The sequence below is a fragment of the Diabrotica virgifera genome, chromosome 8 (assembly GCF_917563875.1).
Source record: "Diabrotica virgifera virgifera chromosome 8, PGI_DIABVI_V3a".
NCBI lineage: Eukaryota > Metazoa > Arthropoda > Insecta > Coleoptera > Chrysomelidae > Diabrotica > Diabrotica virgifera.
This window is the reverse complement of record NC_065450.1, coordinates 58,254,134-58,305,333: the sequence shown is the minus strand read 5'-3', so window position 1 is coordinate 58,305,333 and position 51,200 is coordinate 58,254,134. Positions and strand designations below refer to the sequence as shown.

General features: G+C 32.8%; 1 protein-coding gene and 1 long non-coding RNA gene across 2 annotated transcripts; both read right to left on the bottom strand.

Moving 5' to 3' along the window:
* Window positions 1–12,100: 12,100 nt before the first annotated feature.
* On the bottom strand, window positions 12,101–44,926 carry LOC126889286 (succinate--CoA ligase [ADP/GDP-forming] subunit alpha, mitochondrial-like). The gene is made up of 4 exons (XM_050657411.1): window positions 44,544–44,926; window positions 36,506–36,704; window positions 19,664–19,849; window positions 12,101–12,416 (listed from the first exon to the last, which is right to left on the bottom strand). The coding sequence occupies exons 1-4, from the start codon at window positions 44,865–44,867 to the stop codon at window positions 12,136–12,138; spliced, it is 990 nt and encodes a 329-aa protein (XP_050513368.1). The 5' UTR covers window positions 44,868–44,926; the 3' UTR covers window positions 12,101–12,135.
* Window positions 32,701–34,568, bottom strand: LOC126889287 (uncharacterized). The gene is made up of 2 exons (XR_007699971.1): window positions 33,926–34,568; window positions 32,701–33,865 (listed from the first exon to the last, which is right to left on the bottom strand). It is a non-coding gene; the product is annotated as an uncharacterized LOC126889287 (long non-coding RNA).
* Window positions 44,927–51,200: the final 6,274 nt, after the last annotated feature.

Sequence of the window (51,200 nt, the reverse complement as noted above, 5' to 3'; positions counted from 1 at the left end):
TACTATGGCGCTTTTATCTTGGGGCGGTTCCCACTTCTTCAAGGGGGTGGAAAATTTGTTGGTCAAAATAAGCACGGAAGTGGCTAAAGAACCTATTTCTAAGCAAAAACTGGTCTATACTTGTTTTTGAGAACTCAATACTTTTTGAGTTATGCGTAGTTGAAAATTGGCCATTTTCATTGAAAAATGACACCTTTTCGGACGGATTTTTTGTGAATACCTTAAAAACTATGCATCGAACTAAAAACACTATATAAAACATTTTTTAGATTATAAATAATATATAGATTCGTTCCTTCGTAAATGTTCTATTTATAATACAAAAAGAGATATGGTAGGTGAAAATAGTTTGTTTTTTGGTGCATTCTCAAATTGGTGTATTCAACTTGAAATAACAGAGGGACGGTAGGTTTTAGGTGTATACTGCTACCAACACCTTTTGTAGTGTTTGAAAAGGCCTTTACAACGAGCACCGTTAAATGTCGGGTACTTACAAACTAAGCGAGATATGGTGCAAAAAAATATATGACTAATGTACTTTAAGGAAAAATGAAAAGTATATACATTTAACTCCCCATCCACCATAATTTAAATGCATTGTTTTCCTTCTACAATACCTTTTAATATATATAGTGTTATTTCTACTTTTAAAAAGTTGAACGGGTTTAAAATGAATGGTTTTTGTAAAAAATATGATCAAATTATAGAATGAATTTTTAAATTTTCTTAAAAATCTTCCTTTTTCTCCATGTAATTCGAAAATAAAAATATTTCACCCCTGAGAAGTGGTGGGAACTTCCCCCATGATAAAAGCGCCATAGTATATAGGATAGGCTTTGAATTAGGAGATTGGGCTACTCCCAAAATTTCATTAAAATCCATGCAGTAGGATAGAATTTGGAGATAATATCTTGTTCTTAATCTCGCGCATTGACTGGCGTAATCGAAATATAATGAAATGCAAATATTGTAAACTATTAATTTCTCAGAAAAATGAACTAATTTGAAATGAAAGTATGACTATAATATTCTATTGATTTATGCAATAATCTACACATCTATAGTGTGTCCCCGAAATATGGCATCGAACATTTTCTCAAATTCAGGAATTAATGATGCGTAGAACCATAAAATACTTTTAAGTACAGTAGGTGTTTCTAAAATATCAAAATAACGAGTAACTTTGTTATTTTTATAGAATTCCAGTATCTAGTACCATAACGATAATAGATCGGTACGATAAAGTTCTCGGGCGGCCCTTCCGTCCAGCGTTTTTCTTCTAAATATGGGGCCGTTTCTTACTGAGTTCATGCTTCAGTTTGTTCAATAATGTAGAATAATATTGGTTATTAATACGTTTACCTCCTTCAAGGTACTCAATTAAAATTATTTCTTTGTACACCCAACATACAGTGGCCACGATCTTTTCCACCTTTGATCAGCTCTTGGCCACTTCGGAACAATTTTGGTGTGTAGCAGTAGATTCAGATTTCATCAACGGTTACCAATCCATAGCAGAAGTCAGATGGATTGCGTTTCATAAGTTCCAAATAGTGCTGAGAATAGGCCACACTACCATGTTTTTGGTCAAGGGACAGCAACTGCAGCACCTATCAATCAGCAGGATAATTTTTTCATATTCAAAATTTTATTAAGAATATGATAGTGTGCTCTTTACTAATTCTTGTGGAATATGCCAACACCTTCACTTTACGATCAGCTAGGACCGTTTCGTGGACTTTCTTCACATTTTCTGGTGTAACTGCATCGGTGGGCCCCCCTCCAGTACATGCTTTATCCAATGATCCATACGGTCATTACGAATTTACCGGAACCGAAATTTGATAGTGTAGTACGAAGGAACATTAGTCCTATAATATTTATCCAGTTTTTTTTTTTGTTTTTTTCGCCGTTTTTTGTTTCAAATAATAACGTTTTGATCATTTCTGCCTTAATTTTATCATGACCTGGTGCCTTTCCATTTTTTATCTTTCTAATCGCCTCATTTAATTCATCCATTGTAATGTTTGGTATAAAGTCAACTTCTTGCTCGCCCGTTCTTTCCTCATCTTCTTCACTTGTGCTGTGTGGTTCGTGTTGTAGTAATTTCTGGAAATACTCTTTCCATATTCTCATAATGCTCACTTCATCAGTCAGTAGATATCCATTCTGATCTTAAGTAATTATGTTGCTGCGTTGATTATTTTATTTTTGAGTTTTACCAGTTTTACTCGATGTTATCGTTTTCTAGTTTTTCATTCTCGACAATCTTCTCTGATACTCTTTTTTTGTATAAGTATTCCGTGGATTCCGTATTTAGTCCTCCCATTCTGATTTTTGTTCGTGTTGGTCTCTCTCTTGGCTATTTAATGATGATTCTTATCTCACTAGTTATGTTTGAAAGCGGTTTAATATAAAAACTACGATTATTTACTTTCCATCTACCCCAAAAGATAATACCGCCTGACCTATATAGAATGTCCTACACATAAAACCAAGATTTTATCTTCAATTTTAGTACAGCAAATATTGTTAGCAATAAACTGTTGACATTATCCAAGCAAATTATACCTTTTTATATTTTTTTTACAATATCGGTACTAATAAAATTCTATTACTTAATCATAGGCAGTTATAAAGATTTACGCAAGTTATAAATAATAATTTTCAGATAATCTGTACCAATTCTTTTATGAATTGTATATATTAAATGGTGATTTAAATGTATTTATATTAACTAGCCATGTATTATCAGATTTGTATAGACAATTGACCATATTTTATAAATAATTTGCAAAATTAGATAATTTTGTCGTGAATAATAATTTATATGTCGTTAAATACTTAAAATAATATATTGTAGTATAGATATTATCTAGATGGCAAGGAATTTTCAGATATATGTTTAATGAAAATACTAAGCAATCTTACTTCTTCTTCTTTTTTTTTCTAGTGCCGACTCCACTAATGAAGTTTGGCTATAACCAATAATATGGAACTTGCATAAAATTTTAAATTCGAGAAAAATGTTAACAATAAATGTAATAAATCACAGCAGAACAAATTTAAAATATGTATCAAAGATAAAAAAAGTTGTGTTTGTGTTCCGTTTGGCCCCTAAAGGCGATTCTAAATTCAAATTATAGCAGCTAGCCCAAAACGCGTCGCGACGTCATATGGTTGTATGTTTACATTCTGCACCAACAAAGTAAAGAAAATTGTATATAATTTTAAATTGGACATTATAAACGTGAGTATGCTATGTGACGTCACAAGTGTTTTTGATTGTTTGAACAATGAAAACTTGAAATTTCACAAAATGGCACTAAACAACACTTATAGTGTTTTCCTTTTATTTTCCATAGTAAACCTTCTTTCCTTTCCTTCAAAAACTGTATCAAACTCCTTCTTCTTCTTCTTCTTCTTATAATAGGCCTCTTGGCCTGTTCCTTACCGATTTTGAGCTTGTATTCGTAGCTGTGGAGTTGACTGCCAGCTATCTCGCCACCTTTTAAAGGGTCTTCCTGTTGGTCTCTTGCCTTTTGGCTTCGAATTCCTGGCTATACGGGCTATTCTGTCGCTGTCCATTCTCGTCACATGCTGATTCCACTCTCGTCGTCTCTGTCTTCCCCACCGTACTATATCTTGTATGTTACATAGATCTCTTATTCTGTCGTTCGGTATTCTGTCTCTCAGTGGTTTCCCAGTTATTGACCTCAGCGTTCTCATTTCTGATGTTCTAAGTATCCTCTTGGTTTCTGCTGTGTCACATCTTGTTTCTATCGCGTAAGTCATGATCGGTCTTACACATGATTTGTATATGCGTACTTTCCCTTCCAGCCTCATATCTTTGTTTCTCCAGATGACATCCCTCAGACATGGTACCCCGTCAAAATAGCCCCCTCAAAAAAGCTCCGACAAAATAGCCCCGACATAATATCCCGCACACAAAATAGCTCCGACAAAATAGCCTGCAGACAAAATAGTTGCGGAATAATAGCCCACCGACAAAATAGCCCCGTCAAAATAGCCCCGACAAAATAGCCCCAGAAAAAAAGCTCCCTTCAGAATTCATCATGAAATAATTCCTTAAAGTACATTTTTTCGGAAATGGTAATTGTCCTCTATTCAGATGTTTATCTTAACCACAATAAATAAAAATTGTCTTTTCAGAGAACTTGAGTCCTGTCTTTCCTGCCTCTTGGAAGTTTGAACATTTAAGTTAAGCGAAAACCAATGTTAATTTATGATATAAACTTTTTTTTTCTGTTTTCGGGCAACAGTAAAATGCATTTTAAATTAAATAAATTGAATAAATTCTTCCTTTTTGTCAAATAATTTAAATTAAAAAAGAGTTTTTGGACACCTTGTATAAATAATTATATAAGTGTTTATTAGAGGCTGTTTTAGCCGTTTCTATTTTAGCCGGGGCTGTTTTCACCGGGGCTATTTTGTGTGCGATCTATTTTGTCGGTGCTATTTTGTTTGCGAGCTATTTTGTCGAGGCTATTTTGTGTTCGGGCTATTTTGACGGGGCTTTTTTGACGGGGCTGTTTTGACCGGGCTATTTTGACGGGTCACGCTCAGACATCCTGACACGTAATTGACTTTATTTGCTTGCTTCCGGACGCTCTCTTTAACATCTCCATAACTACATATTTAGATTCCCAGATATTGGAATCTCGAGACTTGTTCAATTAGTTCGTTGTTAATTACTAATTTGCATCTTATGGGTTCCCTTGACACTACCAGGGATTTTGTCTTGGCTGTTGATATTTTCATGTTGTAGTTCTTCGCCACTGTATTGAAAGTTTGTGCCATTCGCTATAGGTTATTCTCGTTATCGGAGATTAAGATTGAATCGTCAGCATAACAGACGATTTTTATTTGTTTTTCCGCCATCTTATATCATTTTCCAGTACCTTTAATGTTTTCTATGACTTTGTCCATGACTAAATTAAAAAGCAATGGGCTCAAGCTATCCCCTTGTCTGATTCCCGAGTTAATTTCTACTTCCGATGTTAGTTCATTCTCGACTTTTATTCTGGTTTTGTTCTTCGTATTAATGTCTTTAATTATCCTTAGCATCTTGTTGGGCTGATTTTTCTCCTTTAGCAATCTTAGCACATCTTCCAATCTTACACAATCGAAGGCTTTAGTCAGATCTATAAAGCACATAAATGCAGGTTTATTATATTCCAGTGCTTTCTCTGCAATTTTTCTGGCTATGAATATGGCGTCTATTGTGGACCTATTTTTCCGCAAACCTTGTTGTTCCTCACTAATTGTGTATTCTTCATTTATTTTATTGGCAAGTATTTTTGTTAAGAGTTTAAGAGTTGTGCTCAGCAAGGAGATGGTACGGTAGTTGCTACGATCTTTGCTGTCAAACTCCGATCTCAACAAACTGGTGACAAATATTATTACAATGACATACGATAAATGTCATTTGAATATAAATATTTTTCCCTTATTCCTCGACGATGAGCTGGCCAAATACCCAAGTAGGTGGAGGCCAATAAACTAAAGAAGAAGAAGAATATACCTAAATATAAACATAAATAATGTGACAACTATATGACGTCACGGGTCGTTTAAACTATTTTAAATCACAGAAGATTTTAAATTTGTACTTCTAAGTTATTATGAGATTTTGAAGGGTGAAATTTTGGAAATCTAATTTTTAAACAAAACTGAACATTATTATGTAATAAAAAAATGTCCAAGTTCCCTATTCGTCTCTAACTTCTGATTTTCTTAAAAACGTCTGTGTGTTTAAGCCTTTTAAGTCTTTTATCTCGAACGGTCGTCCATCATAGTTGAGTCAGTGAGTATCCCCATTGTTCTTAAATAGGACCATATGTTATCTCTCCATCACATTCTACGTCTACGTGGACGTCCTAAGAGCCTTCTTCCTGCCAGATTAGCTTCGCAAGGCAGTTACTAGTGAGTCTATGAATATGGCCTGCCCATCTTAGACGTAGGGATTTAATCTCCGGGACTACGTAGGTAGCCCTATACATCTGTTCGACCTCGGCATTTGCTCTCATTCGGTATTAGTTATTATTCAGGTCGGGATAAGGTCCAAACATTCTTCTGACGATTTTTATCTCAAAACACCGGAGTTTTTTTTCCATTGCCTTTGTCAAACTCCACGTCTCCACTCATACTTGAGCACCGGTCTAATTTCTAATACGATGGGTGGAAGAAATTAATTTGAAGGTGGATCGCAGCAAATAGAGGCAGCAAGCTAACAATATTTAGAGTTTTAGAATATCACCACGCCCTATAATTTTTTTCACCTCAAGGACTCAAGGAATGGGGAGGGGAAGGATAAATTTATATGTATAAATTAAAATAAAGGTCGTAGGTTATCAAAATAATATAGGAGAATATAATAATATTTGAATAAAAAATAATTAATTAACGAAGTAATTACATCAATTATAATTTATATTTCCTCCAATTATAAAGTAATAGCTGTCCCAATTAGTCATAAGATTCACTTACCTGATCGACGAAAGGTTGGTACTATTATTAATTGCACAATTATGTAATTTTTTATACTGATTTACATATTTTTTATTTTTTAGCTATGGTATCGATGTTTTAGATAATAAAATGGTATAGAAAATATTCAAGATCAAGGCTAAGGGTCTAGCAGTAGCCGGTTAAGATAGTGAAAAATGCCCCCAGCAATATCCTAAAAGTAAAATACTATGTTGCTCTACATAAAAAATTATTCGACCAAAAAATTTATGAGACCCCTAGCCCCAATTCAAAAAAACTAAAAAACGGTTTTTGGTTTTTTGGCGATATCTTCGGTTTGAATCATCGTGGAAACTTCAATTTTCTTTCATTTTGTAGAGTTGTTTATTATTGCCTACAGCGAAGTCTTTTTTCCATAACTTTTGGCGCAAAATTGATTTGTTTTCCTTTTGAAATGTTTAAACTTAGTTTAAAAAAATTTAGGCCGACCAAAAAGTCGAAAAAAAAATATTTTATTTATTGGGTAACAAATTATTTCCATGAAGTTTTTTCAGATGTTTACAGGTACAGTTTGTAAAAAAAATTTAACATCCTGTATGTCGTAAACAAAGTATTTACAGACAGATATTCATTAAGAGGAAAAAGTAGCGATCAACAGGTAGCAACAAACGCGTTCCAAGATTGCGGCTTTAATTTTGAATATTTTGTCGAGATATTTGGCACACATATTCGTAATATAATAAAGAATGGCGTTACAGATCCCAGTTTCAGAAATATGTTAGTATGTGGAAATTACTCTACAAATAAATAAAATATTGAAAAAAGGAGCCTGTAACGCCATTAAGAAAGACAAAAAAATACACTTTCTTCAAATAAACTTTTTTATCTTATGCCTAGATTTTGTGTAATCTTGGAACTACTAAAAATCGATTTTTTTATAACAAGAAATCGAACATCACTGACTTGGCAACATTTCGCGCTTATGTGTATAAAAATTATTGTTTTTGCACGATTGATCATTTTTGACTGTTTGCCGTGACAGATTTTACGTCAGTAGGTGACATTTACTAGCAACTCGACGGTAAGTAATCCAACTCGACGGTAAGTACTCCAACTCGACGGTAAGTAATTCACTTACCGTCGAGTTAAAAAATCTCTTAATTTTAATTTATTTTTTGAAAGAATAAAGAAAACTAACGAATTATTTATTAATATTGAAACTTATGGTACAATTTGTTAAATTATTTAATGAAATCCCACTTGTTTGGGCTGTTGTTTCACTTCTAACAGAAACTCCTGCAGAATCGCATACATTAGTAGTATCCAACATTTTTTCTCTTCAAATACGCGATCAAAGTTGAAAACTTGGAAATATCAATGCCATCATAAAGAAAAACGGTGGATTTAATCATTGAATATTCTGCCCAGAGGCTTCCAGGAGCTTTCAACTGCATATGTCTTTGAACGAAATATGCTAATAGAGTCTTTTCTTCGATTCTTAAATTCTTGCCTTCGCACCATTTTTTAAAACTTTGGTAGGTATTTTGATAACGGATTTTGGATTTTTCGGGAATAATTGCGGAACACCCTTCTTCCCAAGCCCGTTCAATTTCTTCAAATTTACTTTCGCTCATATTTTAATTTATAATAATCAAAATTGTACTTAAAATTATTGACAACTAAATAAAAACTCAATTCTTCATTGTTGTTATGCACCCTAGTTACTACCTAACAACCAAAGTATCTATCTTGATAAAATGAATGAAACTAGACAATATGACGAAAATGTTTAATTTTATAATTTATAATGTTATCAATCGTGCAAAAAACGTTATAAGCATGTCGAACGTTAAGGGTAACCAATCTCAGACAATAATTGGAGTCGTCGCTCCGCTCCTCCTCCAAACAATTGTCTTCGATCGGTATAAAACCCTTACCGTTCTCCATACTTAATGTACTATTTTGATAGTATAAACGTCACTGTCAGTGTCGAATTACCGACGCACTGTTGCCACACTTTTGAAAGTTCGCAGAACTTTCGCAATATTGGACCGCGTTTGTTGCCACCTGTTGATCGCTACTGTATCACCTTTTAATCACACTGTCATTATTTTTTTGAAGTTATACTTCTTTAGGCGCGATTGAGAGTAAAATTTCATAATACTGCGCGCACGCGCACACAGACAGTTTCGCGTTTAGTTGCTGAATATTTCAAGTTATATATAAATATACACTGGCTGACAAAAAATTTATGTCACTAGATGAATTACACACGTTTGACGCCTCGAATTTTCTAAACCTGTTGTTCGATTTGAGTGATTTTTTTAGTATCTTATAGCTTTATTATTTAAGAATATCAATGTATTAATATCGTTGCTAGACAGAAAAACATCATTTTATACCGGGTGTCACAATCATACTGTGTTTTTTCCTTAAAGTTCGGAACACTCTCTGGATTATTATAGCATAGATAAAATATTGAAATTAAAACTCGATTATAGCCTTAGGCTTTCTTAATATTTTCTTTTTTGATTCATTTTTTTATGTTAGATAATAAAAAAGTTAGGTACTTTAACAACTAGCCATGTTCTTTATCAATACAGGGTCTTTCTAAATAAGTACGACAAGCTCTATGGGGTAATTCTGCATGAAAAAATAATGACTACTTGCTTTGTAAACATATGTCCACAAATCCTTCGTTTCCGAGATACCGGATGTTGAATATTTTCTTACAAACTGACAGTTTATTTGTTGCTCTAAAACTGGTTGAGATATGCAAATGAAATTTGGTAGGTTTTAAGAGGTAGTTATTTGGCATTTTTTGCCATACAAATAAGAATTTTATTTTCACCATTGGCGTGCATACGGGTATAAATATTTTAGATACATCCCGTATGCACGCCAATGGTGAATATAAAATTCTTTATTGTATGTCAAAAAATGCGCAATAACTACCTGCTAAAACCTACCAAATTTCATTTGTATATTTCAACCGGTTCTATAGCAACAAATAAACTGTCAGTTTGTAAAAAAAAAATTCAATATCCCGTATCTCAGAAACGAAGCATTTGTGGACATATGTTTATAAAGCAAACCGTCATTATTTTTTTATGCAAAATTACCCCATAAAGTGTATCGCACATGTTTAGAAACACCCTGTATTGATGAAGAACATGGCTAGTTGTTAAATTACCTAACTTTTTTACTATCCAACATAAGCAAATGAATCAAAAAAGAAAATGTTAAGAAAGACTAAGGCTATCATTGAGTCATTTAATTTCAATATTCTATCTATGATATAATATTCCACAGAGTGTTCCGGACTTTAAGGAAAAACACAGTATGATTGTTGCACCCCGTATAAAGTGAGATTTACATGTCTAGCAACACTATTAACACATTGAGATTCTTAAGCAATAAAGCTATAAGATACTAAAAAATCACTTAAATCGGACAACAGGTTTAGGAAATTCGAGGCATCAAAATGTATAATTAATCTAGTGACCTAAATTTTTTGCTCGCCAGTGTATCAGTGCAAAAAAAGGTGTGAAAAGAATATATTAGTGTTTTTAGTAAATATATTTATTATACTTAATTTTTGTGTCTTTGGATTCGTCTTCATTGGGCGTAAAATAATAAAATATCTATTTTTATATTACACTTGTCACCGTGATGTGTAATTATGTATATCCGAAACGTCAATAACAGGCGCCTTGATAGCCTGGTTGGTAGAGCATTGGACCAGAGATCGAGAGATCGCAAGAGCGCGGGTTCAAATCTCGGACGATTCATATTCCTTTTTTTTTAAGTTTTGGTTAATTTTTTGGAATTATTGTTAATTTTTTGTATTGTAACTGTTAAGTATATTTATTTCGTTGAAATTATATAATATAAGTATAACTTCTTACGTGCGTACAAAGTACACACACATTTTTTTTTATGTAGAATTACCCCTTAAAGGTTGTCACACTTATTTAGAAACACACTGTATAAGCATTTCAAAAGCGTTAACAAATTTGAATTTCATATCAAAAATATTGCAAAAATAACATATTATAGGCAATAAAAAACACCTTTAAACTGAAATAAAAAAGAAGTTTGATTAGAACCGTCTTCTTTGAACAGAAGATGATTAGAACCGAAGGTACATTCAAAAACCAAAACAATCCATTTCGATTTTTTTGAGGTTATGTTCAGATCTAGGGGGGTAAATTTTTTTTGATATTTTTTGGGATGTACTTGAAGGAAAATAAGCCAGAGAATCATTTTAAAATTGGACCAGGAGTCACAAAACGTTTAAAGAATATACCGAAAAATGAGTTTATGTTATTTTGACTATGATACCCCACTTAAAATCTAAAAAAAAAAAAAATCATAAAAATCATTTGATACCCAATAAATAATATATTTTTTTTCGGCATTTTTGTCGGCCTATTTTTTTTAATTTTGCCAGAACCTAAAGTTTAAAATTTCAAAAGAAAACAAAAATTTAATTTCGCGCCAAAAATTTTGGAAAATACTACACTATAGGCAATAAAATCTTTTTAAAATGAAAGAAAAATAAAGTTCCTCTTCCTACGATGATTCAAGCCGAAGATATCGCCAAAAAACGAAAAACTCTTTAAATTTTTTTGAGGCTATGGGTAGTGCTAGGGGCCTAAATTTTTTTTGTCGAATAATTTTTTATGTAGAACAACCTGGTATTGATTTTCGCCTAGACCCTTTTTGCAATTGGCAAATTCTGGCGAGTAAAATGAACAAACTACTATTGCGTGTGACTGAGCAGTTTCTAATTATTCAAACCTAATAAATGTTATCAGTTTCAGAAGAATTAGAAAGTTCTGTGGACGACTACTTAAATACGGAACTCATTGATGATAGCTCAGAAATGGAGGTCAACATAGAAACTATCAAAGAAGAAAGTACGACGAAAAATAGAGCTGTAAAGCCCAATTCCTACGAAAGCACGTGTTGAAGCGCGCTTCACTAGCTTAAACGTCGGCAAAGAGAGATAGAAAATATATAATAGTTGAATGGAAAAATCTCTGGCAATCTCTCCTGGGTAGACTAGAAGTATATGAACTGCCTCAGCGACCAAGAAGCAGTCTACCCAAACCTACCCAAGCTAAGATGGACGGTAATCGTGCCGATGACTGGATGGCCACAAGGTATATGTGGTCGTGAACAATCCCTTTGGGGTACCAGGCAAAACTCCATTTCATATAGCCTTTCTCTGGTAATGGGGTACTCTTCCCAGGTTGACCAACCTTTCCCTAGCTACTCGTGGGAACTTCATGAACTCAAAACGAGAGTATGCGTTTGGCGAGCATACTTGGCCTACACCTGCCGACATAGGGGAGATGTCCCCTGGTGATTTGTCCGCCTTCCTGGAAATGGCAGTATGGAGCATGAGCTAAGGACGACAACATCCTGGGAGGATGCACAATGGGTTAATTGAGGAATAAGTTCTGTGGAACTTGACTTGCCCTCCCTACTCTACAGAGATGTAGGTGGCGAAGAGTAGTAAGGAACAATAACGACCCCTGAAAAAGGAAAAGCTAAGAAAGAAGGAGAAGAAATAAGAAACTAGAAAATCAAATAATAAACATAATTCTTGGGAAATATAGCTATAATTAAATCGATAAATTACACCTTAATCTTGCCGGTTTCTTTTAAAGCATTATACATGGTTTGGCCAATTTGAGTAAGAACTCCCGTCACTTTAACGCCAACTTTCTCTAGTGCCTTTATTTTGTCTCCAGCTTTACCTCTTCCTCCAGAAATAATTGCTCCGGCATGACCCATTCGACGTCCAGGTGGAGCGCTAAGACCTGCTATGTAGGCTACCACTGGCTTGGCGTTAGGACCAACGTTGTGGACCTTAAGATATTCTGCTGCTTGTTCCTCTTGTACCCCACCAATTTCTCCTAAAGAAAACGAATTCTTGTCAGATATTAAATTTATAATTTCTTAAACATATTTAGTACACATAAATAATATGTAAAATATCAAGTACTGAAACCAATTTAAGTCTGCTTTATAGATTTTGAGAAGGCGTTTGATAGGATCCAATGTAATAGGCTGTTTGAGTATCTAGATGAAATAGATGATAAAGATCAGATACTTCTACATTTATCTTGGAATCAAGAAGCTTCTATTCTGGTAGACAAAGAGAAGAAACAGACAATAGTTTCATTCATAGAGGTATCAGACAAGGTTGTTGGTTATCCCCAAATTTACTTGTAGGGGAGAGTTGGATAAAACGGGATACCTAGCCTAGAGACCCAAATAGTGGTGCTATCAATCGGACAACGACGGAAACTTGTTATCAGTCGTCATTTTAACATTCTCAGTTCGTTTTACCTCGATGCCACTATTTGATGAAAAGTTGTTGTACCGTAAAATGGGGTGACTTTGACCGGTTTTGTACTTTAGTCCTATAAAAATCATATTTTAAATTTTGCTACATTTTTGTTTATGCAAATATGTTATGGGTTTACGCGTCTACTTTCAGTAGCTTAGATTATAATTACAAGAAAATAATCATGACTTAGAAAAAAAAAAATAAAAAATGCCTTTGGTCAAGTTCACCCTTACTGGGGGAAGTTGACTGTATATGCTTTTTGCCTGTTAAACTTATTTTTCTTTTAGGTGGGGTTAATTTGACCGTTTTTTAAACCATTTTTTCTTAATTCGTTATATCGGTGGATTTAACAACCCTTGGAATATTAATTATTTTTTTTAATTTAAAAATGAATTCTTAAATATTTATAAATTTGAATCGTTGAAAATAATTTTAAAAATTATACAGGGTGACTGAAGTATATCACAATAGATATTTTTCTATGTTTTCGGTCAAATTCACCCCACCGGTCAAAGTAACCCCATTTTACTGTATTTAGAATTGTTTGACTCTATTTTTTTTATACTTTGTACTTTTAAGTGAGTTGTTTTCTACATTATACTGCCTACATATATAAAACGAAAACATTAACGAATATTCTCATGTCTAGTCTATCTAATTTTACTTTTACATTTAGGCAGCAGTCATTTTTGTTTTAAAAAATGTCTGAGTTTGACAAAACGGCACACTTATAAGTTGGATAAAATGGGATACAGTTTCTTATGTCCCGTTTTATTTACCCATTTATTTGTTGGCCTATTAATTTTTTAAATAGAGATATGAAGCGTTTTCTCGTACTGCAGAGAACAACATATTTTTATGTGACTTTTGTTCTGATATACGTACCTAGTCCTAAATAAAAGTTCTTATTTCCCATTTTACCATAAAACATAAAAAACGCATATTTTTAAGTTTCTGACTACTGAAGATATTATTCTTTCAAGAGTAAATTTTACTATACAGTTTAATGTCTACTTAATTTAGGCACAAATTAAGTTTTAGATGATTTTATACAAAAAATTAAATATTATAAACCTATCCCGTTTTATCCAACCGTGGTTGGATAAAACGGGATGTGTAGGACTTTAATAAATATTTTTTTACTATTTTTCAGTTACTAAAAATAGCTAAAGATATGTGTTTTGTGTGCTGAAATAAATGTTATACCTATAAAAAATAATATTATGATAATTTCTTTAACATATTTTCCGTAGTAAAAGTAAACAATAATGGTATCCTGTTTTGTCCAACTCTCCCCTACTCGGAAATAACAAAGCCTTAGAAGCGCAATGTGAAGTTCGCAATTGGGGAGAAAATATTGACATCAGACATGCAGATAACACAGTGGTCTAAAGTCTTAAAAAAAAACTCATATGTAAATTATTATTTTTGACGTGGCCAAGTGCCTCAAAGGAGTTTTACACATTCAATATCAAGACTCTGACGAGTAATCGGGACATGTTTTAGTTTAAAGCGTTGTTTTTTATTTGTTAATTATGCGCGTGCACTCGACTTTTAAACCACCACGCCACCGCACGTCGTACTATATGGTGAGTCTCTGTCGCACTATATGAGTAACGTATTTAATTAGTAGATTCGCAATACTATGACCCAACATATCTAAAACATATTTTTCGCAGAAAAAAAGGAGTAATCTTTTGAATTTGTTTAAAAAAATTGTTTCTGCCCCAAAAATTTCTCCCGGCACCCTTTTGATTTGTTTAAAGGAGATATTTTTGAACTGGAATCCTAAAAAAACCGAATTAGAAACTTTTTCATACCGGAGCGGTCTCACCACATGGACTATTAGTATACTGTACTAATAAGATTTTTTTTTTTTTGTTACAAACGCCATCTGTTTATTTCAAACCATAAACACTAAGCATTTTTGTTGAACAGAATTTTTATATTAAGAGTGATCGCCCAGTGGCTATAACTCTATTGGTTGAGTATTTTTCTAACTTGATATACATTGGTATGACTTATATCAATTTACACTACTTAATCTAAACTTATTCTAAACTTTTACTTGTTGTCTATTGTCTAAAGGGCAAATCCAGTGGACTACGAATATTTAGTCTGTTATTTTGTACACTGTTATCAAGGAGACCGATTACAAGATTGTTGGAGTGCACTTCAAGGCGCTTATTAATAAGAATATATTACATTGGTGTTTGTTTACAGATTATTGGAAATTACGATGCATTTTTAACTGTTGATTGTTTTTTTTTTGTTCCAGGGTAATTAGGTTTTTTCCATGACACTTGAACAGCCAGGGTACTGAAGCGTTTTTTCGACAGGTAATACCTATAAGAGCAAATTGTAACTATTTCCTGCGTAGGATTTTTATTTATATACAATTAAGTGTCAAAAAATGGCATTTTTCATTTTTTTTTTCAAATCAATGCAAAACAGGAAAACTTATGGTTTTTTTTAGTACACATATCTTCGAGATTAGGGAAAAAGCTTTAAAATAACGTTTTACAAAGTTTGATATACTCATTTATTGTTAATATAATTGCGAAAAAAGGTCGGAATTACAAAAAAAATATTTTCGCAATAACTTGTAAAAATTAGTACACTAACATTTCAGCTTTGATATTTTTGTCAAATAAGGGTTCTTTAGTGCATAATATGTGATAAAAATTTCAAAGCGATTCATTCAATTGTTTAAATTTTATTCAAATTGTTTATCCCAGGGAGATTTTTTTTTGCAATAACATAAGTCAGAAGAAAATAACGTTAGAACCATTCCACAGGTGTCAAATGAAAGAGCATGAGCTATATTTTCAACTTGGTTTAAAAAAGTGAATAATAAATGCATTTATTAGTAATAAATAATTATGCAAAATTATCGTAAATCTTTCCTTATAAACTTTTTATTTTGTTATATAAGAAATGATACATATTTATTACAATTTTTTATCAATTATGATATAGATAACATTACTTGGTAGTTGTGCACTTAAATCAGGGTAAAAAATTTAATTTTTTTGGAAAAAGTTTTTCAAAAATTTTATAAAGGAAAATTGACCATATTTTTGCATAATTATTTATTACTAATAAATGCATTTTTTATTCACTTTTTTAAACCATGTTGAAAATGCAACTCATGCTCTTTCATTTGACACCTGTGGAATGGTTCTAAGATTATTTTTTTCTGACTTATGTTATTGCAAAAAAAATGCTCTCTGAGAAAAACAATTTAAATAAAATTTAAACAATTGAATGAATCGCTTTGAAATTTTTATTACATATTAAGCACCAAAGAACCCTCATTTGACAAACATTTCAAAGCTGTACACTAATTTTTACAACAGTTATTGAGAAAATATTTTTTTTGCAATTCTGACTTTTTTCGCAATTATATTAACAATAAATGCGTATATCAAACGCTGTAATACGTCATTTTAAAGCTTTTTCCATAATCTCAAAGATATTTGTACCAAAAAAATCGTAAGTTTCACTGTTTTCAGTTGATATGAAAAAAAAGGGGAAATGCCATTTTTTGACAGTTAATTGTTTATAAATAGAAATTTCCGCCAGATCCTACGCAGGAAATAGTTATAATTTGTTCCTATAGGTATTACCTGTCGAAAAAACGCTTCAGTACCCTGGCTGCTGAAGTGTCACGAACAGGTATATTTTTGTCTTATTACCCTGGCCTATTTCTCTTATCGTAGTAGTATAAGTCACATTATGTTAGTCATAAGTTATTTTATTGTTCACACCTATGATGACAGTCATTACCTGTTTAATAGGGTAAATAGACCGGCTTTTTCATTTAAGTATCGTACAACAGAAACAGCTGGAAAAGTGGTAAGTTCTTCCAAAATGTTTAAATAATTTTAAAAGTAATACGATGTTAACACTGTGGACTAATCTTTCCAGATTCATATTGGGCTATGAGTATTGCGTCGTCTGCGTAAAAGAGTATTTTTACTGATGCCTTCATTCATGATTAAATTGAAGAGCATAAGTTCAATGACTCTCCCTGTCTTATTTCGTTGCCTATGTCTGTAGGTTCTGTAAGTTGCCCATCTATTCTGACTTCCATTTTGTTGGTTTGGACTGACGATGTCGGGATGGTATCACAAGATTTTTTTCCTGGTTTTCCCTCGTGATTTACTGTGGAATCTCTAACGCGAGAATTTTACTGTCACCGTTGCATGTGGTTGTATTGTTAAAGACAGATTACATGCTATAATTTTTTTTGTGACGGATATTCTTAAGTTAAGGTTGATTTCATGTAATCGAATGAACAATTGGCAATATCATTTTAAAGTCTTCTACTTTAAAATGTATAATTTATGTCTGAGTTGCCGATGTAAAGCAGTCAGATTAAATAAATTATTATAATTTTTTACTAAGGAGCAACATTTTTGTTTAATTCACTAATATTTTTTGTATTTTGACAACGGCATCCGATTTGGAGGTCGAAACGTTAAAAAAATAATTTTTTAGTAAAATTGTGGCTTATTTCCCATTAAAAATAGTTGGTTGGTCTCTACCAGAATCCACTTTGCCTTTTCACGCTTTGGCTAAATTTTGGGAAGGAATAACTTTTTTTAAGGCATTGAAAATTTTTAGGACAGTATCCAATATCCAAGCAGCTCGTGTTTCGGATTGCGTTCATAATCGTCGCTGTTACAATGTGTTGAACAGAGATATGAGCGTTGTTAACGTTAAAATTGTCTGCACGTTTACGTTTACATAATTGTTTTCACACAAATCGTACTTTTTTGTCTTTTGGGAAACTCAAATCTTGATATTCGTATCGAAACCTAGTGATTGATTGTCCACATTATAACCAAACACGGCGCACCTCATTTTTAATAACAGTTTAACAAAGTATAAGTAAAATTCACCTTAAACAAAAAAATAAACACCGTTTACTATACGACCACACTGAATTTAATGCTGTTCTACTCACAGAGTGACGTAGCTACGTAGGCCCCGCCCACCGACTCCATGTCATATCTTCAGTTATTGTATCATGGGCTCACTAGAAGACGGTAAAGCTCAAAATTATAGCGTCTACGGCAGGGCTTCCCAAAATTATTCGTCCTATGACGCCCTTGGGACTTTGCTATTTTTTGCGACGCCCCTCAACCGAATCCCCAATAATACTTACCAATTTTAGACTTTAGTACTAGCCTAGTAACAGGTTATAGTTATATCAAATACACTATTTAAACAGTTATAATTTTTATTAGAAATTGAAAACGAAATCAAGACATAGACACAAAAAAAGGAATATTTATTTATGTAATAGTCTGGTTAATGTGAGGGAAGTGCTTGCTTTTTGAGCATAGCTATGAAACCGGGGCTCCAATATGGAAATTGTCACTCTAATTTCTTTTTCTAAGTTTATGTTTGACCTGTACTTGTTTTTAATTACTGCAACTGCAGAAAAGTCCCGTTTCGTACAAGTACGAAGTCGCAAAGGTAATAAAACCTTTAATGCAGCAGTGCTGATGGCATCATATTCATGAGAAACTGAGCTCACAAATTCAAACAGTTTGTCTTTGGCGTATTGAAGCTTTAGGCTGGAATCACAGGACAATTCTGTCAGGTGTTCTTCTTCCTTTGGTCAAAGTGTCGATGGTGTGGATGGAAAGGATTTCTGACCCAGTCATATTGCTCCAGATCTTCGGGAAAATATTTCTCAAATTGTTCGCTCAGTGATAATATGTGTTGTGTAAACATAATTTTAAAGAGGTATCGAGGATTTCTATCGATTTTTCTTGTAGAATACCTTGTAAAGCAGGGAAACCATCAATTTCTTGATCTTCTAATTTTCTCTTTCATACAAGCAACTTCTTCTGAAACCCAGTAATTTTCTGCAAAGTTTCCCTGCAAAGACTTATTAAGATCATTTAATTTGTCAAATATGTCACAGAGGTATGCTAATTTTATTATAAACTCTGAATTAATAAAGCTTTGCGCATTTCAAGGGTCTATCGACTTGACGTTATATTTTTTATTTAATTTATTTATTAATACATATTTTATATTTTTTACACATTTAAAATCAAATAAATATATTTTCTGTATTAAAAGTCCGCGCTGAGAGGCGACGCCCCTGGGACAACGCCGCGACGCCCCAGGGCGTCGCGACGCACGGTTTGGGAAGCCCTGGTCTACGGCATAATCCGTTTTCCTGTACGCCTTTATAGGTAAATATGTCTGAGGATTTTACGCTCAAAACCTTCTAAACGTTCTTCATCACTTTTTGGAATGTATACTTGTTTTTGTCTTTTACCCGCATTCGAATTTAAATTTAATTTTATTGTTTCAAGCAGTCTGTTTCTTGCTGTCTCACAAAAAAAACAAGCAGATTAACCACGAAATTTAAAGCAAAGATAAAGACACCAGTGTAATTAAGCCCAAATGGCTCAAATGTTGTAATTAAAAGGTCATATGATATGAAAGACGAAGTCGATGAGGATCCCAGGAACTTTCTGGGAACGCGTTCATGGAAAAGAACAGTGGTAAATCGAAATTATTGGAGAAGCTTGTTGAAGGAGGCCAAGGCTCGATTTGGGCTGTAGTGCCATTGGATGGATGGATCTGACCAAATTTTGTGGTTAGTTTCAACTACTTGGATCTGGAGTTTAACTTGATGATGGTCTGATTTGACCGGAAAAGTCTCTAATGTACTTTTTGAAGTACTTTGATTCCTACTTGGATCTTTTTTAAAAATTTCTTGTAAAATTATTTATGTACCATCTACAGAGGAAGATCTTTACTTCTTAAATAATTGCTCACCTATTATCACTATTCCCTTTGTTTTAGGATCCTGCAAAAATATTTCTAGGACATCAATAAAGCTGGTTCCGTTAAAGGGATCACCTCCTATCCCTACAACAGTGGTTTGACCTAAACCAAGTTTGGTTGTTTGATCAACAGCTTCATAGGTCAAAGTGCCAGATCTTGAGACTATACCAACCATTCCTGAAAGTGTTATAAAATATGAATATGCAGGTAAAAAGTGTTAAAAGCAATAGTAATAATTTTGAAATATTTTATTAAACATGTTAAAAATAATAAAGGGGATAAGTATGTAAAGGATAATAATAATAAAATAAGGCGGTAGTGGTTAGGTACTTTAGTTACTTCAATACTTAACTCAAACATGTTAAACAGGATATTATAGGAACTAGCGAAGTCAAAAGAAGAGATACAGATCAGGTCAAACTAAAATCAGCATATGTATAATGTGGAAAGAGAATCGGCAACTGGAGGAATAGGTCTAATAATACACAGAAAACTACACCAAGAACTACAGAAATACATGGAGCATTCACTCATATAAATCCAAAATTAGGTTGAGAGGAGAGTCAGAAATAAGGAGGTCCTTACAATGTAAACATTGTAAGGTCACTGAAATTTTAGAACAGAGAAAAATATGAATAACTAGCGAAGTCAAAAGAAGAGATACAGATCAGGTCAAACTAAAATCAGCATATGTATAATGTGGAAAGAGAATCGGCAACTGGAGGAATAGGTCTAATAATACACAGAAAACTACACCAAGAACTACAGAAATACATGGAGCATTCACTCTTATAAATCCAAAATTAGGTTGAGAGGAGAGTCAGGAATAAGGAGGTCCTTACAATGTAAACATTGTAAGGTCACTGAAATTTTAGAACAGAGAAAAATATGAATAACTATGTTATCAATAATGAAAATATTGGTTTCTAATAGATGTTGATTATAAGATACCCTGAAGTTTTGTTCATGCACGGAAAGATCCAGAGAAAAGTAACACCGGTAGAAGAAAAACTTTATAGCTTTAAAATTTAAGACAATGGTATGGAAAATCGATTACTTCATTATTCCTAGTTGTTGTTAATAAAGCAATGATGCCGTCTTATATCCAACGTAATATCATATCACTACCTTGGAAGAAGACCACCATATCTCAAAATGGCTAAAAAGTGGGCTATGGTAGTTAATAGATCTCAAACATTCTATATTTTTGTGTGATATAGTCATATTTCAATATATATTTCACGTTTAGTTTATGCCTACGATTGTCAGATGCTAGAAGTGTCGGCATTCTTATGCGAAAAGTTGGTTTGACATTTTGAACAATATCGTCATAATTCAGTTACTTCCCAGACAAGTGGACGTATTTTTTGTGGATCAACGCATCTTCTTGAGTTATGTCATTATTAAAAAACAACTGAGTATTATCATATTTTGTTCAAAGAACAATGTACAATTTTGATTTATGCCATCCGTTCTCAGAAACATAGTCACATAATACATACATTACTTTCTGTGAAGAATAATGCATTAATTAGAGTTCAGTCTTGTAAAGACATACGTTTTAAGTCCTAAATTAAGTTAAAATTAGAGAGTCCGGAATCAGAAAAGTATCACAATGTTATAATAACATTTCAGAACAAAGAAAGATGTGGATAATCTTAGTTATAAATAAATGAAAATTTTAGTTTCTAATAAGTTCTGCTTATGAGATACCCCGAAAAATAAGAATTTTTGGTCATGCAGGAAAATATCCAGAGAAAACGTGACACTGGCAGAAGTAAAACCTTATAGTTTTAAAAGTTAAGGCAATGTGTAAGGTTACAAACGTCACATCTTTGATATTTTATTTTTAATAATTATTTTACCTTATTTCCTTTAATACTTCTTAATAATTATCTTCCTCTATTTGTTTTACCCATTACCCCCTTTAAAAATCGGTTGGCGCCCTCTTTTATTATCCTGTTTGATTATTCTCTTTGATTATCCTTTTTTAATACCCTCTTTTATTATCTTCTATTTAGTATATATTTTTCATTTAAATCATCATACTGAACGCACCCTGTATATACTCTCTAAATATCTGTATTTCAATACTGAACATACCTGCTACTTCATAGTACTTATCGTCGTTTCAAATGTCGTTTTCAATGACAGTGTCACTTCATCCGTCATCCCCACCCGCTGACACAAAATCCAAATGGAAGGGAAAAATAAATCTATTTAAAGAGATGAGCCCATAAGGCCCTATCTATTTCCATATCATTTCTCTTGGGGTGAGTTCTTATCATATTAATTACATTTCTTCATCTTACAGTTTTTCTAATGTTTTTTTTATCTAACCTAACTTTCAATGTCAGACCATGTGTTCTGATATTTTAGTTTTGAATATATTTTTTTTTAATTTACATATATGCACGTTTACTAATCAAAATTTTAACTATTCTTCTCATCTAAATTTCATTTAGTTTATTCTTGTCATCTGCTACTCTTCCTGACGATTAGAACGGCAGATGGCACACGTTGGTTTTTCTTCTTGATGATTGATATGTGTCTCTATTTTATAGTTTTTGGAATAAGATCACCGTTCTCCCTCCGGGAGTTTCAACAACCCTCAAATCGCCGGCGATAGAACAACGAGGACATGGCATCCATACTGCAACCCCAACAACTACACTGCAACGACCAACACCTGTAGGCCTGGTGGAGTACAGCTTTTAGAACCCCAGAGCCCGTTGCAGAACCAGCAGCAGTACCATACGACATCAAGAAGTTACCATCGAGCCGAATACCAAAAACCATAAGTATAATCCAGAATTGTTAGTTTTTGGCAAGAATTTGAATACATTTGTTAATGCAATTTACTAAGTCATATTTTTATTATATCTTTGTGAACAATAAACATGATTGGTTAAAATATATTGTTTTGTTTGCTTCCATTCCAATTTTCTTAGTTCATATCTGAGGTTAGGACAAGACGAACACACACCTGTGACTGAGCTAAACTAAGGGTGTAACGATGGCTATCTTGGTTAGTTGAGGTAATATTTTTGAATATTATTTCAATTAGCTGGGTAGTCCATCGCTTACTCGTTACAAATGGTATGGAATATCGATTACATCATTATTTATAATTATTGTGAATTAAGTCAAAACACCGTATTGTATCCAACGTAATATTATATCGCTACCTTGGAAGAAGACAATCATTAGACTAAGCCAAGCCGCACACCAAAGAAACTTGAAACGAAAAACATGAAACATGAAACGAAAAACATGTTTCATGAAAAGAAAATACTGCTAAAAAAATCTCAAAGTCCGCCTACTAATGAAACGAGTGTGATTCATGCTCATGACACATTTTTATTTTCGGAGAGTCTCATAAATGGCCGGATATATATTTGTTTAGTAGTGGTTTATTTCCATGAAACGTAATTTACGTTTCATGTTTCTTTGATGTGCGGTCGGGCTTAGGCAAATATGCAAATAAAAACATATGAAATATGCGCATAAATATGCAGCATTTTAAACAAAAATATGCATGTTTGTCTAGAAAATATGCATATAAAAATAAAAAAAATATAAGTACCTACAGTAAAACCTGTGTTACACTCGGTTCGCTAAACTCAGACGCAACTGGCTAGAGATTTTAGTCCGTAATTTTTTTGTTTTTTGTCAATTTTGCAAAAATTGTCAAAATTACTAACAATTTAATAATTATTAACTATTTAGTAATTATTTTTTGCCAATTTTACCAAAATTGGCACAATTACTTACTAAAATCACTAGCCAGTTGTGTCTGAGTTTAGCGAGCGGACATACCGGCCAACTGTACTAAAGGCCAGTTTAAAAATTCCCCAAACCAATTATATGTAGACCACAAAAACTGGCAATACCGGCCACCTTTCTATATCGGCCAATTATTCTTTCATTTTTAGTGGCCGTTACTGACAGGTTTTACTGTATATACAGGGTGCCCAGAAACTCTCCCGACAAACGAAGACCGGAGATCCTTCAGATAATTCTAAGACAATCTAACTCAATTCACCTAGTCCGAAAATGCTTCTTAAGGGAGCTAGAGCTCTTTGAAGATGGCGTCTTGGAATTAGTTTTTCTTAAATATCTCCAGAACACTGTTATTTAGAAAAACGAAAACTGGTACGCTTATTTTTATTTTCCAGAGATAAATCGATTCCATCAATTACGAATTTCTAGTACCGGTCATAGGCGCCCGTTTTGGGTAGGGCAACTGTTATTTTATAGCATAACTTTTTTGTCTTTAGGTTCTAAGCATTTTTGATACTGGATTTTGAATGCTCAAAAATTAAGGATAAAAAAGTTATGCTATAAAATAACCATCGACCTACCCAAAACGGACGCATATGACCGGTACTAGAATTTCGCAACTAAGGAAATCGATTTATGATAAATAAATAATAAATTTAAGATAAATAAACGCACCAGTTTTCGTTTTTCTAAATAGTTTTTTTTTTAATTTTTTTTTTCAAATTCAACAAACGAAAAATTTTAAAATCGATTTTTTTTAGAAAACTGTGCATACTACCAACTTAAAGCAAGAGTATCTTTTAGTACTAGAATACCTTACAATTTAATAATCCAGTATAAAAAATGCTTAGTAGTTAAAGATAAAAAAGTTATACAATAAAATACCAGTTTCCCTACCCAGAACGGGCGCATATGACCGGTATTAGAAATTCGTAATTGATGTAGTTAATTTATCTCTGGAAGATAAATAAGTGTACCAGTTTTCGTTTTTCTAAATGGAAGCGTTCTGGAGATATTTAAGAAAAACTAATTCCAAGACGCCATCTTCAAAGAGCTCTATCTCCCTTAGGAAGCATTTTCGGGCTAGGTGAATGGTGAATTGGGTTAAATTATCTTAAAATTGTCTGGAGAATCTCCAGTTTTCGTTTGTCGGGAGAGTTTCTGGACACTCTATAAATAACTCAGAAAGTAGTATCCGTTTTATTTACAAAAATATTTAAAATATCTTAATTATATTATAATTTACAGTAATTAACACTTATTTATTTTACAAACTAAGCTTAGGTATTTAACTATTTAAGTATTTTCAAATAAATAATATTACTTTGAATTGTGCTAACACTAAATGATTAACGGCTGTTTAAATTTTTCTAACAAAAACTTATGGTTTCTGAGTAGGTACATATTGTAATATATATGTACATGAAAAAACTTCTTTCCACATCAACTGATATAACTGGGGCATTTTTTAAAATACCTATACGGTAATATTTGCTTTTAAATTAAACTGTTCCTAAAAATGTCCCACCTAGTATTTCAGCTAAGTACTTCAGAAAGGACCTGGTAACTATTTGCATAACAATTAAAATCAGGAATCTTGAAAATATCAAGATAATAATATGACTATGAAAGCTGGAAAATCCCCCAAATATTTACAGGAGATTTTTGGTATTTTTCTCTTTATCTAAGAAGAAATACTATGAGCATAAATTAGAAGCACGCAACTAAAGGCTTTTGCACGAGAAAACATAGCGTTTATTTTCGGCAGTTTTAAATTGCAATTCACAATAAAATTACAAGGACAGGTGTTACCGGTATCAATTTTACAACATAATTGATTTCTAAAACTGACCATCCCAATAAAAATTTTTACCTAGAGGTATAAACTAGCAGATTTTGGAACCCTTATTCAGGGACAAAATTACAATAAATATCTAGAAATATTGAAACAAAATATATTCGGATTTCCAAGCTCTTCGTTGATTTTATTTCATGAATATATCTAGACGCCTGATGCAATTTCAGGTTATATGCATTTTATGCATACTTTTATAGAAATATGCAAAATTTGACATTTTTGCATATTTTATGCATAATATGCAAAACATGCAATTTGCATATTTGCCTAAGTCTAACAATCATAATATCTCGAAAAAGGTAAAAAATAGACTATGTTGGTGAACGGATTTCAAATATTCTAGGTATATTTTTTTGTGTGATAACGTCATAACGTTAGTTTATGTCCATGAGAGTCAGATGGTAGTAGAAGTGTCGGTATTGTTATTCGAAGTTAATTTGATATTTTCCACAATATTGTCTTAACTCAGCTGCTTCCCAGGTATCATGCTAAATGGACGTGCTTATTTTGTGGAACACTGTCACTTTTTGAGTTATGTCAGTATTAAAAACATATGCCATCCTTTCTGAAAAACACAATAAGAGTAGAATACTTGCTGTGAAGAGTAATGCATTAATTTGAGTTGTGTTAGTATTGTAAATAAAATGAAGTATTGTTTGAAATGAGATAAAGTATGCTTTTGAGTTATGTCAGTATTTTAGAAAATTAATAAAACTTTTAACTAATAAAAGGCAAGGAATCTATCTACCCACCTATTGTTTGTAGATTTGGAGAAGGCATACGATACGGTACCTTTGAAAAAACTGTTTCAAACATTGACGAAGGTAGGTCTGAGTAGAGAGTATGTGGATGCTATCGCAAATATATACAAAAATGCAAGAAGTGTCGTTAAAGAAGGAAACTTTATATCTGAATCATTCCCTATATCAAAGGGGCTTAAACAAGGGTGTTGTCTGTCTCCGACTTTATTTAAAATATATATTCAATCATCGCTAGAGCAGTGGAGGAAACAAGTATCCGGAATGGGAATAGACATAGGCAGTGGTAAATGTCTAACAACTTTGTTTTTTGCAGATGATCAGGTAGTCGTAGCGAATGATGAGGAAGACATGGACTACATGTTTAGAAAACTAAAGAAAGAATATGAAAAATGGGGCCTCAATATGAATATGTCAAAGACAGAGTATCTTAAAATAGGGGATGATGAAGAAGATCCAGAGTTAGAAATTAGAACCACGAAAAGATGTAATGAATATAAATATCTCGGATCTATAATATCTAAAGAAGGCACTACAAAAAGAGACATCGAAAAGAGAACGCAGCAGGGCAAAAAAGCGGTAAACATTCTGAGCTCTCTACTGTGGTCTAAAGATATAAGGCAAGAAACGAAATTGACAATCTATCGTACCTTGGTAGAGCCTATTATGACTTATGGGGCTGAAGTTTGGCAGATGACAAAAAAAGATAGGAAAAGAATAGAAGTAGTAGAAATGGATTATCTAAGGAGAGCCTGTGGTATATCTAAGAAAGATCACATCAGGAATGAAGATATTAGAAGGAGGACGCATACTGTATATTCCAGTGTAGATAAAATTGAAACTAGACAACTAGTGTGGTATGGTCACGTGAAACAAATGAATGAAGATAGATGGCGAAAGAAAGCTTTAAATTACATACCACACCAAAGAAGAAGAAGGGGAAGACCTTCAGTTGCCTGGGAAGAAAATGTACGGCACATCATGAAAGATAGAGCCATCAAAGAAGACGAATGGATGGACAGAAAACGATGGCGGTCGAAATGCGAGAAGCGGCAGAGGCTGTAGGAACCTCGCTGATAGATAGATAAAACTTTTTGAATTTTTGAACCCAACTATCTACAAATTATTGAGGTTCTTCTTCTTCTTCTTCCTTCTTGTATGTAGGCTTTAAAGCCTGTTTCTTCTTCAATATTAGTCTCCTAAATTGTTTAAGTTATCGCACCATCTTTTTCTTGGTCTGCCAATACTTCTTCTGGTGACTTATCGCGTGCTATTCGTACTATCCTATCCTCTGCCATTCTACTAATGTGTTCGTTCCACTCCTGTTTCCGTTTTGTCACCCATCCATTTATGTCTTCTACATCGCATGATCTTCTTATGTTTACGCTTCTCTCCTTATCCAACAGATTTTTCCCTGATAATCGTCGGAGTATTTTCATCTCTGTTGTTTCTAGTAGTCGTCTCGTTTTAGATGTGTCAGGTCTTGTCTCCGTCGTGTATGTCAATATAGGTCTAATTGCTGCTTTATAGATTCTTGCTTTTGTCTCTTGTCTTAGGTGTTTGTTCTTCCAAATCATGTCATTAAGAGATCCCGCCGCTTTACTTGCTTTTAAGCTTTGTTGTCGTACTTCAGATATCTAAACTTTGCTGACTGCTTTATTATTTTCCCATCAATTTCGATTTTACATGGTAGTGAATATTTAGATGTTGTCATACATTTGGTTTTTTTTGCTGATATTATCAGATTGTATTTCTTGGCTGTTGTATTGAAGATGTGTGTTAATATTTGGAGATCGTCTTCCGACGATCTGTGTGTTAATCTTTGTTCCCTATTGTGTAACCATGACCTTTACGTGCTGCTTCTATTATTTCGTCCATTATTATATTAAAGAGCAGCACGAGTCATCTTGTCTGACTCCACTTTGTACTGGTATAAATTGCGTTGGAATAATTGGTTGAAAAAATAAATCCAGTTGGAATTATTTCAAATTAAGAAAATGTCTCAAGGATTTAGTGGTTTACTCATGCTAAAGTCACAGTATATAGGTTTATACAACAATCAGTATAGTCACTTGCCGTGAAGTACGTTATGAAAAAATGTTCCATTTTTCCCACTGCGCATCGAGACCTTGCAGCCGGACGCAAGCGCATAACAGCGTGTGTTATACTGCTCAACATTATTTTTGATACACTGCTCGAAAATAAATAGGACAAATTTGAAATAGATTTTTCGAAATAAGGAATACTTTTCTACAATTAACGTTTACGAAGCTCTTGACAATTTATCGATAGTTTCATAAATAATTATTACTGTTGTTCTGAAGACTAAATGTATCAGCTTTAATGGATTCATTGAGATAATAAGTGCGTTCGCGGGTGCCTGTCGGCGACAAATTAGCAGCAAAACGCATGCGCACTTTAAAATTATATAAATAATATCGTTAATAGATAAATATACAAGGTATATTTACCTATTATAATTTAATAATTAGTTATTAATATTAATTAAAAGTAAATATACCTTGTTTATTTATCTATTAACGATATTATTTATATTAAATGAGGTTAGAAATTGTCGGCGACAATTTGTCAACTGTACCCGCGAACGCACCTTATGTATAGTATTTTTACTACAAAAACGTTATTACGTAGGTCAAAATTTTTGACGTAAGAGAACTGTCAAAACATTAGAATGTGACTTTTCATTATTGCCGTGTTTATAATAAACATAGCAATAATGAAAAGTCACATTCTAATGTTTTGACAGTTCTCTTACGTCAAAAATTTTGACCTACGTAATAACGTTTTTGTAGTAAAAATACTATACCTACGATTTTCAACTAAATAATTTTTTCTATATAAACAAAATTTTAGTCTAACAATGGGCTCTACTTTATCTTCATTGGTCTTCTTCTTCTAATGCCTACTCCACTAATGAAGGTTGGCTATAACCACTGCAAATTAGTTTCATTATTAGCGAATATATTTATGGATTTCTAAAGAAATATTGTTTTCACTCAGTTTTGAAAAAAATGTGAAAGCGTTGAATTATATACGTCCGTCTGTCCGTAAACACAACTCCTCAGTCATTAAACCAGATAGAATGACAAATGAGGTGTCGGATGAAAGCTTATATAATCCAAGGATGGTACTAAAGGTGAGATATTTGGCAAAGGACTTCCAGTTTTAAAAATGCAATCGGAAATACGGTTTTAAATTCTCCGGGATAGTACAAGCGATATATTATTCGACGCGCCGTAGCAAGAGGAGTCTTCCTTCTTGTAGGTAGGCTTTAAAGACTGTTTCTTCTTCAATATTAGCCTCCTAAATTGTTTAAATTATCGCACCATCTTTTTCTTAGTCTGCAAATACCTCTTCATCCATTTGGTGACTTATCTCGTGCTATTCGTACTATCCTATCCTCTGCCATTCTACTAATGTGTTCGTTCCACTCCAGTTTCCGTTTTGTCACTCATCCATTTAGGTATGTCTTCTACATTGCATGATCTTCTTATGTTTTCGCATCTCTCTCTATCCAATAGACTTTTCCCTGATATTCGTCTAAGTATTTTCATCTCGGTTGTTTCTAGTAGTCGTCTCGTTTTAGATGTTTCAGGTCTTGTTTCTGCCGTGTATGTCAATATAGGTCGAAATGCTGCTTTATAGATTCTTGCTTTTGTGTCTTGTCTTAGGTGTTCGTTCTTCCAGATTGGAAGAGATTAAGAGATCCCAGCGCTTTACTTGCTTTTAAGCTTTCTTGTAGTACTTCCTCTTCAACATCTCCGTAACTGGGTATATCTATTCCCAGATATCTAAACCTTGCTTCCTGCTTTAATATTTTCCCATCAATTTCGATTTTACCTCGTAGTGGGTATTTAGATGTCATACATATGTTTTTTCTGCTGATATTATCATATATTGATATTGTATTTCTTGGCTGTTGTATTGAAGATGTGTGTTAATCTGGAGATTGTCTTCTGTCTTGGCGATTAATGCGGCGTCGTTTGCATAACCTAATATTTGGAGTTTTTTGTTCCCCATTCTGTAACCATGATCTTTAAATACTGCTTCTATTATTTCGTCCATTATTAGATACATTAAAGAGCAGTGGGCTTAACGGGTTCCCTTGTCTGACTCGGCTTTGTACTGGTATAAACTGTGTTAGTTTTCCATTTATCTTTGCCTGTATTCGATTATGGAAATAGATGTTTTCGATGGTTCGTATAATATTGATTGGCATGTATCTTCTATACAGTAAGTGTAAGACGTCTTCGACTTGGATGCGATCGAAAGCCTTTGTCAGGTAAAACATAGATATGCTGTTTATTGTACTCGATGGCCTTTTCTGTGATTTGTCTTAGTACGGAAATAAATAGTACAATACTGGCGTCTACGCTACAAACGCATTCAATATGCTAAGGAAAATGTGGTCTTCACATCAGATGACAATTAAAACCGAAAGACTATTCAACAGCAACGTGAAGACTGTATTACTATATGGAGCAGAAACTTGGAAAGTGTCAAGAAAATGTATTGGACAGATGCAGGTATTCATAAATAAATGCCTAAGGAAGATTCTTAACATTTACTGGCCAAACCGTATATCAAACCAAGAGCTATGGACAAGAACTAACCAGAAACCTATGTATATCTAAAATAATATGCAAAAGGAAATGGAGTTGGATGGAGCACACACTAAGGAGACCTGACACAGACATAGCGAGGCAAGCCCTAGAATATACACCACATGGAAAGAGAAGACCAGGTAGACCCATAGAAATGTGGAAAAGAAATTAATGCTATAGGGCTTTTCATTGATTGTCATTTGCTTCGAGCTGCTGTCATATGTTGTATAATCTGTGTATAATACTAATATACACAGAGATATGTCAACAATAGATCAGGCTAGTCATATGCCACTCAATGCATCGGGGTGTAACGCTGATATCAAGTACGGTGGTCTAGCTATCTTTGTCTGTCGTGCGAGTGTGAGCGTATCTACCAAGAGGTGGGAGTAATGGAACGACAGTTACACAGAGGCGGCAGCCATCATATGCTAGAGAGAGAAAGCTGAGCGCCAGTAGAGAGAGAAAGATAGACCACCAACCCGAACTGTTCTGCGTTACTCTATTTTTCGAACTGGCCTAATCTATTCTGTTATACCTATGAATATACACGGATTATACAACATATGACAGAAGCTCGAAACAAATGACTGTGAATGAAAAGCCCTATTGGGAAAACCTGGACAGAAATAAAGATCAGTGCAAAGGATAAGACAGAATGGAGGCAGACAGTTGACGCCCTATGCTCCGCATGGAGTGAAGAGGAATAAGTAATTAAGTAAGTACTGGCGTCTACGCAGGATCTTCCGGATCTGAATCCTTGTGAGAAATCTAAAAAACGAAGTACTGATGTCTTGTCAAGAGCTAATGAGAAAACTAATAAGAGGACTTTTCTATAGAGGAAAAAAATAATAATACATTCGAATTATAAATTATATTTTGAGAATTTCAATTTTACAATACCAATTTTATTTTTTACAGATATATTCCCTACAAGCATTTCAAATTCATCCTTAAAATAAAGTTTAATAGGTACATAAAATGAACTTATAAATTTCTGTTTTGAAAGGGTTGTAGATACCTACTATATACCTACTCAGATCTATACCTACTCAGCATCATATTGAGAAATCACAGAATCGTAAATATACAGTAATGAGCACTCACACTAATAACCGGCAAAATAACGCAAAAGATGGAAAACATATTAACTTGTGAGATAAAAAGAGATGAAACTTGTAGAAGTGGAACTTATCGTTATAAACGAATAAATTAACATAACCTTGGATAAGAGTTTTAACCTCCATTTTTCACTTTGAGTGATATTGGGCTAGTTTCTGGGTCCGTGTATTTTCATACACCACCACACAAACCCGCCGACACCAATGTAGTTTAGAAATAGCTATCTCTAAACTACAGTGGAACCAGCGGGCTTGTGGGACATGGTATGAAGGTACACAGACCTAGAAACTACCCCAATATCACTCACAGTGAAAAATAGAGTTAGCAGGTTAACACTCTTAGCCGACGATAACATTACATAGTTTCCCACCTTTAGATCTCTGTGACAGGAGTATTTTATAAAATTCTCCTGGCACAGTGACAGTTCTCATACTCATCTGATACGTCTAAAGGTGGGAAACTATGTAATGCAATGTTAATTTATATGTTTATATCAATAATTTCTCTCAGTTTCATCTCTTTTTACTTCAGAATGCATCCCATGTTTCCCATCTTTGGCGTTATATCCCATATTTTGCCAGTTATTAGCATGCTCATCACTGCATATTGGACTTTTTACACATAGTATCTTAGAATCCCTTAGAAGTAAATAATAAATCATGTATAGTCGGTTCGCTAAACTCAGACGCAACTGGCTAGATATTTTAGTCGGTAATTTTTTTGTTTTTTGCCAATTTTGCAAAAATTGGCAAAATTACTAACTATTTAGTAATTATTTACTATTTAGTAACTATTTTTTGCCAATTTTACTAAAATTAACAAAATTACGGAATAAAATATCTAGCCAGTTGTGTCTGAGTTTAGCGAACAGACTATACCTAGTTTTATTTTCATCAATAAATTCATGAAAGTATGACTGATGTTGAAAATTCATTTGACATACTGGCAAATAATTGTAATTCCTTCAGAGGAGGTGTCCCTAGAAAGAATAACATATGTTTTATATTAAAATATATTAAATTCATATTGATTAGCAGAATAAATAGAGTTTTTAGGTTTAATTCTCCTCATTCACATAATTTAATACCAGATAATGTCGCCCTACTTCCATATGCTAATGACCTAGTTTTTTATATAACAGCCTAAACCCCATTTTGGACTCCATTCACATTAACCAATATTATCAGATATTCATGAATAGTGTCACCACAATCTTCTTTAACAACATACTATTCTTTCATAGATCTGGTCGTTATCACAATATAATCCCATATATACCAAAAATTCATGCTCGAGTGAGAAATTGGAAAGCCAAGCAAAGGATAGGAAAGAGTGGAAGCTGATTCTGGAACAGGCCAAGACCCACCATGGGCTGTAGAGCCAATGCTGATACCTAAAAATGAACTCAAATATTTAGTGGTCTTTTTGTCCCGCAATCTTAACTAGAATAAGCATATTGAAAATATAATTGGAAAAACTATTAAAGGCATGGCTGTGCTGCCTAGTAAGGCCCATATAGATTTTTGAAGCATCTTTATGAAACCAGCACGTAAACAATTATTATAGATTTAAAAATTAGACTCACTATGGATAGAGTAGTAAGATGATACAACGAATGCAGAGGTAACCGTCTATATTTGTTATCAATGGTTTCTAGGAACATGGTTCTTCAAAACAGATGTCAATGATTTTTAGAGTTTAGATAAAGACGGTTATGTACCAAATTCATGAAAAAAATTTACACTTTCTCAGAATCATCCAACGATTTGAAACATATACTCATACCTTCAATTATATATGTCATAGATTCCCTTAAGGCACTTTGCCACTGGTTGTAACTTCTCAATAGATGTGCCTACAGAATTACAAAATTATCATTCCAAGACATATTTCGTTTATTTTATTTTGCGTTGTTTTGCAACCCGCTTTTCAGTATTTCTGCAAAGGCCTGCTCCTCAAGATGCATATTTAAAAGTTAATGTAACAACACTGAGGACTGTTCATAGAAAGTTTATCACATTGAACAATTTCTTTTCATTCTGCAAACCTAAAACGACAGCACGTCAAAAATGATGTCAATGATATTAAATAGAATTTACGTTCTTACCGATTTTCATCCATGGGGCTGTGCCATGGGCAACAGGAAGAAACTCAAATTTTTATGGTGCCTGGAATTTTGCCACATAAATAAACACACACATTGCCTTTGGGTTAAATTCATCATAATCCCAATTCAAAATCACCAACCTTCTTAGAAAACTGGAGAAATACCACAGTAATGCACATTAAATTCGAAGTAAACCAACTTAACAATTGCAAAATATGAGAAAACAATAATAAATAACTCTAAATAAACAACTGTTTGTTTATAAGGTTATGTTTGGAATAAACATACATAAATAAACCAGATCTACTCACTGTTGCCAAATGTCACCAATTTAGATAGTTACTTGTGATTAATTGTTTGAATACATTCAATCAATAATCAGAAAATATTATTTTTCAAATTTTATACAAGTGTGTACGTAAAGGATTTTACCATTTATGAATTTAATTTTCAGCTTTTTGAAAAAAATCGATAATCATAATTATTTTATTATAATTTTGGAATATTCTTTATCGGAATATTTTAAATCTTGCAACAGCAACATTTTCCTCCTAGTCTACTGCGCAGTCTGCTAGGAGTTTCTGCAAGCGCAGGAACCGCATAAAAACTAGAGTGAACTAACTGTTTCGAATAGCAAAAAAACTGTGCTAAAGTTAACTTTTGCCAAAGACAATGAAGAAGGTGTATTATTGCAAGAAAAAATTTAAAATAAAGACAAGTCATTTTCACGATAATTTACTGCAGAATAATAGTATTTCTTTAGTTTTTAACCATGGCGTCTTTATACTTATTTTTGTGACAAATATACATTTGTAAAAAAAAGTAATACAATTTTAATAAAAAAGTTGAATTGTCTCCAAACATCCAATATTTTTCTTGAACACTTTTTATAAGAAGAATGTCACAACTCAAAAAGATTATGGCTTAAATTAGGATTAGAAAATTATGAGATTGACAAATCCAAAATTTTAGCCTGTTTGCAGTTATGTGTTTGTAAAGTTTATTTTATCTATATAAAATATATAAGTATAAAGCTATATATTTTATATAGATTTTTAAATGACCATTTCTGAAAACTTATGTCACATTATGATATACGACGGTCTTCTTTGAAGGTACAAGTAAGATTATTTTTATATAATAATCAAAAATAATTATTAGGGAGCGAATTTATATGCGATCAATTTTGAGAAAATATGCGCATCTATATGCAGTAAAACATTACGAAATATGCGCAAGATATGCACAAAATTCAAAAATGCGCACTTCGAGAAACCACAAACTTTCTGTTCTATTCTTTTCTAGTGGGTTCTTTTCTTCTTTTATAAGGGGGGGGGGGCGGAAATCTTATTTATTATCTTTCAAATAAAACCATTATTTTTTATAAAATATGCAATTTATTCTCATTTTTTACAAAAACTGATACCAATAGTTACCTATTAAAATAAAACAACAATATCACTATATATATCTTAGATTATAATTCACTACAATGTGTTTTTCCAATTTTTTTACGACGAAACATTTTCTTTGATTAGATAAAATATTTTTATAACTTGAAAAACTCCTTTTAACATCACCAGAAGTAATTGGGGCGTATTTAAAATAACTTGTTAAAGCCGAAAATTCTGCACCAAAATCAATTTCAAAATTTCCATTAAAAATTTCGCATATATCCTAAAAAGTTTTAAAGCTATTATTTTTTTCTAGTACCAATTCTAATTTCTTTTTAACTGAATTACTGATTTCACCGGGAACTTTCAAAATGTTTGCTTTAAAATTTCTATCTATTTCGACGGACCCTGTTAAAGATATTTTCCGCTTTTCTAAACTATTTATGGTTTTTCCTATAAAACTATATGCTTCTTGATATAAGTTAGCTGATTTGCCAATGAAGTTGTTTTAACAATATGTTGTGCCTTTATAATAGCAGCACTGTCTTTGGCGTTAAATTCAAAAAGCAATTCCTTAATTGCGACAAAATGTTCAGCATAAAAATTGCAGCTTCCAACCAAGTTTCCCACCTAGTCAGTGCTGGGTCGGGAGGTAAAGGTACATTAGGTAATTTGTTCCTGTACAACTGAACCCGTAAAATACCTTTGACGAATACTTTTTTTACGCTACTTATTAGTACATTTACATCAGGGAATTCACCTCTAATATGTTCCGTTAATAATTACCGTTAGAAAATCGAAAACTATGCTTAAAGGTGAAAATTCTCTTAACAATAGGGGATTTAAAAGAATCACCAGAATTATAGGTACCTACTAAATATGATAAAAGTAAATAAAATTCGGATTTTTCGGTAAACCATCCTTCATCATTATAGAACAGTCTGTGCGGGGAAATATTTTGTGTAGAATTAAAAAATTAATTTTTTTTTTGACTTAAATGTTTTTAAATAGGCACAAAATATGCATGTTTTTTAAAAATAATCAAAATTTAGTAAAGTTCTTAAATATGTGAAATATGCATGCAATATGCATTTAGCATAAAATCCGCTCCCTAATAATTATAATATATTATACAAAAGTCATTATTTTAAAGTAGGTATATTTTCGAACAGAATAAAACTTTTACCTTGTTTGTGAATGGCATTTGGCATTATTCCAATTTTACATTGTCCTGAAGCAATGATACCAGGACAATTTGGACCAATTACTCTTGATTTGGTCTGCCCTATCAGCGCATGCCTAACCCTTACCATATCGTGCTGGGGTATTCCATCGGTTATAACCACAATTAATGGTATTTCGGCCATTATTGATTCAAGAATTGCCTAGAACAAAACTTTTAATTTACATCCTCGAATATACAAATATTGTCAGAAAGAAAAGAAAAATAGCAAAAGAGACATTTGGGGAATAATTCGGACAAAGAATAAACTAAAAATGCATAACAAGTAACATACATTTTCTGATGCACTATAAGATCTATGAATAAAGACAACAAAATTGAAAAAAAAATCAATAATCAACGACAGGACATCTCATCGAAAGACACAAAAAATGAAGGTAAGAATAAAAGAAGCGAAGACTGAGATATGACAATAAATAATGAAAATGGAACTCTGAGCATGTGATTAACTAGGCAACATATTTTATAATAATGGAATATATAGAACAGACAAAAAGGTAGATAAAAAAGAATGTGTGTGTACTTTGTAAGCACGTAAGAAGTTATACTTCTATTATATGATTTAAACGAAATTAATATACTTTTTATTTATATTTTATTTAAATATTAAACTAATTTATACTTACTACTTCTCAAACATTTTTATTAAAACAGTGCCAAATATTAAAATAATAAAAGAATAAAACACACACAAACACATTAAACATGCTACAAATGATTTCTGAAAATTAATTGTCGGAAATTTTTTTAACTAAATACATATTTTCTGAAAATAAAATTATATAATAAATATACTTACAATCATGAAATGTATAAAAAAAATAAAAAAATAAAAGTTTCTATTGGGATTCGAACCAGCTTATCAGCGCGGTTGGTATTGGGGTTCATTCGCCTTAAACGCTTCGCCACGGAGACAATGTGTCATTATGTGCGAAGATCGACTAACTAAACGGATTAAACTTTTGACATTTGTGAATTAAATCAAATTATTTTAATTTTGAATTGAAATGATTTAGAATTGAAAAAATACAATAAAACATAGAGTAACAAAACAGTATATTAGGTGAATATTGATAGAAATTTTGATGGTAATCAAAGTATGTAAATAAAAGTATTACATACTATGTATTTTGGTAGGTTCAAATAGGTAGGTACCTATGATACATTTACAATTATTATGTACCTGTTGCTTTTAAAAACTATTTAAAAGTCACTACAATTATAAACTTTTTTGTTTCTGTCCTCACAATATTAAAACTAATATATGTATTATAGATTTGTTTACCTTCATATTGAACAATTATTTATTATTGACAGATCATTTCAACACCCAATCAGAGCCCGTATAACGACTAATACCATACTGTCGGTGTGCGCATGCGCGCAGATTAATATAAATTCACCCTCAATCTCAATCGCGCCTAAAGAAGTATAACTTCAAAAAACATATATTATTATAAATTCAATGTAAGACATTTAATAATACATTTAATTCATAATATATTCAATGAAAGACCTACACACGATACTAAACACAGTTTGTGGGTGCCGTAGAGTAAAATTTTTTGGAAAATACGAAATTATACATTATTTTAAGCTATTTCAAAAAAAAAATTGCGATTATCCAATCGTTTAAACAAAAAACGACTTTGAAAATTGAATTTTATACAGACCGCCATATTGATAATTACATGTGACGTTGCTGGATGTTGCCAAATCTATAAAAATGTTTAGTATTACAAGTAACGAATATAGACGCATTTTTAACATTTTAAGTGGAAAAATGGACCTAACCTAACCAAACCAAGTGCGGGAGCACGCCAAATAGAATTCTATTTTAGTGACATCACGTTGCCTAGCAACCGTCGATTCTCCCATTATGAAATTCTATTTTGTGACGTCAGCAAAATAGAATTCTATTTTTCTCGATTTATCTTTGAAATCTAGGGATTTTTAAAGTGTGACATAATTTTTATATATTTATTGCTAGCGCCACCTACTATTGCAGTAATTAAACATATAGAATTCAAATTTAACAATACAGTTTTCTTCAACTTTGTTGACGTTTAATGTTGTGTTACAAATTGACATTGACAGCTGACAATGACAATTTCTTTTTTTGTTGACATTGGCAGCTGACAAACAGTAATGACAATTTTTCTTTTTTGTTGACATTGACAGCTGACAATGACATTTTCTTCTTTTTTCGTTGATGTTGACAATCACATTTTCTTATTTTTTTTGTTGAGTTTGACAGCTTGTAACACGACAAATTAGATAAACAAAGAGATTTAATTAGAGTTGGACAAAATTCGTGCTACATAATTCTTTAGTACCTCGGTTGCTCAAGCCATCAAGAGATTTAAGAAAGTGGATTCTTATAAGGTGTTATGATATACTCTTATTAGCTTAGAAAAATTAGAAAGATAGAAAAATCGGAATATGGATGTGAAATAAAAAATAAAGAAAAAAAATAAAATATTGGGCGCCACTGGTTACCTAAGGAACCAGAATTTATACAAAAAAAACAAATATTAAAAGAAAAATGGTATTAAATCAAAATAAAACAGAAAATAGTCAAATAAAAAAATATACATAATATACAGAATATTATAACGTAACTTACCTTATTTATTCAGAATTCTATACTCAGTCAATTTTTAATGTTCTTACGATTCAAGAGAGAAGGGAAGAAAATAAATTGTATGTTGAAAATCAAACATTATTTATTAAAAACAAAAAAATTAATCTCTGATCTCTCTGTTATAATTAGAGACCAGATTACCAATTAATCAAAGATGAGACGAAACAGTTTTACAAATATAAAAATTATACCTTAACAATTAGTGTCCTGGCTTCTTCCTCGTAGCTTGATTCGAAAGTCCAAGGCGCTATTGCACTCGCGAAACACGTCACTGTCGTTAGTTACAGCAAACAGCAAACAGTACATTGTTTATAAACAAACATTATTAGAGAAAAATTCAGCTTTCACTTGAAGATAAATAGTTTAAAAGTTCGTTAAACTGGATCAAATTTTACTTTTACTCGAATAAAATTATTTAGTTAAGACTCGAACATAAATCATTTAGTTAGACTCGAACATGATTATTGAAAGTTCATTAACTTTGACCAAAATAAAGTATGTGAGCATACTACATGTTTTAACTGCACTGTTAAACATAGTAATGAGAAAATTGAAACTCTTCTCTCCTACTTCTGGTTCTGACTGCTTAAAAGAAATTAGTGGGTACCAAAATTGGTATGAAATGATAACGACGATTTGCTTAGAAACAGCGAGAAAATCGCCGGAGTTCACGATACACCATCACATTCGCCGGGCTGGAATCATCCTAGCCGGCTGGGAAACTGGAAAACTACATTCCGAAACACTCAATGGAACTCAACTCACATGACCATGGCCCTGGTGGAACTCATCACTCAACTTCACTTGATGGTGACTTCTACGGAACTGCTCCTTAGGACCGCTAACTCGATCCTTCTCAAGTTGGGTTCCTTCTTCCAAAAAAAAGTGACTTCCTACTTAGACCAATAGGAATCATACCAGATATCTCTCTACCAATCAAATGGTCAGAAAAACTCTCAAGACATCCCTCGAACGCCATGATGGTTTTACTTTCAACCAATTACAAATACTTAAACTTCGCAATAACAAAATCCCTTGAGTTTACACGAAATGCGATGACTCAGAATATTACAGTTAGTCCTCAGAAACAATATTTCAGAGTTTTACTAAAAGCCTCGACTTAGGTTAAGCCTTTCCTGTTGCAATACACATACAATAGGATTCTTGTCTGTGAATATCATAAAAATCTTTCATCTTCTAGACTGCAACAGTCTACAGCATAGCAGGGGTTCTTCCTCTAGCTATTTGGATATACCGACGAACACAAAAAGACTGTAAATATCATAAAAACCTTTTAATACTCTGAGTCCCTACTTAACGTGGAACCTCTTTGAAAAATATTCCGTTTACAATTTTGTAGGATATCAACAATTTTGGGGCACCTTTGTACACCAAATTTCAAAGAATCGCAAGAACCGAAATAAACATCCAAATCCCGTGAGAATTGAATAACGCCATACTCTGCCTATGCGGAAGATCGATATACAGGGCGTAGCGAAAGTATTACTGGGTCGGAATTTCAAATATTTAAACGGTGGGACTTTGAGCGTGTTTCAAGCTGACAAAGACAATTTCTTCTTTTCTTGTTGAGTTTAACAGCTGACAAATGGTAATGAAAATTTCTTTTTTTTTTGTTGACATTGACAGCTAAGAATGACATTTTCTTCTTTTTTTGTTGAGATTGACAGCTGACAATGACATTTTCTTCTATTTCTGTTGAGATTGACAGCTGACAATGACATTTTCTTCTTTTTTTGTTGGGATTGACAGTTGACAATGACAATTTCTTCTTATTTTTGTTCTATCATACACGGAATAGTAAACAATTGTATGTTCTGTGCTTGTGAATTGGGTTAGGGATTTCTAGGGAAAATTGAAGCTCCTGTCTAGGGAGATCCAGAAATTTCATATGGCAATCCTGCATCGGTAGGTTATCTCACGGCTCAGTGAAGGAACATAACGAAACATAACGAAACCTACCTTACCCTAATCAAAATTGGGCCGTGAAATAAGCTGCCGACGCCCGTACGAGCATCTATATGCCTTACCTTATACTATTAGTCGAGGAAATGAAGCTGAAAAAATGGCAAAACCTTGAAATTTTTTCGTCCAGCATCGACTTGTACAAAAATTTGGGATTAGGCTCATTACACCCTCTAGTTCATTTTTTATATTGAGCCGTTTACGCTTTTGTTTTTTTAAGGGTGAAAACTACCCCAATTGTAAAAAATTATAAAATAACATATTAAACTTTAATATTGTCAACATTTCGTTCTTATTAGTTACATAATTATTGTTTTCTGCTTTAAGACATACTATCATAATATTTCAACCCTTAAAACCACCCTTGTTGGAGCTATATATAAAACATTTACTTATCCTAAAAGAATAATTTCGGCTTGAATCGATTTACATAAATATTTGGTATTAGGATCGTCTCACCCTGTACTTCATATTCTATATCATGCTTAAAGGCGTTGATTATTTTTAGGGGTGTAAACTACCCCTTATTTTCAAAAATTATATAAAAACATTGTAAACTTTAATATGGATAAAATTTGGTTTTGATTGGTTAAATAATGATTGTTTTATACTCTAGGATATAATATCATAATATTTCAACCCTTAAAAAGTACCCTTAATAACATTACAGTTTTTATAAGTAGATATTTTAATAGATCTATACAGAAAAAAAGTAGAATTAAAGAATTACAAAAACATTTATTTACACAAAAATACGAATTTACAAATATGTACAAATACAAATACAAATAGGTTTTTGTCATCTTTCATTATACGAAACGGTTCTGTGGTATTATACGTACATTGAAAATTATCCATAAGCGGACTATTCGAATTTTTCGAAAAAAAATTCGTTTTATAAACATAGGTCCTTCATTTTTAGCGATAACAAGTTTTTTCAAATACGACTTTGTAAGATTTTTGAAGAGTTATAAGATTGTGTAAACTAAATTCCGTAAGATCCCTTAGTTTTTAATTAGGGTGGGTTTGAAGGGCTCGGATAAAGGGATGTTTGCTCGTAAATAGAGGTTTTAAACAGCTATATCTCGCTAACTGTTCACTGTAATAAAAATTTATGAACAAAGGAACTTTAGCTATTAAAAAACTACAATTTAGTAGCCCATTATTTCTTTCGTATCTCCAGTATTTTCGGAGATAGTTTGAAGTAAGTGGTGAAAAATGAGAAATTGCAAAAAATCAATTCTTCTTTATACTCCAATTTTTCCAAAATTAGACCTTTTAGATAGGTCAAACTTCTTGGGTGTATTCATAATACAAATATAAAAGGAATTATAAAAAGGTGAAGAACAATTTTCAATTAGGAGGGTTGTTTTCACTGATTATTTCATAGAGAAAAGCAGGTACCGACTTTTTTTAATCATAAGTCGCTTAATTTTCAGGCTAGAAACTTTTTATTGTTATTTTTTGAAATGTCTAACTGTATACTTAAAAAATATTTTTTAAGCATTTCCTCGAAAAATGCAAATTTTTTCCGTTATTTGGCTTTGAATATTTCAAATTATTCATTTGACGAAAAAAACTAACTTTTAACATGCCGTATCTCGGTTTGTATTGATCTTAAAGATATTACAGAAAAAGAATTTAGTTTGCGTTACTAAAAGATATAATTTTGATATCTACAGTTTTTTTGATTAAATGCATATTTTTCGAGATATTATCAAAAAACCCTCTAAAAATGTCGATTTTTTCGTCGAAAAACTGTTACTTTCAAGCGCGAATAACTCTAAAAAAATTAGTTTTACGAAGAAAATGTAAAAAACATTTTTTTCTTAGAATTACTTTTTACATCGATTTACATGGTTAAAATGTAATAAAAAATTCCCGCCCACGAGATGGGGTGGCAACCAGCCCAAGGCTTTAGCGTACAGCAGCATGATATTGTTTTTCTGAAGCTATTTTCTTGTGGCATTTTTATAATCAAGTATATTCAAATGGGAAATAAGCCACAATTTTACCTAAAAATGATTTTATTAACGTCTACTTTAAAATGTATAATACGTGTCTGAATTGCCGATATAAATGAGTCAGATTAAATAAATTATTAGAAGAATTTTTTACTAAGCAACAACATTTTTGTTTATTTAGTATTATTTTGTATTTTGACAACGACACCCGACTTTCGAAACGTTAATAAAATCATTTTTAGGTAAAATTGTGGCTTATTTCCCATTTAAATATACTTGAGCATGATATTGAAAATGATCCTCGGACTATTCTCTACCTTCTGTGAAAATTTCAAGTAAATCCATGCTGGACGAAAAAATTGCGAGCCAAAATGCTTAATTTCCTCGACTATTATACTCTTAGCATCCATATAAGGTAGAAACAGGGAACTCATTACGCCAAGTCTTCTCAAGTATTGTTTAAAGCGAATTTAACACTCTTCTACCTGATTTGTACAAACCCTTGTTTGTGGATCCTTAAAATATTTGGTATGAGTAACAGTTTTGTGAATATAGCCATATTTTTTTAAATTGGAAATAACCTTTCCACTTGTATGTCCATATTTCAGTACCTTAATGGACATTTTTTTTATTTTATCTAATCACTTTTTAAAACTGTATCATACCTCCCCAAAAATAATAATAAAACGTACAATAATACAATAAAATAATTATACCTCGGTACATATAGAGAAACTTACAACAAAAATTGGCAACCTCGCACAGCCACTCTCATAAGTTGATCTAAATTTCGTAAATAAATTAAATATCATAACAATATGGCCAACGGAACGCCAAAGGACAACACAGAAAATTTACAATTTTGATGAATTTCAGAAATATTTTCATTATAATCCAGTATTTTAATAAAAATGATAAATTATACCGTACTCATATGATATAAATAAGATAGTACCTACAAATATATACTTCATAGCCCCATATACTATGGGGCTATCTTATAAAAATGTCTCAAATTAGCAAGGTTATGTGTGGGAAAATTCAATTTTTAAAGTCGTTTTTAATTTAAACAAATGGGTAATCCGCAAATTTTTTTTTGGAAAATATCTTAAAATAATGTATATTTTTATATTTTCCAAAAATTTTTACCCGATGCGGATGAGTACTATCACGTACGGCACTGAATTTGTGATACTGGAGAACAGTTTGGTTTAATAATAAACAAAACATGGTGATCAGTAAGAAGGGTAAAGTCGTAACAAAGATCCAGATAAAAAATGAAGATATCGAACAAGTGGACAAAATGAAATACTTAGCAGTCTGGATTACAGTAGATCCAAATCCGAAAAAATCAGAAATCTTATTTCCTGGAGCTGAAATTGATCCTTACCGCTGCCGCAGTGGGAGGTGGTACGAATATAATACTTGCTTCTGGCTTAACTGCTGCTTTAGCCTCTTTTACTGTAGCAAAAATGGGCAAATTCAAATGCTTCTGTCCACCTTTCTTAGGATTTATCCCACCTACAATAAGTGTTCCATATTCTAAACACAATTTGGCATGAGCCGTTCCACTCTTGCCTGTGAAACCCTGGACTATCACTTTCGTAGCTTTTGATAAAATTATATTTTTTCGCGATTTGTCATAATTGAAACGCATAGATTGAGTAGATAATATCTTCGGTGGCAAAAGTAATTTAAATCTGGAAACTGACATTGTTTATCTGAACTTTGTACAAAAATTCGACATACATGTTAATATATCTGTCAGATCAAATTTTATTTATTTCTAATGTCAAATATGTCAATATATTAATATGTCAAAATTTCAGACAGATTTGACTATGACTACTTCATGATTTATATAATATGGGGTGTGTCAAAAATAGCGTGATAGTTAAATATCTCACGAAATGAACATTGGACCCAAAAACTAATATAGTTATTTTACTAACAAGTGCAGAAAGTCATACTTTTCCGCACGCGACTGCCGTTTGCCAAACGACGCTAAGCGGGAGTTCGGCAAAATGTCGAGTGCGGAAAAGAGACTTTCTGCAAGCGTTAGGAACAATAGTTTTTCTACGAGTCTTTAAAAAATGACCAAATCTTAATCAATTACTCTAATTAATATGAAAATACATATAGTCCAGAAAGCCACTGCGCATCCGCTAGGAAAAATTTTCTAATTCGGATTTTTTGCACAGTCTTACTCAAAAAGGATTTCTTTTAACAAATTTGCATGTTGCCAGGACCAAAAGGTGGTCAAACATTTTTTAAACGTTTTTTTTTTTGTTTTTTTCCTAACATTATTTTTTTTGCATGGAAAAAGTTTTTTTTAGATTTTTTGGATCATTCTAAACAGAAAAGGTCTTTAGTGACTTTTCTCTAAAAATGATAGTTTTTGACATATCAGCGATTAAAAATTGAAAAATTGCGAAATCGGACATTTTTAACCTTTAAAAACTATGTGAAAACTGAAAATTTTAATGTTGCCAAGGTAGGTAGATATTCTTTAAACTTCGATTGATGAAATCCCGAAGAGTTTTTTGCAATACAATATTCAAAACTCCTTTGTTTTTTAATTGTTAATCAAGCGTGCGCGACACTATTTTCCACCGACAGTATGGTGCAAATGAAAGGAATAAATTCGTTATTACGTAAACAGACGTCTTTAAGGAAAAATCACGAAACAGGTCGATTTTTATTTTTAAGTTATGATATTGTGGCACATATGGTATACTAGTGACGTCATCCATCTGGACGTGATGACGTAATCGATGATTTTTTTAAATGAGAATAGGGGTCGTGTGCTAGCTCCTTTGAAAGGTTCTTCAATTCTCTATTCAGTAATATAAACATTTACATAATTATTTATACAGGGTGTCCAAAAAATGTTTATTAAATTAAATTATTTGACAAAAAAAGAAGTAGAAGGACACCCTGTATAAATAATTATGTAAATGTTTAAATTACTGAATAGAGAATTGAAGAACCTTTCAAATGAGCTACCACACGACCCCTATTCTTATTTAAAAAAATCATCGATTACGTCATCACGCCCAGACGGATGACGTCACTAGTATACCATATATGCCTCAATATCATAACTTAAAAATAAAAATCGACCTGTTTCGGGATTTTTCCTTAAAGTCGCCCGTTTACGAAATAACGAATTTATTCCTTTCATTTGCACCATACTGTCGGTGGAAAATAGTGTCGCGCACGCTTGATTAGCAATTAAAAAACAAAGGAGTTTTGAATATTGTATTGCAAAAAACTCTTCGGAATTTCATCAATTGCAGTTTAAAGAATATCTACCTACCTTGGCAACATTCAAATTTTCAGTTTTTCACATAGTTTTTGAGGGTTAAAAATGGCCGATTTCGCAATTTTTCAATTTTTAATCGCTTATATGTCAAAAACTATCATTTTTAGAGAAAAGTTACTAAAGACCTTTTCTATTTGGAATGATCCAAAAAACCTAAAAAAACTTTTTTCCATGCAAAAAAAATTATTTTAGGAAAAAACAAAAAAAAAACGTTTAAAAAATTTTTGACCACGTTTTGGTCCTGGCAACATGCAAATTTGTTAAAAGGAGTCCTTTTTTAATAAGACTGTGCAAAAAATCCGAATTAGAATATTTTTCCTAGCGGATGCGCAGTGGCTTTCTGGACTAATACACAGATTAATTCTTTGACAAGGTTGTCAAAACCAAACTTTCAGCATAATTGGTTAGCATGACGACTATCTTGGTTTCCATGACGACGATTCAAAACCACTGTTATTGTCTACTTATTTGACTTTCGAATATTATGTCAAAATTATTTTATTTCATCGAATTCTCGCGTTAATTTCATTAAAACATGAACATAATAACAATAAGATATATTTGAAATAAATTAGTAAATAATATCTAGATATTAGTTTATTGCATGTATTATAATTACTTTAAGGCCATATTAACATATCTAAATTGACACGCGTGCGGAAAAGTAAAACGCGTGCGGAAAAGTAACACGCGTGCGGAAAAGTAAAACTTTCTAAATTAAAATGCGTGCGCGAAAGTAGACATTTTTGCACGCTCGTAGAAAAAATATGTTTTCAAGAATCTATCGAATGACACCAAACACGACCTCCCCACCCCACCTGGTGGAGGTGAGATAACGTTAAAATCTTAACACTGGAACAGGGAAAGTTTTAATTATGGAACAGGTTAAAAATTTGAAACGTCAGAATACGAAAACGTCACATGTATTTTGTCGGACAGAACTTCCAATTGATTTGTTTCCCTTCCATTAAACTCTCATGCAAAAATCAGACTGCTATTTGCCTCGAATATAATACCTGTCATTTGACACATTCTACGTGTCGGACATATTAAAATGCCCAATATTATTGTCGGACAAATATTATTTCATATATTATATAAAGTTTGCTATTAAATAAACTTAAAAACAACCTGCTAGTTTTCACAATCATAAACTTGTCAGGATGACACGTTCCACAATTAGAACTTCCCCCCATTCCAGTGTTCCCATACATCAAAGTTCGTCCGACGAGACACCGTTAAGCTATAAACAAATTTTCAGCTTGCTATTGATCAACTTTTTTTTGTACGTGATATCCAAGCTTATTAGGAGACTTTATGAACAAAAATGATGATGGCGAAATGACAATTGCATTATCGAATAAGGAAATGCATTTTCCAAAGGCATTTCGAAGTGATGAAAAATGATAAATTTTTGACAGCAGTGTAAGATACCTGGGAAAATGATCGACTATCATTTCCTGGCGCACATGATTTGTTAGTTTTATTTAATTTGTTCTTCTTTAGGAATTATTTTCCTTTATTCATTTTCACGGGTAGCGGGTAGGAACTCCTTTGGAGTCCTTTGGACTCCATTGGATAGTCCTATCAAGGAAAGTAAATCAATCCCTGCCCCCGCAGATTCCAGGAACTTCTTGACCCGGGAAGCTAGTACCTGCTAAGGGTCTCTTGTCCAGAGTCACGGATGAAGTCCAGAACGGCATCCAAGGCGACGAAGAATACTTCCGGTACGGCGAAGATGGCGGAGCTGGCCACCCTCGATTTTAGGGGTAGTATAAGATCACAAACCTAGAAGCGTCTGACCCGGAGCGGGCGGCTTCAAACAGCGTCGGTACTCACAATGAGCGTATGGTGGCTTCTGACTTCTGAGCCACCCTGGATACTTAGGGGTGGTTACCCCCTACCCTAAGGGTTGATGAAATAACTCTTTTCACAGTAGATGCATTTATTTCTATAAGTCAGAGTACTAACGGTAAAGAGCTGGTGGTACGTTAGTTCTCAGTAGCTGTGATGTTTTCCCTTTGGGATCTCAAATCTTAATTACTTTACTGTTCGCGATGGAATTAGAACTAAACATCGATATTCTCTTGTTATTGTTTTGATATATTATAATGAAAGTAAGATTATTTTGATTAAAAGCGCTGAGTCTACTAATATATAAAAATAATGAATACTATTGTTATTTTAAACCGACCTTGGTCAAACCTAAACTGTTACACCGATATTTGCTAATGTAGGTCGAATGTATTTACTATAAACAAACGTAGTTTTGTTTTGCTAAAGATATTTTTAATTATTAAAAGGATTTGTTTTAATAAGAAGATTACTAAGAGATGCCGTGTATCCCAACACAAGCGGCTGAATTAAAAACTCACCAACCCGCCTTGCCAGCGTGGTATTTCAAGGCAAATACCTCCCAACAAAATGTCAGATTTTAAAACAAAAGCGGATGTACCCCAGGTGAGTATAGCGAGAAATCTAAACTCTCACACTGATTTATCAGTCTGTCCCAAGAATTCTGGGGGGAGGGGGGGACAAAAAACTGACGACGCGAAAGACGAAAAAACCTCTAACACTCTTTATCTTTACCTACAATGCCAGAACATTATTATCTGAAGAAAAAGTCACTGAAATGGAAATCAAGATGTCAAAAGTAAAATGGGATATCACTGGAGTCAGTGAAGTAAGACGACATGGAGAAAACCTAACAACACTAAAATCAGGGCATATATTTTATAGTATAGGTAGTGAAACCGAATCAATCGGGGGAGTCGGATCCTTTATACACAAAAGACTTGCAGATGACATAGTGATTACAAGAAGTATATCCACAAGAGTAGCCTATTTAATTGTAAAGCTAAATCGAAGGTATAAAATAAAGATTATTCAGGTATACGCACCAACAACGGACCATCCGGATGAGGAGATTAAAGACTTCTACGATGACATCTCAACGGCACTGAAAGAAACACCAACACATTACACGATTATATGCGGCGACTTTAACGCAAAGATCGGTCTAAAGCAGGATGAACAGGAAACAGCACTAGGTAAATTTGGATCCAAAGGCAGAAACGAGCGTGGCCAAACACTACTAGAATTTCTATTACAACAAAATCTATACCAGATGAATAGTTTCTCCTCTAAAAAAGATCACAGAAGGTGGACGTGGAAAAGCCCGAATGGTAAGACCAGAAACGAGATAGACTACATAATCAGTGACAAAAAATATATATTCAACGATGTCACAGTCCTTAATAGCTTTACCACAAGCAGCGATCATAGAATGGTAAGAGCCAAACTAAAATTAGACTTAATAACAGAAAGACCCAAAATGATTAGGAAGAAAGCCAACCCAATATGGATTGACCCAACGAATTTAAATGAATACCAAGGCAATATCAATAAAATCCTACAACACAATGAATGCATGAATAATGTAGATGCCCTAAACGAAAATATCGTAGAAGCTATTAGAGAGGCTCAAGTAAAATGCTGCACTAAAAGACCCCAAGACGAAAAAATAACCATTGAAATAAAGCAACTAATGGAAACTAGAAGAAAAATCAAAGGAATCAAAAGCACTGACGAAGGAGAACTGCGAAAAATAAACAAAGAAGTATCAAAAGCTGTAAGGAAAGATTTAAGTAAATTTAAGAATGAAAAAGTCTAGCGAACTATAGAAGAGAATAAAAGTCTGAAAGTCCTGAGAAGACGGCTAAACAATGGAAAATGCGAAATACACAGACTAAAGAACAAAGAAGGAGTCCCCACATCAAATAGAGAAGAACTACTACACATAGTTGAAGACTTCTATCAAGAACTATATTACAAGCCAAAGAGAAGACCAAAAGAATTTAGAAGCCGCTGCATCACGCAAAGTTATCAACCAGGGTTCAGAGCTCATGCCAGAGATCACAATAAGCGAAATCCAGGACGCAATGAAAAAGGTGAAAAACAACAAAGCGCCAGGAGAAGATGGAGTCGTAATAGAAGCTATAAAGATACGTGGACGTGCCCTTCTCAACCAAATAAAAATTTTGTTTAACCTTTGTCTAACAGATTGTTGCATACCGGAAACATGGAACAATGCAGTAACAATTTTACTACACAAGAAAGGAGACAAGGCGCACCTAGAAAACTATAGACCAATCAGCTTATTGAACCACATCTATAAAATGTTTATCCGAATAATTACGACAAGACTAGAAAAAAAGTTAAATTTCTACCAACCCCGAGAACAAGCTGGATTCCGCTCAAAATTCGGAACAAACGATCACCTACAAACAGTAAAAACCTTAATAGAAAAGTCGATAGAATATAATACACCACTGGTGCTTATCTTCGTAGATTTTCACAAAGCCTTCGACACTGTGGAATTAGACAGCATTATAACTGCTCTGAACAATAGTAGAATAGATTACCGGTTTACAAAGTTAGTGCAAACATTATACCAAAACGCCACAATGCGTGTAAAACTACATGATACTACCAGAGAAATTCATATCAAGCGAGGTGTGAGACAGGGCGACACTCTCTCACCTAAATTATTTATAGCGGTCCTCGAATACGCCTTTAAAATGCTAAAGTGGGAAAATAGAGGAATAAAAATAGATGAAGAAATGCTCAATCATCTGCGTTTTGCCGAAGATATAGTATTTATTACTGAAGATCTGGGTGAAGCACAACAAATGCTACTAGAATTAGAAAACGTATCTTCAA

Excerpts from the sequence above, each read along its gene's own strand:
- LOC126889286 (XM_050657411.1), bottom strand. The coding sequence starts at position 44,867 with ATGTCAGTTTCCAGATTTAAATTACTTTTGCCACCGAAGATATTATCT. Across the intron at positions 36,705-44,543 it reads CACCTCCCACTGCGGCAGCG|GCAATTCTTGAATCAATAAT; the intron begins GTAAGGATCAAT and ends GTTTTGTTCTAG. Across the intron at positions 19,850-36,505 it reads AAATGCCATTCACAAACAAG|GAATGGTTGGTATAGTCTCA; the intron begins GTAAAAGTTTTA and ends TAACACTTTCAG.